The 67,397-nt window shown below is 63.6% G+C and overlaps 2 protein-coding genes across 4 annotated transcripts; both read left to right on the top strand.

The window, feature by feature from the left end:
- The first annotated feature begins 9,551 nt into the window (after positions 1 to 9,551).
- On the top strand, positions 9,552 to 42,109 carry POC1A (POC1 centriolar protein A). 3 transcript variants are annotated; one of them, XM_028132356.2, is made up of 11 exons: positions 9,552 to 9,609; positions 12,723 to 12,807; positions 13,611 to 13,782; positions 14,119 to 14,298; positions 15,481 to 15,588; positions 16,361 to 16,476; positions 19,747 to 19,880; positions 22,109 to 22,177; positions 23,685 to 23,780; positions 33,533 to 33,673; positions 41,473 to 42,109. In XM_028132356.2, the coding sequence occupies exons 3-11, from the start codon at positions 13,622 to 13,624 to the stop codon at positions 41,569 to 41,571; spliced, it is 1,104 nt and encodes a 367-aa protein (XP_027988157.1). In that variant the 5' UTR covers positions 9,552 to 9,609; positions 12,723 to 12,807; positions 13,611 to 13,621; the 3' UTR covers positions 41,572 to 42,109. The 3 variants fall into 3 exon arrangements, with proteins under 3 accessions (XP_027988157.1, XP_027988173.2, XP_008153322.1); XM_028132372.2 differs by lacking the exon at positions 9,552 to 9,609 and adding an exon at positions 9,646 to 9,802 and having other exon boundaries at positions 33,537 to 33,673; positions 41,473 to 41,650; XM_008155100.3 differs by lacking the exon at positions 9,552 to 9,609 and adding an exon at positions 9,648 to 9,802.
- An 11,039-nt stretch (positions 42,110 to 53,148) lies between these two features.
- On the top strand, positions 53,149 to 60,082 carry DUSP7 (dual specificity phosphatase 7). Its single transcript, XM_008155116.3, has 3 exons — positions 53,149 to 53,826; positions 55,302 to 55,736; positions 58,179 to 60,082. The coding sequence occupies exons 1-3, from the start codon at positions 53,316 to 53,318 to the stop codon at positions 58,484 to 58,486; spliced, it is 1,254 nt and encodes a 417-aa protein (XP_008153338.2). The 5' UTR covers positions 53,149 to 53,315; the 3' UTR covers positions 58,487 to 60,082.
- The last annotated feature ends 7,315 nt before the right edge of the window (positions 60,083 to 67,397 follow it).

Below are 67,397 nucleotides of genomic sequence, written 5' to 3'. Positions count from 1 at the left end.
TTACCCAACCTCCCCAACTTCTGGCTCCCTGCAGCGGCTGGTTGTGACACCAGCTCAGAGCTTCCCTCCAGCTAACGGCCGCCGTCCCCCCAGCCCCGGGTTCCTCTTTTCTGAGCCACCCACGTCGGGGTCCGTTGGGACTTTGCCTTCATGGCTCTGACCTGGGGGGCTGGTGGGGGTCAGCTGTGCTGCTGGCTCACGGAGGTGCTCTGAGCGTTTGAGGAAGGAGGGGGCGAGGGAACAAATGCGCAGGTGCGTGCGCCCGTGAACGAAAGCGCGCAGTGGGTGACTGCACGCAGGCTCCCTGCACCCTGAATGCAGGCGGGGGCGGGAGGCAGTGGGGGGGGGGGGTTCTCAGGCCCCGCGATGAGGCCGACTGTGGGCAGGTTATCAGCAACGAGGCAGGCGTGGAAAGGGGGAAGCAGATGGCTGGTCAGCACACAGCCCACAGATGGGCAGGAACCCGAGCGAGGCCACTTACCAGGCGCCCGGCTGCTGGGGCACCTGTGGGAGCCTGCCCCAGGGCGGTCGGCGAGTGCCCACAGCCGGGCACCCCGCCACCGCACCGCCTCCGTGTTCCAGCTCTCGTGGGCCCGCCCCGCGGCCTGCACAGCCTCCTCCACGCCTCGGTCTGTGCTCACGCTGGGGCTGCCGTCTGATCCCGGGCCTGGCCTGTGGACCGGGTGTGTGTCAGCACCCCACGGAAGCTCCGTGCAGCTGCGCTGGGGTGGGGGCTTCGGGACAGACCACAGGGCATGTGGCACGTTCCCCCCCCCCCAGATCCCCCCAGATCCCTCCTCCCCCCTGTCCTCCTGCCTCCGGTGGGCCCCCCATGGGAAGATGGCATTGATGTAGTCTGTCTGGGTAACAGCATGCGGAACATTGTCCCAGCCTGCCGTGCCTTACGGACAGACAGCCTCACAGACAGAAAGCCTCACAGACAGAAAGCCTCACAGACAGAAAGCCTTACAGACAGAAAGCCTCACAGACAGAAAGCCTTACAGACAGAAAGCCTTACAGACAGAAAGCCTTACAGACAGAAAGCCTTACAGACAGAAAGATGGGACTCCCAGGGTTAGGAGTTCCTTGGGCCGAGTTTCTGCCCACAGTCACAGGGGCACACGCTGGATGTTCCTCATCCACGCCTGGTCCCAGGCCCAAAGGCGCCGGAGCCACTAACACCTCCTCGTGCACAGCGCATGCCCAGCTGCACTCACCCTCACAGCCACCGGCAGCTGCGAAGTCGCAGCGTTGCGGGGGGACAAGGACGGTCGGGCACGGTGGCACGCCCACGTGCAGGGGCACGGGATGGTGGACGCTGCATCGCCCCTCATCCTTACTGCCAACCCCCAACCAAGTGTTCACCAGCTTCCTGGGATGGGGCCTCACAATCCCTCCCTCCGCCCCCCGAGTCCCTGACGAGGCCGGGGCCATCCTGAGCCCTGAGGGTCCCGCCCTCAGCCTCCTGTTCTGCGGCCATCCTGCTCCAGGTGCCCGCTGACACGACCCACTGGCCGGTGCGAGCCCAGAGAGGGCCCTGGGCATTCCAGTCAAGCTGCGTGACTGTAACAGTCCCTTCTTCTCTCGGGGCCTCAGCTTCCCCAACTGTTTGTTTACTGGGGGCGCAGACCTGCGGCTCCCAGTGTTTTTTCTGGCACTTACGATGGGGAGAGCGACACTCCTGTGGCCTCTCTGGCACTTCCTGGGCCCCGGGCTCCTGGGCGCAGGGCCATCTGGCCCCCGAGTCTCTGCTCCACGTTCTGGCTGCATGCCGCTTGCTGATGAATGGGCCCTCAGCAAGGTTTCCTGGGAGCCAAGCCCAGCCCAGCTCTGCTTGAGGCCCCCCAGCGGCCCTGAGCCGGGCCTGATGCCTGGCCGGCGGCAGGACCAGAAGAGGGGCTGTCCAGCTTGGAGACCAGGCCGGCAGGACTGACCGCCAGGGACCCCACCCATGCCTCCAAGCAACACATTGGCCAAAGAGCCTTCCGGAGAGACTGCCAGTAACTGGCCGGAGGCCCCTCAGGGGACCCCTCCCTCTTCCCTTCTTGTTCCTGACCCCCCAGACTCCTGGGGTCCCAGGGCAGTTCAGGAGCGAGTATGTGCCCCAGACCTCGGGGCAGATGGATGGGATTACACATCACCCCAGTCCAGCCAGGGGCACCTGGAGCTTCGTGAACCTCCGAGAGGGCAATGGAAGGTGGCGTCCTGCCAGGCGTACTTGGGGGTGGGGCAGGGCCGTGGTGGGGGAGAGGAAGCCAGCTGAAGTGTGATCGAGCGGCCTTTGTCGTGCAGGGATTAACAGGTGATCTCTGAAAATAAAGGCTCCGGTTTGGGCAAGGGGAGCGGGTTATATAATCAGCTGGCGAGCAAAGGTGAGCCTGTGTCTGGCTGGCAAGTCTGGCAGAGCCTTTCACTGCCCTGTGATTCCAGGGCCTTTAGGGGTGCCGGGCCTGAGGGGTGCGGGGAGGGGAGGGCCAAGGACATGAGCTCATTTCTCACACACACCCCCAGCCCTCTCCTCCCTGCCCAGGTGGTGGGAGCACTGGAGCCACGCTGCTGGAGGGGGGCCCGCGACCCCCGAGAGCTCTGAGCCTCACCCCGGGTTCCAGGCTCAGCAGGGCCCCGCGAACCTGCGTTTCTCCAAGTTCTCAGGGTGCTGTCCGGACCACACACAGCAAACCGTTATCTTCTCGACAGCAGCAGGAGGGAGTCCCCCTCCCTTCCTCCCTTCCTTCCTTCTTTTCCTTCCTTCCTTCCTTCCTTCCTTATTGATTTCAGAGAGGAAGGGAGAAGGAACGAGAGGTAGAAACCTCAATGATGAGAATCATGGATCGGCGGCCTCCTGCACACCCCTCACTAGGGATCGAGCCCACAACCCGGGCCTGTGCCCTGACCGGGAATCAAACTGTGACCTCCTGGTCCGTAGGTCGATGCTCAACCCCTGAGCCACGCCGGCCGGGGCTGGGGCTGGGGCTGGGCCAGGGGGGTTTTAAAGCAAACCTGCCTGGCGTTCCTCCTCTGCTCAAAGCCCCCCCCCCCCCCCCGCGGCTCCCTCTCGCTGGGGAGGAGCCAGGGGAGTCTGCAAGGCCCACCCACTCAGAGGACCCCGAACACCGCTTCTCTGCCCCTCACCCCCTCCCAGCAGATCGCCACCTCGGCCCTTGTGGTTGCTGTCCCTCTACCCTGGGATGCCCCTGGCCCAGGTCTTGTGGGCAAGCCCGCCCTCCTAAACCCTCCCTTCTCTTCCCAGCCCACCCTGCCAGCCTGCTCTTCCCCGAGGCCCTGCGTCCAGACCTCTGAGGCCAGGGCCACGCCATCTTGTCCGCAGTGCTTGGCAAAGGTGGGAGAGGGAGGTTTAGGGGTGCCCTTACACGAACGGAGCCTGGAGCCGCCCAGGGGCCTCCAGCGGACCTGGAGCTTGGGCCTCCCAACCAGCCAGGCCTGAGCAGCTGGGGACCCTCACACAGGGGGGCACGGAGTGGGGCTCTCTGGCCGGGTCTGGTGCCTGGGTGGGGTGGGGTGGGGAGGGGGGGTGCCCAGGCTGGGCCAGCGGGCGGAGCCCTGTGAGCAGCGGGGCTCTGGCCCTGGCTCCCTGAGGCTTATCAGTGCCGACCTGTGCCTGTATCCTGTCCCGGGAGCACTCGATGTCTCTGACGCAAACCCAGAGGTCGTGGCGGTGCAGGTGAGCTCGGCTCAGCCAGCTGCCCGCGTGACCCCGATGAGCTCAGAGGGTGTCTGGTGGCAGGGCCTGGCCTAGGGGTGACCCCACTGGGCAGCTTAGGGAAGGAAGGTCAGCTCAGGCGTGTCCGACTGTCGGGGGCACAGGAGTTATGGGGAGTGGCAGACCCTCTCCAACCTCCTCTTCTGGGAGGCGGGGGTGGCTGGCCGGCATCTGTACTGGGGTCACCAGGCCTGATTCTGGGTCCTGCTTCCCCCCATGATGCTGTGATGGCTGTACCCCCCCTCCCCCCCATCATGCCAAGGCTGTGGGTTTGAGTAGCCTTGGGGGTGAGGACTATCGGCGAAAGTCCCTGACGTCAGTGGCGACCTTGCTCAGGATTCCCAAGGAATTTCCTGACGCGCACAGCTGTGACGTTGGGGTCCTCCTGCCCGGGCGCGGCCGGGGGGCCCGGGGCCTTGCTCTGACAGCTCTGCCTGGCAGGTGGGCGGGCTGCAGCTGGGCCCCTGGGTCACCTGTCCCAGGTGTAACTCCTTGAGCGGGGTTTGGCTTCCTGTGAACTCATATCTACACACGTGTGCACATGTATGTGGGTACCTGCAGGAAAAGTCTGCCACCCTGAGCTCCACAACCTCCCCCCTCCTGCCCTTTTTCTTTTTTTAAATATGTTTTTATTGATTCCAGAGAGGAGGGGAGAGGGAGAGAGACAGAAACATCAATGACGAGAGAGAATTACTGATGGGCTGCCTCCTGCATGCCCCCCACTGGGGATGGAGCCCACAACCCCGGCATACGCCCTTGACTGGAATCAAATCAGGGGCCCTTCAGTCTGCAAGCCAATGCTCTATCCACTGAGCAAAACCGGCTAGGGCCATATACATACGGCCTTTCTTATGTTGAGGTGTGTCCCCGCTATCTCCACCTTGCTGAGAGTTTTGGTCCTAAACAGATGCTGGATTTTGTCTGATGCTTTTTCCGCATCTACTGACAGGATCCTGTGATTGTTAGCTTCCTGTTGTTTATGTCACTCCCCGAACAAGCAGACCCGGTCCCAAAGCTCCATGTGGGAGGGGTCTCTATGGCTCCCCTCAGTCCTAGGAGGGACGTGGGGTCCCCTGCCCTTCGAGCCTGGTCTTCATGGTGCTATCTACCTTTGGCCTTCGCATCAAGCCTTCCTCCTGAGCCCACCTGCTTGGACCCTGCTCCCCAGACACGGCAGGTCAGCCCTGTCGCCAGGCCTTTGCCCGGGCTGCTCCCTGCATGGGACGGCCCTCTGCCTCTCTCCCCTCAGCCGACACCTGTGCGCCCTGGGTGCCGAAGGTCAGACCTCCCTGCGCCCTCACAGCAGCTTTTCCCGTGATCTTAACCTCCCCCTTCCCTCCAGCTGAGAGCAAGTCCTGCCCATCACAGACCCCGCTGCAACCTCTGCGCAGTCCTGGCATGATCGCTCACTCACTTGGCAAATGCGTACGGTGCCTGCTCTGCCCAGGCCCTGTCCTGGGTGCAGCCGTGTGCTCGCATCTGCTCCCCGGAGCAGGCATTCTGGGGGGAGAAGACAAGGAACCGACCAGCCCAGTGTGTCCGGTGGCGATCTGTCGCTGGTGGAAAAGAAAGCAGGGCAGCGGGAGGCGGTTGGCATTTTCAGGAGGGGGGTCGGGGACGGGGCCCCAGGAGGGGATGTTCGAACACAGTCCCGCGGGAAGCGCTGGGTTGAGCTGAGTGGACGCTGGGACAATGGCCAGTGCAAGAGGCCTGAGGGGGGGGGTGTGGGCACCTTCTGTCCAGAGGTGGAAGAAAAGTGGGTTTGAGTAGCCTTGGGGGTGAGGACTATCGGCGAAAGTCCCTGACGTCAGTGGTGACCTTGCTCAGGATTCCCAAAGCAAGGCTGCGACAGACAGCGCCGGGGGTGGTGGGAGCGGAGGCAGAGAGGGGGCCAGGCCTTCAGAGCAGAGGTGTGTGGTGCGGCTGAGGTCCAGCCAGGAGTCACATGGAGCAGTGGCAGCCCAGCACCAGCTCTGGCTGACGTCACAGCGCATGGAGTTCCCCTCCCCCCGCCAGGGAGGGTTATTGTGATTGTTTTACATTTGAGGACACGGAGGCTGGGGGCTCAGACGGGTGGGGTGACTCCTGCTAGATCGCCCAGCCCAGAGGCAGGGCCTGGACTCCCCCTTAGATCTGCCGGAGCCTGGCCCGCACCTGTGCTGCCCCCTGCAGGTGGTGCGGCTGAGAGCACCCCCGGGCTTTCCAGGCGCAGGGGGCGCTGGGCCCCGTGGGCGGTGTCATCCCTGCCTTTCCTCCTGCTTTCTCGGCCTCCCCTCCGTCCCCCGACGTCTTGGCCCTTGGGCAGGGGGCTCTAGGAGTGAGGACAGGGAAGGAGGCTCTCATGTTGGACACTGTCTGTGGGTTTTGCACCAGGACAGAGACCTCCCTGCCACCAGGGCGCTTGAAAAGAAGCTGTCTTCCAGGCCCCCCTCCCCATGGAGGCCCCTCCACATTGAGGTTTCTCCAACATGAAGTCCCCCCAACGTAGAGGCCTTACTCAGAAATGGAGTCCAGTCTGATGGAGGAGGCATGGGGTGGGGGTGGGGTTCTCGGTCAAAAAGTGGAGGCACCTCCTCAAAAAACTGAAAATGGAACTCCCATTTGACCTAGTGATCCCACTTCTAGGAATGTACCCCAAGAAATCAGAACACCCATCAGAAAGGATATGTGCACCCCTATGTTCATAGCAGCACAAGTCACCATAGCTAAGATTTGGAAACAGCCTAAGTGCCCATCAGCAGATGAGTGGATTAGAAAACCGTGGTACATCTACACAATGGAATACTACGTTGCTGTAAAAAGGAAGGAATTCTTACCATTTGCAACAGCATGGATGGACCTGGAGAGCATTATGCTAAGCAAAATAAGCCAGAGAAAGATAAATATCACATGATCTCACTCATTTGTGGAATATAATGAACAACATAAACTGATGAACAGAAATAGAGCCAGAAGAAAACAATACTTTAGAATATAAGTAATCCCGTTATTTGCAGATTTTTAATATTTCCTACAACTTTTGTGATATGATACTACGCTAGTACAGTTTTGGTAATATTTAAAATCTTTTTTTCTTGAAATATGAATGTTTATTGCATGTAAATTATATTTAAAATCATTTTTCTTGAAATATTAGTGTTTATTGCATGTAAATGGCTAAATATTTTGTAAAAAAAAAAAAAAAAGTGGAGGCACCGATGTTGGCTTATGCAGGTTGCGCCCGTGGCGGATCCCGGGTTGTCTGTGTGCTGTCGGCGGAGTCAACCTCTGCATTTCTTGGAGAATAAACCAGCAAGAGAGGGTGGGGCGGCCCCTGCTCCTCCCCGATGATGAGTACGGACAGGAGAGAGTGGGACACGGAGAGACGGAGGAGGGGGAGGGAAATCTCCCAGGGCCTCTCCTTTGAGCAAGCCTGACGTTTGAAAAGCATCTTCCACAAGGGTCTCCCCAAATTCAGTTTTGCAGATTACAAGCTCCTGGAGATGAGGGGTGCTCCATGGCTGGGGCGTCATCCTTTGAGCAGCGTGGAACAACTTCAGGGTGTGAGTGATGCTGGACTTGTGTTCAGGAGAATGTCTTCGTATCTCAGTAAAAGGAGCCTGAACGTTTCTGACACACAGGCCCCAACTCCATGCCGCATCACAGTGAAGGCTGCACCGCATGTGGCTGTCTCTTGTGTCTTGTGTCCAGGTCCCAAGGAGACCTATCCCCTCCCCTCCCCCCAGTCCAGCTCCGTGCACGCGCCAGTTTCTGAGCGTATTGAATTGGGCTCTGGCTTGCAGGCCCAGGAAACACCACCTTAAGCCTCAGGTGGTCAGAAACATCGGGCCTGGCTTTGTCCTAATCAGTGCTGGGATCTGGCCAAGTCAGCCTGACCAGGAAGTGATGGATATGTGAACAAAGGGGCTACGTCATGAGCCTGACAAGCTATGGGGGGGAGGAAGGGCCACACGGAAGCCCCGACAAGTTCAGTGACGGAAAGGAACCACACAGGATGGTCTGATCATAAATTCCCAACTGGACAGGCATTGGCAGGCAGTCACATCCCAGGCCCATAGCTTCCGGAGCAAATGTCAATCTTGACCTTAAGTGAGCCCGTCCATTGTTTTTATGCATCTAGGATAATATGCCTTTGAAATGGAGTTATTTTCTTTTTTATTTTATTTATTGACTTTAGAGAAAGGGAGAGAAACATCAATTTGTTGTTGACTTCTTTATGCATTCGTTGGTTGCTTCTTTTTATATATATATTTATTGAATTTTAGACAGAGGGGAAGAAAGAGAAGCATCCATGTGCAAGTGGAACATAGGTCAGCTGCCTCCTGCACGCCCCCTACAGGGGATTGAGCCCACCACCGGGGCATATGCCCTGGGGCAGTGGCTGGCAAACTCATTAGTCAACAGAGCCAAACATCAACAGTATAACGATTGAAATTTCTTTTGAGAGCTGAAAACCGACTTCTGCGCATGGGCCACCAAGTTTCAATCGCACGTGGTATTTGTGGAAGAGCCACACTCAAGGAGCCAAAGAGCCGCATGTGGCTCGAGAGCTGCAGTTTGCCGACCGCTACCCTGGGGCAATGGAACCAGCAACCTTTTGGTGCACAGGATGGCTCCCCAACCTACTGAGCTACCTGGCCAGGGCTTCAGAGTGATTTTCTTTTCCAGACCTCTGGAAGGCACAACTGCAGGTACCAGAGCACAGGCCCGCCCTCCCTGTCATCTCGTTGCCTGCACACCATCTCTCTTTACTGGGAAAGTGAATTAACTATCCTGTACCCGCCCACGTAGAAGTATGTGCTTCTCCATTTTCCTTTTTATCCAATCCTGGAGATTTTCCCACTTTGCTTTCTCCCGCTTCTGTAATCTACCTCCGGTGGAGTTCATGTAGCGTCTCCTCCTTTGATTCTAATGTATAAAATAGCTGCAATACTGCCATTCTCCCAGCATTTTCTCAGTCCGCTGAGATTTTGAACATCCTGGAACACTGTGGCTCAAATAAACTCATAAAACTTTTCTATAGGCGGGGCATTGTTTATAGAGGTTTCCTGAATCTTGGGAAACATCCGGTCCAGGTCAGTTCCAGGTGGGGAAGATGCCGGGAGTGCGGTGCGGTAGAAAGGCCTGGCTTTCCCACAGCACAGAGTGGGCAGCAACGGCCTCTGGTGGCCAGGCCCCTGGACTGTCTCCTCCACTTGTAAGCATGTGATTAATTTACAAAGGGCTTCGCAGGGCTGAGGAGTCTAGAGGCGGCCAGGTGCACCACACTCCCTCCCGTTACAAATGGGGAAACCGAGGCCCACAGTGCGGGGGTATTTTCCCCCCCGAGGTCGCACACGAAGCACGGGGAGCACGGAGTATGGAACCTGGGTCTCTCCACTCCACGGATGAGATTCCAAGTGACCGGTGTGTTTGTTAAATCGGCATTTGTTTTCAGCGCGTTCGGAGGAGCGAATCATTTAAGGAATTCCCGAAGGGCGAAGAGTTGGCTCTTAATAAGGAGCTGAGCGAAAACCAAGCCTACCGGGCGCTTTAAGAGGGTAAACAGACCAGAACTCACTTCCGGGACTCTTACTGCTTTCGCCGCCGCTAGTTAATCACGGGCTCTCAATCCCGCCCTCAAGGCATCTTGGGAAATGTAGTCCCAGTTCCCTCCAGACATCAGGTGGCGGCCGTCTTGGAACTGCATTTCCCAGAAAGCTGTGCTCGCCGGCTCGATAACCTGGCTACGGGCGGGTGGGGCGAACGCCTCGGCCAGGACTTTGGAAATTCCCAGGGAGGATGAAGCGTCGGTGGCCAGAGGCCTTGGGCGGCGCCGTCCATAGGCCGCCTGGCCTGGCCAAGGTTGGAGCGGAGGCCGTGGAGCCGGCCCTACAGCTCTGCTTCCGGTAGGGGAGCAAATAGCCAAGGCGCCGCGTCTCCTTTAACCGCGGTGGGCGGGGCGAGGGGACGCGACCGGCGTTGCTATTGGCGGCGGTTGGGGGCGCGGAAACTGAACGCGCCGCAACGGCAGCGGCTGCCTCCTCGGGCTCCTGCGGCGCCTCGGGCGCCCCGGGCCCCGCCATGGCCGCGCCCTGTGCGGTAAGTGCTTGCTGGCGGCAGCCGCCGGGCCTTGGTCTCCGCGCACGGACCATGGGTGCCTGGCCGGGGCACTGGCTGCGGGGGACGGGGGCCTCCGGGTCCCGAGCCCGTCTCCACGGCCCCGGTTTCCCGTCTGCAGGGCGCGCTGGGTCGGGGCGCCTCCTGCGTGCCAGGCCCTGTGCGGGCGGCCGGGCGAACGTTCCCGCGGAGGCCAGAGGGGTGGTTTCGAACTTGCAGGCCTCCCGGCTGGGTCGAGAGTCTGGACCGGGAGGCTGGATGGTGGCCTGTGGGTCCCTGAAGGCCCCTGGGGACTGACGTGAGCCGAGGACCCAGGCATTCGGACCCCTAATCTAGTGCTCTTCCCGCAAGACCCCCCCCCCTTCGTTCCCAGTATATACAAACCACCTTTTTTTGGGGGGGGGGGGTGAACCACAGAGTCCATGGGGTTGGGGGAGAGGGTGTTGGGAGATGTCAGGGGTCCCCGGGCCAGGGGTGGACCTGAACTTGGCTCTGCCCACGGAGCCTAGAGGTGGGCGCTGTCTTACTCGCGTTCTTCCCAGAGAGTCGGCAGGGCAGTTGCTCTGTTGGGGGCCCTCCCCCAGCTGCCACGCCCTCTGTTGAAAGGGGGACGCGGGCAGGTGTGTTGGGGGCGGAGCTGGGCCCCGAGCCGTGGGCACCTTTGTTCTGGTTACCGCTCTGTAGGGTGGCGGTGGCCCCGCTGGGCTCCCTGGTGGTACTTGGGGCAGCGGGAGGTGTTTGCAGGCTGGGAGCGATCTGGGTGCTAAGGCGGGAGCTGCCCTTGGATGGAGAGGCTCCCCCGTGGGCCTGCTCCAAACTCCTGGCTGGATAATGCTCTTGGAGCAATGGCTCCCGGCTTCCTGAGCAGAGCCCGGCCTGGGGCCTGGCGCTGGGTGGGGTGGACATGGTGGCGATGCCAGGGGTCTCCCCGGGCTGACCTTTGGGTTCACAGGCCATTGCGCAGTGGGATGGAGCGGAAGGGGGTGCGATTCCTGAGACGCGGGCTGCTGAAAGGCACCCATTTTCTCTCTTTCTGTCTCAAAAAAATAACTGAGACGTTATTCACGTACCATGAAGTTCACCCTTCTAAAGTGTGAAACTCAGTGGTTTTTAGTGACTTCACAGTGTTTATTATGCAACCATCACCACTGTCTCATTCCAGAAGTATTTTGTCAACTCTGAAACCCCCATACCCAGTAAGCAGTCACCCCCTCCCTGTTTCGGGCTCTCCCCCAGCTCCTGGTCAACGCTAACCTATTTTCTGTCTCTTCGGCGCATTTTGTATAAATGGAATCAGACTGCCCTGGCCGGTTTGCTCAGTGGATAGAGCGTCGGCCTGCGGAGCGAATGGTCCCAGGTTCGATTCCGGTCAAGGGCATGTACCTTGGTTGCGGGCACAGCCCCAGTAGGAGGTGTGCAGCAGGCAGCTGATGGATGTTTCTCTCTCATGGATGTTTCTAACTCTGTCCCTCTCCCTTCCTCTGTAAAAAATCAATAAAAAGTACATTTTGTATAAATGGAATCAGACAAAGCATGGCCTGTGTGTCGGCTCTTTCACAGGAGTATGTTCTCTGGGCTCACCCGTGCTGTAGCGTGTGCCGGTGCTTCGTGCCTCCCCCGGCTGGGGGCTCCGTCACGTGGGCAGACCCCGTTTTGTTGACCCATTCATCCAGCGAGGCGCTGGGCTTGTCCACTTTCTGCCCGTTAGACTGAAGTGCTCGGCACATGGCTGTGCCGGTCTTTTGTGGCACGCTCTCAGTTCTTCCAGGTGTTCACCTTGAATTGCTGGGTCCATTGATAAATAACTCTTTAATTTTTTGAGGAACTGCCAAACTGCTTCTTACAGGGGCTCGTTTTTCTTGTTCTTTTTTTAAAAAACTTAAAAAGATTTTGTCTATTCTGGCTGTCTCACATTTTCATATGAATTTTAGGTCAAAATGTCAAATTCTGTAAAAAAAAACAAAAAAGCTGCCTGGGATTTTCATCGGGATTCTGTTGAATGTGTAGAACAATTTGGGGGGTATTACGCCTTAAAAATATCAGGTTTCCCAAACGGTGGACATGGGCTATCTTTCCATTTACCTGGGGTTTTTCCCCTAAGTTTCTTTCAATGGTATTTTATAGTTTTCAGTGGATACGTCTTATACTTCTTTTGTTAAATCATTCCTATTTTACATCTTTGAAGTGTGTCATAAATAGAACTGTTACCTGACTTTCAGATTGTTCCCTGTTGGTATACAAAAATACAATTGAGCCCTGGCCGGTTTGGCTCAGTGGATAGAGCATCGTCCTGGGGACTCAAGGGTCCCAGGTTCGATTCCGGTCAAGGGCATGTAACTTGGTTGTGGGCACATACCCAGTAGGGAGTGTGTAGGAGGCAGCTGATCGATGTTTCTCTCTCATCGATGTTTCTAGCTCTCTGTCCCTCTCCCTTCCTCTCTGTAAAAAATCAATAAAATATATTTAAAAAAATACAATTAATTTTTATATATCGATTTTGTATCCTACAACCTTACTGAACTTATTTGTTAGTTCTAATAGTCCTTTAGTGGGTTCCTTAGGATTTCTTTTTTTTTTTTTTTTAATATTTCTTTATTGATTTCAGAGAGGAAGGGAGAGGGAGAGAGAGATAGAAATATCAATAATGAGAGAGAATCATAGATAGGCTGCCTCCTACATGCCCCCTACTGGGGATCAAGCCCACAACCTGGGCATGTGCCCTTGGCTGGAATTGAACCTGGGACCTTTCAGTCTGCAGGCCGACGCTCTATCCACTGAGCCACACCAGCTAGGGCTAGGACTTCTTTATACAGGGTCATGCTGTGAGTATTGTAAACCCCCGCCGCTCGCCCAGAAAGCCTCTTCCTCATCAGCTGTCCCACATTTGACCTGTCTCCCCCAGGAGGACCCCTCGCTGGAGAGGCACTTTAAGGGCCACCGAGATGCAGTTACCTGTGTGGACTTCAGTCTCAACACGAAGCACCTGGGTAAGGAGCCACCCTGTCCTGGGCACTAGCTTATGAGCTGCGAAGGCCAGGGGTCCCCAGGGAGGTGTGGCCTGGGGAGCAGCGCACTGTGAGGACCCAGTGCTCCCTCTGGACCGGCATCGCGCTCTGGGCAGCCCGCTCTGGGCGCTGGGCTTCGAGGTGTGAGGCTCAGAGAGGTTGGGCGCCTTTGAGGGTGGGACTGGGGTCTGTGGTTCCCCCCTTGAATCTGGCCTGTGGAGTGGGCCCTAAACAGCGCTCCTCTCCTCAGGCCTCCACTGAGTGTTGTCCACAGGGATGTGGGCGCCTAGGAGATGCCTGCCAGAGGGAAGGATGGGGAGCAGGCCCAGCACCCTCTCCCCCACGCCCTTGTGCTGCAGCTGTGCCCTCTTGAGCCCCCAACTTGGCCGCTCGGGGGTTCGTACACAGCGGCCGTGGCTGTGTCTTGCTTGTTTCTATGGGCCAGATTCCCTCTTCATCTTAGGGTCTAGGTCCCCTGCCAGAGGCTGCTGGTCTTGGAAACTAAACTCATTTTTGGTTCATTTTGGGGACTCCCCATGGCTTCTGAGGGGTCAAAGGCCCATTGGGTTGGACTTGCTCTCCAGTGCCCTCAGCGGTGTCTGGGACCTGCAGCCCAGGGCTGGTTCCCATGGGGCCTGCTCCACAGGCCTGGTCGGCATTCACTGGAGGTGTGGCTGTTCCCGTGGGGCAAGGGGAGCTGCTGCTGTCCTGTCCCTGTCACCCCAAAGCCCTGCTGGGGACTCGAGGCCCACAGAGCCGAGGGTCACGGGTTCCGCTCTCCTCAGCCAGCGGCTCCATGGACTCGTGCCTCATGGTCTGGCACATGAAGCCCCAGTCACGTGCCTACCGCTTCGCGGGCCACAAGGACGCTGTCACCTCTGTGAACTTCTCCCCTTCCGGACACCTGCTGGCCTCGGGCTCCCGCGACAAGACCGTCCGCCTCTGGGTACCCAATGTGTGAGTTCCACACTTTGTGGTCCTTGTCTGCGTCTGGGGCCCTGGGGCCAGCACCCTCCCCACCCCGATCCCCATCCTGCTCTGGACTGGTCACCGTGGGACATCCCCCCACTCCCGAGGAGGTGCCATTGGGAGCTGAGGCCTCGGTGGGGGCCCTCCCATCAGGGTCGGGAGAGGAATTGGGGGCTGACCCCGGCCATTGTGGAAGCGACGCGCCGGCTGCTGCTGCACGTGGGTGCCGTGGGGGCTCTGGACGCTCAGGCCCGGTGGACTTAGGGAAGGGCTCCCAAGGGGGAGGGCCCTCCCGTCGCTGATTCTGGGTGCCTGTCCTCGCAGCAAAGGTGAGTCAACTGTGTTTCGTGCCCACACGGCCACGGTGCGGAGCGTCCATTTCTGCAGCGACGGCCAGTCCCTCGTGACAGCCTCCGACGACAAGACCGTCAAGGTGTGGTCCACCCATCGCCAGAAGTTCCTGTTCTCCCTGAGCCAGCACATCAACTGGGTCCGCTGTGCCAAGTGAGCGTCCTGCCCAAGACTCTCGGAGGCACCCGGGGGGTGGGTGTACAGAGGGCCTGCCAGGCGCCAGCACCCTGACCTTGGGCAAGGTAGCACTCCCTAATCTTCCTGAACCTGGCTTCCTTATCAGGAAATGGGAACAATAATACCTTTTCCATTGTAAGTTGAACTGCTTCACTGAACTGATGGGTGACAAGTAGTTATCCGGTTGTCATGGTGACAGACACCAGGGCTTAAACAGCCCAGGGCAAGACAACAGCGATAAGATGACGTCAGCACTGCCACCCCGTTTCCTCTGACTCCTCCTGGCAGTCCTGGGGGGTGGGGGTGTCACTCGGTTTGCATGAGGAAACTGAGGCTCAGAACAGGGCAGCATCTTGCCCCGGGCACAGGGTGGGTGTGTGCAGAGCTGGGTCCAGCCCGTCCCTGCACCGAGGTCCCCTCCTTTCCTCCCGGGGTGCTGCTCCTCGGCTGGATCTCGCTCCAGGTCTGTCGGACGGGGCCAGGCTTCTTGCTGGCCTTTCCTTTGGTGTGGGGAGCAGTGCTGAGGGGTCGGGGGGACCCAAAGGACCTTTCGGAGGCCATAAATGTGTCTGCTTCCAGCTTTTTCTTGCTTTCAACAGAGGTCTCACCTGTCAGATCTCTGATCCAGTGGAGGAGGTTGGGGGTGTGGGACACTGGGAGCCACAGGAGTCATGGCTGTGATCTGGGGACCCATGCAGGTTACACGTTCTCCAGGGCACCCGTTCCCTTGCGCTGGGAGGTCCCTGAGGCTCAGGCCTCACCGTCAGGCTCCTGGGAGAGGAGGGGCCAGGCCAGCAGACAAGTGGCCGTGCCCCGGAACCCCCACATTGTTGCTGGCAGCTTGTGTGTTGCTGACCCACTGGGAGTCAGAGGCTCGGGACCTGGAACAGCGCGGGCTCTAGGCCACCTTAACACTGACAGCACCAGCAGTCCCTGCGCACATCGCCCCTCCCCACCATGCGCGGGGCCTGCCCTCCTGTGCCTGCCCCATCTCACAGAGGGGCAGCCGCGGCCCAGGGTCACTGGGGTCAGAGCAAGGCATGTAGCCTGCTGGTTCCTGGGGTCAGGTGGTGGCAGTGCAGGAGGGTGGCTGTGGGAGGTGAGGTGTGGCGCCCGTGACAGCTCAGCCTGTGGTGTGACTTGCCTTGCCTGACTCAGGTTCTCCCCCGACGGGCGGCTCATCGTGTCCGCCAGTGATGACAAGACTGTCAAGCTGTGGGACAAGACCAGCCGGGAGTGTGTGCACTCGTACTGCGAGCACGGCGGGTGAGTCCCCGGCCGCCTCCGCCTGCGGAGCTTCAGAAAGCAGGGGCCGGGCAGCCATCTGCCCCCCGCTGGCCCCAGCCGTCCTAGTGGCTGGAAGGTTCAGCCCACCCCTGCCAATAAGGGGGGGAGCTTAACCCCTTGGGGTGGGCTCTACCCCAGGGCACGTAATTCTTGGGGCCCTCTTTTCACTCTCTGCTTCTCAGAATTGTGATGTCTCTGAAAGCAGTTGAACCCACACCCCCTAAAAGCGCGTAGGTGTGATCCCTGTGCGGTGGTGGCTTTATAAGTGAAAGGGATCGCGACCTTGTAGCGGGCGGTGGCTCTTCACACTGCCGTGTCATCGGGAGCAGGAGGGGCCTGCAGCTCAGCACGACTCCCCTGTTCTGGGTTCCTAATGCACCCGAGCTTCTGCCCTCAGTGAGCCCCTCTGAGAGCTGGCCATGCTACCCCCCGGGTGTCCTGCCTGGGTACACTGAGGGCCCCAGGCTCTGCTGGCCTTCGCGTGGGCCTCAGCGGGCAGGCCTGTCTGCCTCCAGCCCTGGCGAGGGCGCCGTCTCTGCCCCAGAGCCCCGAGCAGCGCTGACCTTGGTCTGAAGACTGCTTTCTGCCCTTGTGTTTCGAAGTTGGTGCTGGGCCTTGCTCAGGTCGTTGCTGTCACCGCTCCTCCTTGCTCTCCTCGGCCACCTGCTACAGACGGTGGGGGGAGCATTCTGGGGCAGCACGAGCAGATGAGAGAGCACAGGCCTCTGACGTGACGGCCCTGTCTCTCCAGCTTCGTCACCTACGTGGACTTCCACCCCAGCGGCACGTGCATTGCGGCCGCCGGCATGGACAACACGGTGAAGCTGTGGGACGTGCGGACCCACCGGCTCCTGCAGCACTATCAGCGTGAGTGTCCGCGCCCCGGGCTGCTGCCAGCGCTGGCCGAGTGCCGCCTCGGAGAGCCTGTGGGCAGCCCTGTCGGTGGGGGAGCCCGGTCCGTCAGGATCTCCAGGGGCGGGTAGCCTTGGCCAGGAGATGGACAAGCCCTTTGTCCCACTTCGGAGTGGCAGAGGCGCATGCTCACTGCAGGGCCAGCTGGGGAGCCCTTGCTGGGTCTCTGGCCCGGGCTCCTCTCCAGGGGCACCTCAGGCGCGGCCTGTGCCACTGCCTCCCCCTGTAGTCGAGGCTCTGCCCCCAGGGCCTCGCTGGCAGCCCTGGCCTGCGAAGGGGCCTAAGTTTAAGGTTCATGGGCTCACTTCCAAAATTCACACTGAACACGGGAAGGACACGTCTGGACAAGGTGTGGGCCTGCGGTTCAGAGCAACACCCCACAAGCCCTTTCTAGTGGGTTCTCCGATGCTGGAGGACAGCACTTTCTTGGGGTAACCAAAGTGACAGGCCTCCAAGAAGGGGGAGCGGGTGGACTTGAAGGGCACGTGGTGGAGGGGGCTCTGCACCCACATCCGTGTCCTAGCTGCGTGACTTGGGTGGGTCGTGACGCCTCTGGACTTCCTGGGGCAACGACGGGGCCTCTCGCAGGTGGTGCTGGGAGGGTAGAGTTGGTCCGTGGAAGAGCTTGGAGAGTGCCTGGCACGAAGCGGGAGCCAGGGAAGTCCGAGTGACCACGACAAGGATGCTGCTGATGCTAGGTCTCAGTCTGGAGTCGGGAGGTGTGGTGTCCCCGCAGGCCAGGCTCCGTGGTCAAGGCCTGCAGTGCCCTGCACAACCACCAGGTGGCAGGGCCAGCCACAGGAACCAATTTTCTCCACAGAGCCTTGGCGTTTGTCACTGATGATGCCCCTTTCAGAGGCTTCTAGAACAGCAGCTCCTAGAGCTGCAGTGGGGGTCTGCCCTCTACCTGGAGGCCACGCCTCTCCCCCCCCCCCGCCTGGCTTAGAGGCCCTTCTTCTGCTCCAGGCCTGAACTGGATGTTGGGGAAGGTGGGCAGGCACAGAGGAGCCCTGGCGTCAGCCGGAAGGGCTTGGACAGGGAGAGTGGGGAGGTGCAGGGTTAGGAGTGCAGGCTGCCCCTGTCTGTGAAGGGGTGGCACCAGTGCCCTGGGTACGGGTTCCTGAGGATGGTCATGCCGTGCGGGGAGTGTGGTTGGGGAGGCTGGGCCCGCCTGAGGGTCGGGAGCCGGGTCTGCTGGTGGTGGGTGCAGCAGTGGGCGTCCATTGGGGCAGGCCTTGAACGCCGTGCTCTGGCCCAGTTCTAAAGATGCAGGCTGGCTGCAGCGCTGGGACCGGCCGTCCCTGGAGTGAGGGATGAGCGGCACCTGAGGACCAGTGCCGGGAAGTGCGTGGCAGGAAGCAGAGTGGGTGGCAGGCGGGTGGGCTGTCCGTGCCCGATGTCCGAGTGGGGGCTGAGCGTCAGCGGAGCAGGTCCGGCCGGGATGGGTTTGGAGCAGAGGTAGGAGCCAGTGCTGTGGGTGGAGGGGCCAGCTGGGCCCGGGATCTAGCATGAAGAGGGCTGCGGCCCCTCCCGGGGCCATGGGAGAAAAAGGCCCACAAAGCAGCCGGTGGGGGGGGGGGCTGCGGCCCCTCTCCCAGCACGAGGGCTGAGGAGGCAGAGCCGGGTGAAGAAAGCGGGGTCTCCTGTAGCGGGCGGTCGGGGCGGGGGGGGGCACAGAGCAGTCGGGAAGGTGGAGGTGCTGTGGGGAGGTCCCTGGGGTCCTAGGGAGCAGGCTTGGCGGTGGGGGTGGGGGGGGGAGGTCAGCGACTGGCAGGGCTGGGGCTCGGTGGCCTCAGGGGCCCAGGCCCAAGGGACCCTGTGGGGAGGTTTCAGCCTGGCTTTGCTCTGCCTTTCCTCTTGTGCCAGCGCCACTCGGTGAGCTCAGCACTGCTCCCTGCCGCCATGTAGGTCAGAGGCTCCGGGGGGCTGGGGTACCCCGCAAACAACCGAATTCCCTCGGAGCTTCGGGCAGGGTACGTGGTGGTGTTCACAGGGCAGCAAGCCCCTCCCCCCACCCTAAGCGCCAGCAGAGCCTGGTGGCTGGGGGGCCACCCTCTTTGTTGCTGGAGGGACCTGGCCAGGTCTGCTCTGGTCACTGGCCCCCAGACAGCTCGGTGGCAGCACCTTCTCCCGAGAGGCTCTCCCCTGCCCAGGGCGAGGCTGATTCTCCAGCCTGGCAGCTGCGGGTGCTGTCCCTGATCCCCAGGAAACCCCGGGGGAGGTTTTAAGGACACAGTAACAGCCAGGTCACCCCAGTGACGGGTGAACCCCAGGCACTCCTGAGTGGGCTTTGGGTGTGTGAGGTTGTTGGCTCTATCGGGAGAATTCCGTTCGCGATACTGCGTGGCCAGCTGCCCCATGGATGTGCTCCCCGCAGGGCACGCCTGGCCGCCGGGTGGATGGCCCCTTGGGCTGTAGGAGGGAGCTGGTGCTGTTTGTCTCAGGCGAGGGGTTGTTGGCTGCGGGCGCTCTGGTTTCCCAGCTCAGCAGGGAGTCGGCAGGTGCCGGGCCTGGGAGCGCCCGGCCCGCGGAGGTGGGTGAGGCCCATACGTCCAGCCACACTAGTTGTTCAGACATGTGGGCAGCAGCCCCCGCCCCGAGCCACAGCGTGCTTTGTGGCTTCCAGGCACGTGCAGGTCTGTCACCCCGTGGCCAGCCCGGGGGTCAGTAGGCTGCTCCCCGTCTCACAGGGGCAGTTTGAGGCTTGCCCACGGTCATGCAGCACGAAGCTGAGAATCTGGGTCTGCGACTCAGGGCCCCTGAGTCTGGCTTCTGTCCATCATCTGACGCTGGGCTCCTGGCACCAAGTTGATGCTGGTAATTGGCTTGCCCAGGCCCCTGAGGGCTTGGCCCGGCCTCGCTGGAAGCGTTAGCTAGAGCTCCCCGTTCTCTGTCCCCTAGGCCGCAGCCTCCCCCAGGTGTGGTCACGGGGTTTTACCGCAGCTGTGCAGCCAGCTGTGCCCCTTGGCTTGGCCTCTGAGACCGAAGGGGCTGGTCAGAGGCAGTGCAGTCTCCCCGCGCTGGCCAGCTCATGGGCCCTCCCCCACCCGCCCAGCAAGGCGTCCACGTGACATTCACGGTCGAGCAGCTGTCCTGGGAAGTCCTGTGGGGCTCCTCGGAGCGAGGGCCACCCCGCCCCAGCCTCGGGTGGCCTGATGGCCCGTCCTCAAGCCTCAGCAGGGCCCCGGGCCTCCCAGCCACGCCTGACGGGTGCCCCTTCCCCAGTGCACAGCGCCGCTGTGAACGCCCTCTCCTTCCACCCGTCGGGAAACTACCTGGTCACCGCCTCCAGCGACTCAACCCTGAAGATCGTGGACCTCATGGAGGGCCGGCTGCTCTACACGCTCCACGGGCACCAGGTGAGGGGCCTGCGCCGTGTGGAGTGGGGCCATCGAGGCGGCAGTTTGTGGTCCCCTCGTTGCCTGGGCGGTGGGGTGAGATGCAGGAACAGGTTTGCCCCCATCAGACCTGTGACCTCCATCAGAGTGCTGGGCCCGGCCCGCAGCTGAGTAGGGACTAGGGGGTTCAGTAGGGTAGGAGGGGGCAGGCGGCATCTGGACGTGGTTGTCAGACTCCCCTGGGCTGGTTGAGCGCCGCCTGTCCCCTCAGGACCTGGGCATCTCTTGGTCCCGCTGGAGTGGAGCCCTGGAGCCACTGCTCTGCTGGCCTCGGGGTCTCCAGGCTCTGCAGGCACCGCCGCCTGGGAGCCTCAAACAGCGAGCGGGAGGGAGACCTGCCCATCTGTGGGAATCCCTGGGCTCAGGGCAGCTGTGCGGGAACCCCTGGGCTCGGGGTGGCTGTGCGGGGGAGGCTGTGCGGGAACCCCTGGGCTCAGGGCGGCTGTGCGGGACCCCCTGGGCTCGGGGCGGCTGTGCAGGGCAGCTGCACACCTGAGTGGGGCTTGCCGGGGTCTGCAGGTCTGCTTGCTGTGCCCCTAGTAGTCAGGCCCATCGGCTCTTCTCCCCCAGGGCCTGAGTCCCGGAAGCCAGGCCTGGTATCCGAGGGCCCTGGGCGGCTGGGGTATAGTGCCCTCTCTGAGCTCTGCAGTCTTCCTGTGTCATCTGCCCGGGCCCTGCCAGAGAAGCAGGAGGAAATGGGGTCCCTGCTACTTGCTGTATCCAGGACTGACTTGGGGGTCAGGACTGCCCAGGAGCCTCCTCCCCCAGCTCCCCTCGCTGCAGCAGGAAAACCCCGAGAGGAGGGGCTCTCCCACCAACCGCGGCTGCCCTCCGGAGCCTTGTGCCCCGAGCAAGGCCCTGTAGCTGTGTGGCAAGCGGGGAGGCAATGCACTCGAAATAGAGGCTCATTTTTCTGTATTTTCTGCAACATCTCAAGCTGTGCTCATTTGGTTTAAGTCCCAGAGCTATTTGGGAGAGGGTGGTGGGCGGGATGTGGGTGGGAGTTAAATCTGGTGTTTGTGGCTGTGCAGTTGGTGTTCGTGTCTCTGTGGAGTGACTGAGTGGCACAGGGACCACTGGCATATGGTTCCACGCGCCCCAGCTGGCCCACCGTGCGGGCGGGCAGCCATTGCTGAGCCCGGAACCCCACCCAGGGCTGCTGTCTGTGCTCGGGAGCTTGGTCGTTGTGCAATCACGGGCTCAGATACAGATCCACCGATGTTACTGCGGCTTGTGCATACGGGGCCCCGCTGGGCTGGGACAGTGGCCGCCAGGGGGCCTGGCCTGCCGGAGGTGAGGCAGCGGTGTGACTGGCCTGGGCGTGTGGGCCACCTGGGCTGCTCCAGGGGAGGGAAGGTCATGCCTCCTGGCCTGGATGGTTAAGAGGGGGAACAGCCCTGCCTAGTTTGCCTACAGACACAGGGTTGCAGGTTCAATCCCTGGTCCCGGTCAGTCGGGGCAAGTGTGGGAGACAACCAGTCGATGTGGCTCTCTCACCTCTCTCTCCCTCTCCCACACTCCCCTTCCCTCTCTCCCCCCCAACCCCTCTCGCTTCCACTTCTAAAAATCAATGGAAAAAATATCCTCGGGTGAGGATTTAAAAAAAGGGGGGGGGGGACAGCTCATTAGTTTCAACGTGAGTCACCCAGCCGTCGGCCTGGCCTCTGTCCCCTGCCTGCAGCCCCCGGTGGAGGGCTGGGAGCGGATGTCCTGGCCATGGTCAGGAGAGAGCCTCGGCGTGCCAGGGCAGCAGCTCCGCCCCGAGGGCCTCCTTGCTGGAAGGACCTGGGACACACAGCAGCTCAGCAGACGCTGGCGAGCGAGCGAGTGCGGAGCCTCCTGGGGGGTTGCTAGGAGGAGGGTCTGAGTGCGGTCAGAGGCCAGAGCGCCCGCTGCCCCGGCCGGGATCGGTCACTGCCTCGCGGGCTGCTGGCCTCTCCTTGGGAAGTGGGGACAGTGGTGCCAGCCCAGCGTGGCTGCCAGGGTGGGCTGTCCTGCTCATCGCACAGCCCGTGACCTGGCTTCGTCCTGGCAGAGGTCTGAGGGTGGCGCTCACGCCCGGGTTGGGGACCGAGGCCGGATGAGCCCTCAGCCCTTGGTCCGGGGTTGCGGCCGCTCAGCTCGGGTTTCTTGCCGTGCTTCTGGAATCTAGGGTGACCTTTGCGTGCGTGCTTCTCGCTTGTTCACAGGGTCCGGCCACCACTGTCGCCTTCTCCAGGACCGGGGAGTACTTCGCTTCCGGCGGCTCCGACGAGCAGGTGCGTGAGGAGCGGCCTGGATCTCCCCGGTGCTGACCGGCGGAGTGCTGACCGACCGGCCGGGCTGAGGGGGCTCGGGGAGGCAGGGCCAGCGTTCCTCGTGGCTTTCAGTGGCCATGGAGGCAGGAGCTGGGGGCGGGTGCTCAGACCCAGGGCCCTCGCCTCCCCAGAGCAGGTGCCGACCCCCATGGCAGGGCGGCCATTCTGAGCCACTCCTGACCTGGTGGGCCGCCCAGGGGGCCTCTCCTGATGCCGGGCCTCAGCTCTGACCGCTCAGCCTCCCTCCCAGGGAGCCCAGCTGCAGCCCCGTGGACGGTGTTGGTTGTGTGTCTGCCAGGAGATCGGGGTTGGGGGCGGGGGCTTCTAGCACAGCTCAGGTGAGAGACGGCAGGCGTCTTCCCAGACCTGCACTAACCAGACGAGGGAGGAGGAAAGCAGGGGGACCCCAAGCCTTCCCTGGGCCGGGAGGAGGCCTGGCTGGCGGCGTGGGAGTCAGTAAATTCACGGCACACGGCAAGTCCTGGTGAAGACGGGCACACGGTCCAGGAGGCAGCCTGGGAGCACGCAGGGCTTGTCCACACTGGCCCGTCCCCGGGCGGCTGCTGCCGTCCGCGCCCACTGCCTCCCTGAAGTCGGTTCTGAGGGCCTCGGGGTGACCTCTGCCAGCGTCCCTTCCTGTCCTGGTGGCCCTTTTGCTGCTGGAATTGGCCCAGCGGTGGGACGCCCGGGGCACGCTGAGTTGCTTCTTGTGCGGATACTGTGGCCGCTGTCCTGGAAGTGGGCCTACCCGAGGGCAGCCACACGAGGCTGACACCCTCAGCAGGGGGCGCTCTTGCCACCCAGGAGCCTCCAGACGTGAAGGTCCTCCCAGTGGGAGGTGAGCTAAAGCGGGGGTTGCCCACTTCTCCCTAGTGCCAGTGTCTGTGCTGAGCTGGGAGCCTCCCTGCAGCCCTGTGAGGGGGGAACTAGGATTGTGCCCTTTTCACAGAGGAGGAAACTGAGGCATAGAGAGGTTGAGTCCCTTGCTTAGAGTTGGGTGGAACCGGGATCTTCACTCCCGTGGTCTGGGCTGGAGTCCACATGTCCACCACTTCTCATAGCCGCAGGCAAGGCCACTGCTCTTGGGACCCCTGTTTTAGTGGGGAGACATGATAAGTGAGGAAAAGGGACAGATTAGGCAGCGACCCCAGTGCTCTAAGGGAAGTAGGGGCCCTGGTGAGAATTAGGCCGGGAAGGCCTCTGAGCAGGGGGCGGTTTAGCGGCCGGGACAGCCCAGGCAGGGGACCAGCAAGTGCAGAGGCCTGGTGGTGGCCCGTCCAGGTCCCCTCCAGGCCTGTCCAAAAGGCCCGCTCTGCGGAGGTGGGGCAGGTCCCAGTTGAGCTGGGGTGTCAGGTGGGGATCACTGTCCTGCCTCTGGCCCGGAGCTATGGGAGCGGCCTGTGGGCCCATCTTCTCCATGAGGAGTGGCGAGGGCGTCTCCCCTAAGTCTGTTTGCTCGTCTCGGCAGGTGATGGTCTGGAAGAGCAACTTTGATGTGGATTACGGAGACGTCGCGAAGGGGCCGAGGCCTCCGGCCGCGCTGGCCAGCTCCTCCAGGAACCTGGTAAGCGGCCTGCAGGCGGGCGTGAGCCTGGCAGCCTGGGTCACGGTGAACTGCATTGGGCTCGGAGACGGTGGGGGTCAAGGCTGGTCACGGAAGTGACTAGTAAGACCTTGTCATTTAGCGAATACGCTTCGGCCCTCGTGGTGTTGCTTTGTTTCAGATTTGGGGTGAGCAGCCACGGCGGGAGGGCCGCAGAGCAGGCGGGCTGCTGGGGCCTGGGCCCGGCGGCCCACTGGGCAGGGTGTTGCCACGGCACCCGCTGCGGGGGTGAGGCCCGAGGCACGGTTCCTGGAGGGCGCAGGCTGCAGCCACAGCTGGGCCTGTGGTTCTCACTTCCTTTTGTTTAAACCACGGAAAGGAAGTGCCTCAGCTACAAGCCATTTCAGCGCCGTGGTGGTCAGAGGGCACTCCGTGTTCCTGAGTTAAAAGTCAGTGACGTTTGGGGGAACCGATAACTGAATAAGGTGCATTCAGCTTTGGCTGAAACCCACACTGCAGCCGAGGTTGCGAGCCGGAGGGTCTCAGGCCCCAGTGGTCGCAGGCTGGGAGCTCCCTCCTGGCCCCGGAGGCAGCGTGGCCTCTCCACCCCCGGAAACTGGCCCGGACAACAGGAAGTGGCTTGTCCAAGGCCCAGCGCGCCAAGGCTGCCCAGAATAGAACCAGGAAGCCTGGTCCATCCAGCCTTTGGCTACTAGGGACCCCCTCTTCCCCACGCTCCTGCCTTCCCCACCCCAGGGGAGGGCGCCCCCTGTCTCTCGGGAAGGCTGGTAACACCAAGTGGCGGACCCCACACCCCTCTTCTCGGAGTTGTGAGGAGAGGGACTTGGACAAAGGCAGGGCCTCTTGTCCTTCGTCCCGGCTCAGGGATGGGGGTGGGCACCCTTGCTTCCCAGAACTGTGGGGTCTGGTCACCTGGGAAGAGGCCTGTGGCGGGAAGCCAGCAGGACAGGGCAGGGTGGGCATCCCCACGGGGCTCAAGTGGAGGGAAGCATGTGGGCTCTGGGGTCTGAACCCTGCTGTGCGGCTCCAGGCAAAGACCTCACTTCCCCGCCTGGGTTTACGGTAAGTAACCAAAAGGACCTCTAGCAACTGGTTTTCTTCAGGGCAGACCCCGCTCCAGCCCACGGAGACTGTCCTTCCGTCCCGCCTGGGGGCTCGCCTGCACGGTCAGGCCTAGTGAGTGGGGTGGTGGCTGCCAGGGGCTTGGCTTCTCAGGGAGCCCATGAGCACCATCGCTGTGGGCCCTGCCCCCCCTTGCCCGCCCCCGCCCCAGCTCTCGAATCTCTGACCCCGCCCCCGGCTCTGCGTGCTCCGGGGGCCTTGGCCCTGAAGCCGAGAGTCACGGCCGGGCATTTGAGGACTAGGAAGCCCATCGGGCCAGGTGCTGGGTCTTGCATTCCTGACGGTGGGCTTGTTAGAGTGTGGCAGTTAAAAGCGGGGGGCAGACAGGACGGGCAGCCCCATGAGCCCGAGACAGCCCCCCTGCCCGGACCCCCACCCAGGACCCGGCTCTGCGGCGCTCAGCTCCTGTTGGAACGAAGGCCGTCCCCGAGCCTGCTCTGAACGGCCCTGTTCACTGCGCAGCTATTTTCAGCCTCGGGGGGATTCACAGCTTATTTTTAGGCGCTTTCCACGGTGAAAAGCAAAAGCGGTTTCCCAGCCCTCCAGAATGTGAGTAACGGGTCCCCCTCTCTCTCGTCTCTGGGCTGCGTTGTGATGAGGGCTTTGCTGTGGTCGGGACGCTTCCTCTGCTTGGGGGGCCGCAGAGGAAGGGCTGAGGGTGGGCAGGAAGCTGTGAGGCTGGAGCGAGGTTGGAGGGTTCCGAGCAGGAGGCCTCCCGGAGGGGCTGTGAGGCCCGCGAGCATCCGTGCAGCCGGTCCTCCCCGCTCCCTCCCTCCTGCTGTCTGCTCTGGGGCCTGTCCCTGAGGCTTAAGGACCTCTGTGTCTTGGCTGACCTTGGATTTGGCACCTGCCCCTCAAGTCCCAGCTGCCACAGGACTGATTCTGCCTCAACCACGGAAGCGTTTTAAAATCACTTCGAGTAGCTAAGACTCATCTGTTCTGATTTGTTCTTGCCCTCCCTCCACACATCTCTGAGCCTGTTATGCAATTGGGAAGGAAGGCTGTGGGAGGGGGGAGTATAGGATTCTGGGTAACTCAGTAAAACCGAACACCCACTTAGTGAGTTCTTGGGGCTGGCTGTCCCCCAGTGCAGACAGACCTCACCTTCAGGGCCGAGGCCCTTTCTCCTCACCTCACATGGGAGCCAGGCCCTCCCTGCTGACATCCCACCCAGTGGCACTGCCAGTGGCATTGGCCCCGTGCCTGGCACCTGGCGAGTGCCCAGCAAGAGTTAGCTATTTTTAAAGTGTTCCTTTTCCTTCCTCTGTCCGATCAAGAGCTGGATGACCCTGCCCCCAGTCAGGGCGATTGTGTGTTCAAACCCAAGGTGGGGCCCACAGGCCTCTGCCTCCCGCCAAAGCCAGCCCTCGAGGGGGTGGACACAGGCCTTTGCTCCTCCCGCCCCTGGACGTCTCCGGGCAGGTGCTCAGGACCCGGGCTCAGGGCAGAGCCTCAGGGCAGGTGCTCAGGACCCGGGCTCAGGGCGGAGCCTCAGGGCAGGTGCTCAGGACCCGGGCTCAGGGCGGAGCCTCAGGGCAGGTGCTCAGGACCCGGGCTCAGGGCGGAGCCTCAGGGCAGGTGCTCAGGACCCGGGCCCCCGAGGAGGAGCCTCCACCTCCCTGAGGATGGTCTGTTTCTGCTCCGGGCTCCTCGGGTTCTGAGGGTGGAGACCCAGCCACACCTGCACCCTCACTTCCGCTCCCACGGTCTGTTTTGGGGTACTGCACAGGGCTGGGCCTGACTTAGGGGTTCTTGGGCCCGATTCCTGGCCCCAAGGGTCTTGGCCCCAGACCTTGCCTGTGCCGAGGCTCTGGGGGTCCACGGAGTCGGCGTTGCGGTGGGGGAAGCGTAGATTGCTTCCTCAGGGAACGGGGCCGACGTGGTGCCTTATGACAGCGGAGGTTTCTGGCTGGCGCTTGCTTTCCAGGGAGAGAGTGTGGATCTGAGGGAGTGCTTGGCAGGTGAGGGGGGTGGGTGTTGGGAGCAGGAATGAACCCCGATTCACATGTCTTAGAGGGAGCCGCTCCTTCCTCCCCGAGTTCCTGTTCTCTGGGCTTCTCAGACTGTTCAAGGGGCTCTCGGCAGCGGGTGCGTCAGAGGACGCCACGTGCGTGCGGGCAGCTGGCACCAGGGCCCAGGCTCCGCACGTCACCTGCCTCTGCCCTGGGCTCGGCCTCCGTGAGGCCGAGATGGGCCTCTTACGTGCTGGGCTCTGGCTGAGGAGCGGCCCCCAGTGCCCTGCGACCCTGTGGACGCGAGTCCGGTGAGAAGCAGTGGCTCCCGAGCTTCAGTGCAGTCTCCCTGGCGGCTTGTGAGAGCCCCCTCCCCACTCCCACCCCACCCTCCTTCCCCCCGCAGCCCCAGTCAGCGCAGTAAGGAGTCTGCGTTCTAACAGGCGTCCAGGTGACGCTGCTGCTGGCCCAGGGACCACTGCCAGCCACGCTGCTAGAAGGCAGCCTGCCCACAGTGACTCTGGCGTCCAGGGCCGCGGTGGGAGGAGAGTCTGTCCATCGTAGGACGTGTGCAGGCTCCTGGGAGACCGCGAGGAGAGGCCCTGGGCGCTGCGGGCAGCCTCTCCCCAGAGGAGGGGTGTGCTGGGTCTCCCCGCGTGGTGCCCCAGCTGCGGGCTCCAAGCTCAGAGGCCCTGCGGCTCTGAGTCCGCCGGCGTGAGAGTGTGGCTTCACTTCCATCCAGGGTGTCGGGAGGGTGGGCCAGCACAGCCCGCCTGGGCCTGCGGCCTCTTCTGTCCTGTCGTCAGCGCTGCTGCATCTGTCCAGCCACCTGTCCTTCCATTAAAATATTTTCTAATTGATTTCAGAGAGAAAGGGAGAGAGAGAGAGAAACATTAATGATGAGAGAGAATCATTGCTCCAGCTGCCTCCTGCACGCCCCCTACTGGGGATCGAGCCCGCAACCCAGGCATGTGCCCTGACCAAGAATTGAACCATGACCTCCTGGCTCATAGGTCGTTGCATAGCCACCTGTTCTTGAATCCACAGGCCACCTTCCTCCTGCCCTCTGCCCTTTGCCCTCTGCCCAGCAGATGTGGTGCCTGGGTCGGCTCCCCTCTCCAGAGCTTGCAGTCCTTTGGGGGAGCGGGCAGGTGACAGGGTCTGATACCTGAGCTTGAGGCGACCTGGGTGCCTCGCTGACAAGTCCCCTCCAGGAGAGCCAGCAGGGGTCATAGGTGTGACACAGAGGCAGAGGTGGGCACGACCTGAGGCCCCTGAGTCTCCTTCCCTCCCTCCCTGCCCCTCCCTCCTTCCTCTGTCCTCCTCCATGCTGCTTTTTCAAACCCAGAAACCTGCAAGTGGAAGAAGGGATCCAAAGTGGAGCAGCCCGGGTTGCTTACGTCTCACTGATTCGTTGGCCATCTTCCTGTTCCCCCGCAGAGCTGCACTCCTCCTTCGCGGGTGGCACCTCCTCCGTGCAGTCTTCCCAGGACGCCAGCAGCTGTGAATCCCCCGCACCCCCCCACCCTGGCACTCTGCTCGCTGGGGCAGCCCCTCTCTCTGGAGGCAGTTACTCAGAAGCCGCCCTCGTGTCCTGGGGGCCGGGGTTTGCTCTCCGTGGTGCCCAGCACGTGTCTGGAACAGGATGCTCAGGACGTCAGTTCAGAGGACACGTGGGCAGCGTGGGGGCGCGTGAGGCTGAAGGCGGCTCTAGCCAAATGTCCTTTGGCATTTTGAGGGTCCCTGTCTAAATGGAGGAACTTTCTTGCCTGGTTTGTTGGGGGGGTGGCATGGCATGGGGTGGTCTGGGCAGCCTGGGCAATGAGGGGGGTGGAATCTGCGTTTCTGGACGAGAAGTTTCCGTCCTTTCCGTTGTCAGTGGGGATAAGCCCTTGCAGCGTCTGTCTTCCAGACTGGATGGCAGCCTGGCCCGTGTGGTGTAGGGAGTTGGGTAATTCTCGTGTTTGTGTTCTCATTGGTTACCATGGGGAAATCAGAATAGACAGTTTCCATGGAGATTTCCTTTAAATGAGTCTGTGAAGGTGCAGACATGCTGCGGGCTCACTGGGCGCCCAGGTGCCCTCGGGCTTTGTCTGCGGCAGGGCCTGGGCTGCTCTGAGCACGCGTGGATTCGGGCGGATCTGCCTCCTGTGCTTGGAAAGGCCAGGACGAGCGGGGTGGCCCTGAGCCTCAGCTTCCTCTTGGGGGTCCCACTGTGTGGCCTCGGCTCTGCAACCATTCCGACTGCCCAGGAGCCTTTTTATTATTATTAAAACAAAACAAAAAGCCACATTGTGGAGATTTCTGAGCTAGCACAGACAGTGGAGAGAGCAGTGTTAGGAACCCCATGTACCCGGCTCTGGCTGCAGCCTTCACCACGCGTTTCGTCACCTCCCGCGTTTTTAGGAGAGCTGGAGGGTTTTCATTTGATCCCAGATATATCATTTTACCCCGAATAAAGGCATTTCTCGGTTATATAACTGCAGTGCTCTTATCACCTCCAACAAAAGTACTGATTCCTGAGTACCAGTGCCTCGTCCATATTCACGTTTCCCACATTGTGTGTGTCTGGTAGGACGTGGGAGACCGAGAAAACCCACTCTCTCCCCGCCGAGGTCCTGGTGGTCAGAGGTGCGCTGTGGGGGCGGGGGGAGCTTCAGGGCCCACCCCTCTGTCCGCTGGGACAGGTGTGACACTGAGCCCCAGGAGCCCTTGTTCTAGCGAAGATGTGCCCGCAGGTGGCCCGCTCCTGCCAGCTGCCTGATGGGGGCGAGACGGGGCAGCATCCGCTGGGGGCGCTGTTTCTCTTCGCTGCCCGCAGGGGGGATGGAGAGGGGATGTAACCTGAGTTCACCCAGCTCCTTGCTGCTGTATTTTCTAGGACGGGCGCTGTGAGACGGGGATGCCCTCGGGCAGCGGTGGCGGGGGGGTGGGAGGGGGGGAGGCTCTGGCTCCTCCGAAGCCCACGCCTCTGCAGGGGAGGCAGGGCCAGTGCGTTATCTGTCTTGGCGGGCTTTGCTCTCGACCTGAGATGCTGCACAAAATAGGAATTGCCAAGCCTGGGAGCAATGCCCGGGCGCGGCTGGTGCCTCTCACGCTCTCCATTGAACTAAGTGCAAGGAGAGTTGAAAATAGCCAGCCTTTGTTCCCGGCTTTTAAAGATTCACTGCAGCAGTTCCCTGAGCTGTCTGCAATGGGATATAAATAAATGCCACTGTTCGGCGTCTCCCAGAGAGGTCGCTCTGCCGCTCATCCTCGCGAGACGCCGCCTCTGCGGGGCAGCCGCACGTTCCCGTCCGGAGCCACAGTCCCTGAGACGAACCACACGGGGCGTGTCACCTGGCATGGGGGACACCCGCAGAGGTCAGCGCCACTGTCAGGTCAGCGCCACGCAGAGCCAGTCCTGGTCGCACGAGCCGCCTCTGTGGTGTTCCTGTCAACCACGCGTGACCTCACCCCACTTGTGAGAAAACACCAGACCCAAACAAAGGGACATCGGGCCATAGAACGGGTCAGGACTCTCCCACAGCGCCAAGGTCACGGGGGACAAGGTCACAGAGGAACTGATAGATCGCAGCAGGCGGCGGTGAAGCCACTGACAGCCTGGGGTCCAAGGACGTTAGCAGGAAAGCTGGGGCGTCCAGTGGGGCCATCGGTTTGGCTGATGCCATGGACCCAGTGTTGATTTCCGGGGGTGACCATTGTCCTGATGGTTCTGTGAGATGTTAATACTGGGAAACCTGCCCAGCCAACGTGGCTCAGTGGCTGAGCGTCAGCCTATGAACCAGGAGGTCACGGTTCGATTCCTGGTCAGGACACATGCCCAGTAGGGTGCGTGCAGGAGGCAGCCGATCAATGATTCTCTCTCTTCATTGATTTCTATCTCTTCCTCCCTCTCCCTCCCTCTCTGAAATCGATAAAAATATATTTAAGAAACTGGGGGAACCTGGGAGAAGAATAGATGGCAATTCTTTACCACTTTTTGCAGCTTTTTTCTAAGCCTAAAATTAGTTTAAAGCGGTCTAATTTTTTAAAAAACCTACGGTCAATACTTGGGCTTGATCAGAAGCCTTGAGCTCCTCGTGTGGCGGCCTCAGTCTCGATGTGGGACCGAGGTGTGTCTGTCTTGAAGCAGGAGTGGGGGACCGAGGTGCTTAGCCCCAGCAGGAGTGCCCTCGGTCGCGTGTGTGTGGAACGGAGCCGGGCAAGGGCCGCCCTCCCGGAACAGGTGGTGGTCAGCGGGAAGCACCTGCCCATCTGCACTCAGCCAGCAGGCTGGCTCCGGGGCCGTGGGCAAGGTCGCCAAGCAAGTTGAAGGTTTTAGGAACCAGAATTCCTCTTGGGTTCAGGGCTATGTTTAGAACCAGAAGTTCCTCTTGTTGGACTCCAGGCCGGAACCCTAAATTACACGGCAGACAAGGCTGCCGTGCGTCTAGCCCACAGTCCGTGTGGGGATACGGCAGCGTGTTTTGAGCTTGGACTGAGAAAGGAGCCGTGCTGTTTTCCACTTAAGACGCTGGAGGTGAGGGTGAGCCCAAGTGAGTGCTCTGCGCCCTGCTGTCCTCGCCAGGCCCGAGGAGCGAGCAGGGAGGCGGCCAGGCAGGGCGCCGTTAACTTCCCATGAGGGCGCTGGCCAGGCCAGGGGCTGGGGTGCTGACTGGGAAAGGCCTGGCCTCGCGCCTCTGCGCCCTCACTTGGACTGACAGGTCGAAAGACTCCGTTGAAAAGGTCTCGTCGTGTGTGTGTGTGTGTGTGTGTGTGTGTGTGTGTGTGTGTCCGTCCGTCTTCCTGTTCTGCTTTGGGAAGAGTGAATGCTTTGGTGTTCTAAGTGGGCAGTGGCCAGGCTCTCCCTGCCTGTTGCTGAAGGAGGTGGCACCAATGAGAGCCCAGATCTCGGGCCTGGGCCCCTCCCTGTCCTGTCCATGTCCCTGTCCATGTCCCGTGGACCCGTGCCTGCTACAGAGCTTGTTTCTGGAGCGGCCGGGCCGGGCAGGGTAAGTGTGAGGGATTAAGAGAAGATCCTGGGGCAGATGTTGGTGACCACCCACCCACCAGAGCGGGTGCTGTCGGGTCAGCTCCTGGCCTCTCCATGGGAACTCCAGCCGCTCCTGGCTGCTGGCCAGGTGTGTGGCCCCTAAGTGGCTGAGGCCTGATGTCCACAGACTGGACAGCCGCTGCTGGGGATCCTGCCCGGGACGCCTGCTCCCCTGACGCCTGGGAGGCGAGGCTTTGGGAACAAGAGCTCTGAAGTGTGACGCTGGCTCTGCCTTGGGAAACCGTGCCCCCGGCCCGTGTGGACCTCATGGGCCGCCCTCGGGTCTTCAGCCTGGGCCTTGCCCACTGGTGCTGGCGCGTGAAGAGGTGATTGGCACACTGGGTAAGAGTGGCAGCAGGTGGTGTCATGTGGCCGGCAGATCGGGCTCCCAGGGGCATTTCCGTTGTAACTGCGTTTTTTAAAAGCCAGTCGTAATAATGTGTAAAGAGTAACATCCACCATGTGTGAAAGTGGCCACACAGGCATGTAATCCCCACATGTCAGCGTGTAGAGTGACTCCATTCCCGAAGTTCCCTCGTGCCTCCTGCAGCCAACCCCCGGCCTCCCTCCAGCCGCGGCAGCACCTGCTGTCACGGGCCCGCGCGCATTGCCAGCCGCGGCATCCAGGGATCACGCGGTTCCGTGTCCTTCAGTCCGCTCCCTTTCACTCGGTCTGGTTATTTTGAGACTCACCTGTGCTGTTACAAGTACCAGCTCACTGCTTCCTATTGCTGCCTGTTGGGGCAGCTCCACAGGTGTGTGCATGTGGGCTCGTGTGATTTTAGTGTGACAGACGCCACCGGGCAAGGCCGCTCCTACCCTCTGACCTCAACAAGGCGCCGATGCAGTTCCCCGATAGGGGTGTCTCCCCACTCTTGCCCGCCATCTTAGCTCTGCTTTGTCTCCCCTGCTGAGCTCTTGGGGAGATGCCACATCTTGGTGCTGGAGTGCTGGTGCGGGGTCACGGTGCGGGGTCACGGTGCGGGCCCTTCGCCTGGGAGGTGTCATTGCACAGGAATGCCGCTGGGGGGGGCTTGTCCGTCTGAAGTGTGAGTGTTTGTGAGGGCCTGTGCTGTGCTCAGCCCTGTGCCCGGCAGGCATTGAGGGGGGGTGACCCAGAGTGTCAGACCCGGGGGCTGGGTGTAGGAGCAGCTGGGCCCATGGAAGCACGACCCTCCCACAGGGGCAAGTCCAAGAGGGATTGTAGGTTCCCAGACCAAACGGGTGCCGACCGCTGTGTCCGCGGGTCAGTGGCTCGTGGGCCACATGTGGACGGTGGCTCGTGGGCCACGTGTGGACCGGCATGAGTCTCCTGAAGCCACTTGCCCGCAGTGTGGTGGGGTTGGGGGAATAATGTCTTCTACATTTGGGGTCTGAAGGATCTTTGGCAGAAACCCCAGCCCTGTCAGGAGCAGCCCAGGGCCAGTACCCTCCGGCCCTCCTGCTCCCCTCCTGCTGCTCCGAAGGGGGCGCTGCAGAGGGTGCGCCCGCGGAGGGGTCCCGCCTGTGGCCGTTCCTCCTGAACATTCGGACTCTTTCCTCCTCTTGCCCGTGGTGTCCCAGCCCTTCGTAGGGGCGACTCCTCGCTCAGTGTTCCCTCCAGCTCAGCCAGGACTGAGGGCCCCTCCTTTCACTGTCTTTAGCCAGATGTGGACTTCCACGTCCCGGGCAGAGCCAGGAGCCAGGAGTCGGTGCCGAGCGCGCCGAGGGAGCCTGCCAGCACGCCGCAGGCGCTGACCAGCACGCTGGAGCACATCGTGGGCCAGCTGGACGTCCTCACCCAGGTAGGCCACGCGACCGCCGGTCCACCCTCGGCTGCAGTCAAGGCAGGGGGGCCCAGGCTCTGGTTGGAGCTGGCCCTGCCCTTATCCTCGGAGCCGCCTGGTGTGTGTGTGAGGGGCGTGGGCGTGGTGAGCCCTGAAGGAGGTGAGCCTGTGGGAGGTGTTGGCCGTGCCTGGCCCTGGGGCGCTAGGGCACTGACCACCCTCATCACAGGACAGACGTGGGCCCGTCCCGTGGAGCGTGCGTGGGTCTGGCAGCTCCTAACAGCCTGTAGGGCAGTAGCTTCCGTAAAGGGCCCTGATGAGGTGGCGGCCAGCAATGTGGGGGGCCAGTGGGGCATTTCATCCTGGGGAGCAGCGTCCTGGCCGAGCGAGCAGCTCGCCTGCAGGCCTGGGGGCCCTGAGCATGTCCAGGCCACGAGCCAAGCCCCACATGGCAGGTGTGGGGGAGATAGGGGTGGCACAAGCAAGGTTTAAAGGTCCTCAGGCCCTTCCCCCCTTGGCTTCGGGTGCAGACCCCTCTCTTGGTTCAGCTCGGACAGAGTGAGGGTGTGGGAGGGACGCAAAGGACCCTTGAGTCTGTGACGAAACGGACACAGGGCCACAGCCTCCTTCCTGCCTTGGCCTGGAGCGAGGGAGGAAGCCCCCCGTGTCACTCAGCCTCCAGCGTGTCCCAGGGACCCGGCTGGGACTGCACACCTGGACCCACGGAAGGAAAGGCATGAGGGAAAGGCTGACATCAGTGACAGACGGGGCCGGGGGGGGGGGGGGGGGGGGGGGGGGGGGGGGGGGCGGGCCTGCGGCTCATCGTCAGACATCTGGAGCCTGTGAGCCTGAGAAGGCCCGTGCCGGGAGGGGAGCAGGCCTGAGACTCAGGCATCGGAGGGGAGGGGAGGGGAGGGGAGGGGAGCAGGCCTGAGACTCAGGCATCGGAGGGGAGGGGAGGGGAGGGGAGGGAGGGGAGCAGGCCTGAGACTGAATAGGCCCCGCCGACCTGTGGGAGCTGCGCAGCCAGGTGCTCTCTGCAGCGAGGGAGGGGCCGGGAGGAGGACTGCATTAGGACCTCGGAGGACAGACTTCAGAACTTCGGAGTCTGAGAAGATGGTTAAAAATAGCTCCCTTGGATCCAGAGGAGTAAAACGCTAAAAATGCTTCCTGTCGCTGTTTTTGGGGCGCATGGAAGGCTCGTTCTGTGTCAGCATTCGGAATGGTAGTAACTGAGGAGCCGGCTCGGGGAGTTGGCGAGGATGACCCTTTGCTTCGAGACACCATGACCCCCGCCCCGTGGTCCTGGCAGTTCCCTATTTGATGGGCTACTCAGGCGAGGCGTCTCGCTCCACGCTGGTGGGAAGGTGGCCGAGCTCAGTCCTCCAGGTGTGCCCCAGCTGAGCTTGTTGGGAAGGTATAGCGTGAGTCAGCCCCCCCCCCCCATGGTCCCGTGTCATGTGTGCAGACTCTGCCTCGCTTGCAGGCGGCAGTGCCACAGGCAGGGGCGGTGGGTGCTGTTTGCACAGGAGCGGCCCCTCCACATGAGCACGTGGCCCCCTGGCCCGGCCTGGGTCTGCTGTCCTCCCTCCCGCACGGATAGGGCCGCCCTCGGCCAGCGCCTCCGTCAGGAGAGACTCCTCTGTTAGAGCTGCTCCCGGAGCCGGACTCGGCACCCTCTGCTCTGCGCCATGGACACACTGGGCGGCTGACGCCCGCGGTCCCAGCCCTGTCTCTTCGTGGCAGTTGATCCGCAGGCTCCCCTGGCTTTGCACATGCAGAAGCGCTGGGGGGCTGGGGGGCAGCTCTGTCTTCATCGTCTGCACCGTGACAGAAAGCCCCCCTCCCTGCCCGCCTGCTGGGGCCTGGGAATGGCCAGGCGTCTCTGAGATTCTCCTGTGAGGCCCAGCAGGCCTGGGGCGGGGGAGCGGGGACTCCAGATTTGCGCTCGCTCTCCTGGGAACCCCCGTGCCCTCCAGGAAGGGTGAAGCCCAGGCATGGGAGGGGCTATGTGAGTGCTGTGGTGAGACAGGCAGCCCCGAACGGGCCTGCATGGCGCTGAGCGCGTCAGGCGTCAGCACGAGGGGAGTCCCCACGTCACTCCTGAGGTGGGAGGGGAGGAACAGCACTTCCTGGACTCCTGTCCCCCTGGGTGCACCCCCTTCCGCGGAGGCCAGGAGTGTCCTCCCTCCAGCCTGCCCACCGCTGTCTCCGCTCCAGCCCGCCAGGTCCAAGACCCCAGCTGGGGGCGCGTTCTTCCCCAGCTGGCAGGCTCGCCCCACAAGGGCTGCCTTCGGGCCTGGGCGGCTGGTTCGGGGCCTGCCCTCTGTCCCCAGGGCTCGGGCACTCGGCACTCAGCACTCAGCGTGCACCTATCGTGTGGGGAGCTGGGCTGGGAGAGGAGGCCAGTGGGGAGCAGGAAACCCGTCCCCCGTGCTGCTGCCGTCAGGCTGCGGCAGGAAGCTGCCCGAGCGCTGGCCTTTGCCCCGGGCTGAGACCCGAGTCCGGCCCGGCTGGGCTGAGAGGCAGCGGGCCAGCCCTGCCCGTGCGCGCACACGCACAGACACGCAGTGAGCGGCGGAGCTGGAGCGGCAGGAGCGGGGCCGGCGCTGGGCCCAGCGGCCCCTTTGTTTTGATGGCTCAGTAGACCCCCCAGCAGAGAGAGCCCCTTTTAGTGCATCTGTTTTAGATCTTTAGAATCCTAGTGAAGTAAACCATGCTGAGGGCAGATTAATTCCACATTTCCCCGTTTGTGCAATGAAACCAAAGGGAAGTTCGGCATTCTGTGTGGCACAGTCGAGACGGGCGTTGAGCCAGTGGCTGGCCCAGGGTGTTTCTCTGGCCTGGCACCAGTGCCCGGTGACTGTGCCCTCTCCTTGAGACCAGGACACCTGGGACCCTCTGTCCCCCAGTCATCTGGCTCCTGCCTTGGGGGGCTCGGAGGAGCACAAATCAACGCAAGCCTGGAAATGATTAAAGGGAACTTTCCGTCACAGAAGCAGCCAGACCACCACGTGCCCCAGTGATTCCAACCCTCCCAGGCCTGAGCACAGGCTGGCGTGTTCCGGGCCTCGTCATGCCCCATTGGGGCCCAGAGCTCCCCCAAGAGCCCAGCTCAGCCATGGCCCTCGTGAGGGTAAGAGGTGCGGAGCCATGTGCAGCCCTGTGCCCAGCCTGGCACAGACAAGTGCCACCTAAATATTGGCCGTTAGTACAGGATCACAGCGCCCTACGAGCTGCAGTGGACAGATGAGGGATCTGAAGCTGAGTCCACTCAGCAGGTTCAGATTCGAACCCTGGCTCCACAGCTCTGGCACCCGTGTGGCCATGCCTGACTAGGGTGGGGACTAGGAGACACTCTGACAGCACTTCCCACGGACCCACAGCCGCGCTGCCCCGGGATGTGCTGGGCGAGGCAAGCTCCGGAGGTGGGGCCGCGACCTGGAGGACTTCTCGGGCAGGAGGACCGGAGTAGGCCCCGGTGGGCGGGGTTTGGGCAGGAAGAACATAGCCGCAGGCGGCACAGGCCTTGAGTGCCAGGTGAATGCCACACCACCCGAATGCCAGAGCCGTCGGAAGGGCAGGGACGTGGCGGAAGCAATGTGGAGGCCCCAGGAATCACCAGGAAGGCGAGGTGTAAGGATGGGGACAGGGGGGCGCCTGGGCAGGAGGAGCCAGCTGGGGCAGAGGTGTCCTGCCGGACACAGCGGCCGGGGGTCTCGGGTGGGGCCTGACCGTGGTATTGTTTTCACCCCCGTCAGCCCCTGCTGAGCTCCCCATCCCCCTGGCCTCTGCCCAGCGACTGCCTCGCCCAACACTTCTCTCAATCTGAGCTTCTGCCCACACGTGGCCCTGGCACCTTCCAGGCAGTCTCAGTTCCCCTCACCACTGTGCCCCAGCCTAGCGGGTGAGGGGGTGGCAGTGGACGGAGGGCGGCCCTGTGCCTCCATCGTCATCTGGCCCAGCCGCCCTGTCCACCTGTGTTGCCTGTGTCCATGCTCCAAGGAGGCCAGGAGGGAACTTCGTCCACAGAACCGGTTCCCACGCAGGGCCCTGCTTGGAGCAGGATGTGGGCGCGGAGAAGTCCCGAGATGGCGGGATTAGGGGTCAGTGGGAGCCGAGAGCCAGGCGCACCCGCAGAAGCACTTTGTAAGGCCCTGGCCAGAGAGCTGAGAGACGAGACAGAGTGGCTGGCTGATCATCATTCTTTCCTCCTTCCTCCAAATGTGTCAGTCCTGGGGGAGCTGCTCTGCCCAAAGCCAGCCCAGACAGGACCGGTCCTGTGGCCTCGCCAGGCCTGGGAGCCTGGGAGCCAGTCTTGTTTGCTGCACGTGGCAGGCACCTGAGAGACGTGTGGGAGTGGGTGACATCAGGGGGCTGGTGGGTGCCCCTTGGTCCCTCGTGCTTTGTAGAAGCCACGGCTCCAGTTTTCCCACTACATCAGCTCGTGGGGCGCACACAGGAGGTGGTGGCAGTGGCCGTGGGAGGAGGAGCAGCTGCTAGAAGGACCTGGCTCAGAGGGCGCGCCCTTGGTCAGCGTGGAAGCGCCTGTTCGCTCCCTCGGCTCACTGCTGATGGTGGGGCCGGGCAGCCCGGGCAGTCCCAGGCCAAGGCCCTTCCCCAGAGCTCACTCCGGAGCCAGCGCTCCGAAAATTGGCCACCGGCCTGCAGGACGCCATCCTCCCTGGCTCCGCCTGTGAGTTGGGGGACAGGCCAGGGAGTAGAGGCTTCCCCTTTCCTGTCCCTTTTTGGCTGAGAGCCCTAGAGCCCTCTTCCACCTTCCTGTGGCCACCGCATTCTCTTCCCTCTTCAACCACTCTGGTCTCCTGGCACTTGTACGACTGTCATGTTCTTCTCTGCCCCCGGGCCTTTGCACCTGCTATGTTTTATTTGGAATGCATTTCCCTCGACTCATCTTGGAGTGTCTTTTTTTTTTTTTTTTTCACTTACCATTTGAATTTTATTTTAAAAGCATTTTTAAAAGTTGGATGTCTCAGAAAACGTAATGAGATTTTCTGACCAATGGCCTCCAGGCCCCGTCATGGTCGAAGCTCTCCTTCCAGGGCTGCCAGGCAGGCATCAGCCCCAGAGCAGGAGGTCCTGCAGGGGCCCAGGCTCTCCTCGGAGCTCAGTCTCCTGGGCCAGACTGACACCCTGCACCCCAAACAGCCACACGTGAAAAGGGGGTGAGAAAGAGGCCTGAAAGGAAGTGGAAGTGAGAACTGAGAAAGAGCTGCCAGAGAATGAGGACAGACCCACCTCCAGAGGAAGCCGGCGAGAGGCAGTGGGGGCTGGGAAACAGGCCCAGCCCGGGGAGCGCGCAGCTCAGCTGGACAGGGACAGGGCGGCCTGAGGCGCCTGGGCCGCTCCCTCTTCCGACCGGGGTCCTCCTCGGGGCACACCTGACTGCCTCCGCAGGGCAAGCTCCGCCCTACACCCCCAGGAGCCCAGGGAGAATCCTGGCCACGGCCACGCCCCCGAGCCCCTCACAGCTCGGCCCTGCACACACACGCCAGGAGTGGAGGCTCACCCTCGGTCACTTGGAGGCCAGCAGAGATCCACACCCAGGCCCTGGCCCACACGGGGCATCCCAATTGGCCGATTTGGGCCATTGGTGGGTGTGGGGGACTGTGGGAGCTGGGCTCCCCTGTTCTGGGTCCCAGAGCCCTAAGGACCCTGAGCCCGCCGGGGGCAGACTCCTGGAAACTCCGTGCCCAGAGAAGAGGCGGGAGGCTCGGAGAGGTCTGCCGGCCCCTGCCTTGTGCTCCCCACTCGGAGTCGGGTCCAGATGCCGACAGCCGCCGCGGACTGGCGTGGGGCAGCTTCTTTGGGTCTCACTACGGCTCTTTGGGACTAAAAATAAACAGGATTTTTGTGCTGCACTCGGAGGCCCTCAGGGTGTCAGAGGAAGCGTCTTACGCACCTTGAGCCGTGAGGGAGGAGCGCTGGCCCTGGTAACGCCGCCCCCACAGGACAGAGGACACGTCTCCCCTCGGCAGGGGCATGGGGTTTGAGTAAGACGCCCTGGCAGCCTCTCCCAGGAGGATTTCCCGGGGGTCATGCTGGACACCCCTGGCTCGTGATCTTGGTTTTGGTCCCCTCAGCACCCTCATGCCTGTGGTGGCCTGGCATCCACTGCCTCCGCGTTGGGAAAGTGGGTCCCTGTGAACAGTTCAGGGGGGGGCGGGGGAAGGGAAGGCAGGCGGGCTCCCCGCCGTGCCTGGAGGCCGGGCTGTCGGGAAAAGTCTGGATGAAGAGTGATCTTGAAGCTTGGCTCACTGAGTGTCTCAGCAGCCAGTGGAAACTTCAGGAACGCTGGTTGGTCTGGACCAGCCAGGGCTGTTTCCACCACTTTTCCGAGATGCAGACCCTCCCCCGCCGGAGGGAGTGACATCCCCGTTCAGCTCTGCCTCGGGGTTGGGTCTGCTCACAGTCCAGGCAGCGCTTCTCGCTTCTCTGGCCGGTGTGGGCCCCTGTGGGGGTGCGGGCGCTGGGAGGGTTTACAGCAGCCTGAGGGGGAAGCGCCCTCCCAGAGGTCGCGCTTCATTAAGCGAAGGGACTGGACCGAGGCCCAGTGCCTCTCGGAGCCCTCGGGGAAGGTGGCGAAACCTCTTGGGAAAGCCACCGACAAACGGGAAAATTCATAGAAAGCTTGTTTCTTATCTGACCCATTTCGATGCCTGCCCACAGTGGACTGGCCAGGGCTGGGTGTGGCCTGGCACGCACAGGCTCCCTTAGTGGGGCGCAGATGTCATGGCCGGCCTGGGTCGGGCTGAGCAGTGCTGGGGTGCGGTGACAGGTGGGGCAGGCCAGTGGGAGAGGACTAAGGGCGTGGGCCAGCCCCTCTGGGGAGCACACGGGCGCCCAGAGCCACTGTCCTGAGCCAGAGCGGGTCCACGAGTCTTATTTTTTTATTTCTAGAGAGAGAGGAAGGGAAAGAGACATCTAAACATCCATGGGCTGCCTCCTGCACGCCCCCCCTACCCCCCCGGGATCGAGCCTGCAACCTGGGCATGTGCCCTGACCGGGAGTTGAATGGGCGACCTCCTAGTTCATGGGTTGATGCTCAACCACTGAGCCACGCCAGCCGGGCCACGTCTGCAAGATTGGCCCACGAAGGACGTGGAGCCCCAGCAGCTGCGGGCGTTGGAGGCCAGTCATCGTGCCGGGCGTGCTGGGAGCAAGGGCTCAGCCTCCGGAAGCCGTCGTGGTGACAGGCATTGTGGGCCGAGCCAACAAGCTGGCCCCGTGCTGTCACCTCGGCTCCAGGACTGCTCTGAGCTCAGCGCCACCCTCCCGTCACCGAGGAGAAAACGGCCCAGAGATGAGAGTTAGTCTTCCCCGAGGCGGCCCGTCCTGCAGTGGCCCGGGCCTGAGGTGTGGGTGGCCCCGGGGGGGGGCCTTCGTTTGTGGGCGCCGTGCCCTCACCTTTGGAATGAAGGTGGTTGCTGGTGTCCGGTTGTTCATGGACAGCTGGCCCCAGAGGAGGTGGCTGTGCCCCCAGACTCCAGTCTAAACGCCAGGCCACGAATTCCTGACCTTGCTTGTCTCGGAATGACAAGGGCTGTGGGACCCGCCCCCTCCTTTCCCTCCCGGTGCCTTGTGGTGTCTTGTCCGGCCCACGACATCAGAGCACAGCCATCCAGAGCCGGGAGGGGTGGGCAGGAGGGCAGGAGCTGTCCGAGCAGCCACCAGAGATGAGGGCAGCCCCCGGGGTGGGAAGAGCAGACAGCTGGCCATGGGGCAGCGGCAGGGTTGGCTGCGGGTCCCGGGGCCGCCGGTGGCGCCCTCTGAGCCTGCCCCCTGTTGTGTTGCAGACGGTCTCCATCCTGGAGCAGCGGCTGACGCTGACGGAGGACAAGCTGAAGCAGTGTCTGGAGAACCAGCAGCTAATCATGCAGAGAGTGACACCGTGATCGGGGGTGGAATCAGGAGCTCGGTTGATTGGGGTTTGTACTGTGGGACTCAGGTAAATAAACGGGGTTCAACTCTGCAGGAATCAGGTCCGTCCCAAGCCCAGGGGTCATGCCTCTGCCCACCTGCTGCCCGCCCCTGGCGGCCCCGCCTAGCCATGGACACCCGTCGGCACGCCGCAGTGCACAGGCATGAGGGACCACGTCCGGTTCGGTGGAGGAGCCACTGGGAAATGTTTGCTACTTTGGAGTTGAGTCTTGAGGCCCAGCCTTCCGAGGAGTGGCCCCAAGCCACCCTGCTCCCCTCGCCTTCCGGGGCCTTGTCCTTCTCTCTGCCACGTGCCCACTGTTCCTGCCTCAGCCTGGGCGTGGACTCCTGGGTGGGTGAGCCTGAGTCTTCTCTGACTCGGACCGACGCCTGTGCGGGCCCACCTAACTCGGTGGGTCCAGGAACAAGCACGCCGGCCTCGTGGTGGCTTTGATTTCTCCCTGTGTGTTCACCAGGGCAAACGAATCTGAACATTAAAACGGACTTCACTGAGGTTGTCGTAGAAATGGCTCATTCTGAGTAAGGCCTCAGTCCCATCCCCAGGGCCCATACAGCAAAAATGGCCCTGGTGCGTCCGCTCTGAGGCCAGGACACCCTTGTTCGCTGCCGCTCGGTGTTGGGGAGCAAGGACAGTGGGAGCCCCTACACACCACCCCTTCCCTGCTGCCCCCCCCCCCCAGTTTCCATCCCCCACCGCAGGCATCTGATTCCCATTGGCTCCGGGGTTTCCAGAGGCCCCGCCCTCTGCCTCCGTGGGAAAGCCCGGCCAGTTTCCTGTGCCTGATGTCCGTCCCTTCAGCACTGGGCTGGGGCGCAGCCAGCTGGGAGGGTTTCATCCTCCAACACACCTGCCCTGGGGGCCGGGGAGGGGGTGTCAGAGCCACTGAGCTAGGGAGGTTCCCGGCCTCTCGTCCAGATGGGAGCAGAGCTAGACGCCTGCCGAGCGGCAAGATGAGGCAGCTGCTGCCTCCCGCTGGGTGGGGAGCTGAGGCTGGCTCCGCTCAGGCTCAGGCTCAGGCTCTGCCTTTGGCCCGCTGTGTGACCTCCACGTGGCAACATGACCTCTCTGAGCCTCAGGTTCTTGTGGTAAGTGGTGGTGATAAGCCCCCTGCAGGTGGCTACAAGCTGGGTGCTGCCCTAACCGGCCTGGCAGGTGCTGTAGGAGGCCCCCAGCCCTGCTAGGACGGGCCGCTGTTAGGACTTTAGGACGTGCTCTCCGGCGAGCAGTGGGCGGGGAGGAGGCTGCAGTCCTGGGGGGGCCTGCCGGTGTGTGGTGGGCAGGTACAGGCCTTCAGCCGCACGGCGGTCATGGCTTCCCCATCCCTGGAGGCTTTCGCGGGGAGTTGGGGCAACCCCAAATCTGCTGAGGACACACAGCTTGTGGGGCCAGCCTTGTCATCCCTCCATGTGGCTGTCCTGACCCTGACGAGCCCACTGCTCTCCACATAGCAGCCCGAGTCTGTGAGAGTAAAACACACTAAAAAGGCTTGTAGGACAGCTCATGCCATCCCTGCCCAACGCCTTCCAGTGACTCCAGCACCCGCTACAGCCATGACACCTGCTGGATCCCCACCCCCATCTCCTACCACTGGTCACTCCCCTCGTGTCCCTTGGCCACACCAGGCCAATTCCAACCCCAGGGCCTTTGCACCTGCCATTCCCACTGCCAGGAATGCTCTGACTTCACTAGTTTGTGCTTCAGCCTCCTGCTCCATCACATGGGGTGCCGGAAGATTTGCTCAATTTGCACTAAGTTCTATGAGCAGGCTTCATCCCTGCTGGGCTCTGGACCACGACCTGGGAGGGGACTGAGGTGGAGCTGAAGGCCGGGGCCCCAGCATCAGAGTCCTGCCAGCTGCAAGGCCCACTCCAGGCTCAGAGAGGTCATGTCACCAGCAACCTGGGGCTCCTGCGAGGGGGACGTGTACCCCATGAGGCCCTCAGGCTTCACTCCCTAATTGCCACTGAGCACCCCACCCCATACGCCAGCCTGGCGCCCACACAGCCCTTCCCTGAGGAGGCTTCAGATGCCAGGCCAATCTGGGTGCCCATGCGCAGCCCCCCTGGACAGGAAGAGAGGATGGGGCCGCCAACTCACAAGCCAGACCTCCCTGCCCACCAGCTAGCAGGGCGGCAGGCAGAGGTGTGGGTTAGGGCTGGCAGAGCCCGTGGCCTCGGTAAACCCTGAGCTCTGGTAAGGGGGGTTGGGGGGAGGTCAGCCGGTGGCTGTGAATGAGCCATGGCTGCTGGCTGACTGGCTGTGCCGGGGCCTCCTCATGCCACGCCCCCCCATAGTCCCGCCCCTAATGGCCCAGAACCCAACCAAGCGGAGCCAGGGATGGGGGGCTCTTCTGCCTGAGGAGAGGCCTGGGCCTTCTAAGGGGTCTCCCCACCCCAAGAGACCACTGGGGCCTTCTGCAGGGACCTGGGAGGCTGGGGTCAACCTTGCGGGGGGGCGGACTTCTGGGAAAAAGGCTTCCGGGCTCTTGTCTCCTCTGCCCTTGCCCTTCGTCCTCCTCTTCCTCATCCAAAGCACATGTTCCCCATCCCGGCCCAGGCCCCTCTCCCCCTCCCAGCCCCTTCCCACTTCCTCTCGGAGGCATCCGCTGCATGTGGAACTCATTAGGAGACTCAGGGCTGTAACCCAGCTCGGGCCTGGACGTGGGGAGGGGCCCTGTCCACAGCCCCCAAGCGGAGAGCGGGGGTGGGCACGGCCAAGAGCTGGCGGGGGCCGCCCAGCCAGGCGTCGGGCTCCTCTCGCCCCTCTCCAGCCTGCTCTGCAGCACCCAGTTAATCGCCCCCCTCCCCGGGGCCCGGCCAGGACAGCCGGTCCCACTGGGCAGCTGGACCCCTTGTGAAAAGCAGACTTCGGGCTGTGACAGCAGAGAAGGCTGTGGGGTTCTGAGCAGCTTCTCATCTGAAAACGCAGAGGGGAGTCCAGAGAAGAGAAATGGGGTGTGAACAGCTGCCGGGCAGCGTAAGGCCCCTTTTTCCCTGAAGAACACGCTGACGGCATGGGCCCGTGGGCTGAGCTGGGAGTAGAGGTTGTGGGGAAACCGATGCTGTGGTCACCAGAGTTAGGGAAACGCCAGATGAACAGAGTAAAGGCCGCTGTGTGCCTGCAGTGCTTGTCAGAGCCTTTAACGCACTCCTGTGCTGTGCGGCCAGGGCCACAGCGTTCACGGCAGTTCCCAGACCTCTGACCACACGAGCCTTTTCATCGGGGCGTACCTGGCGGGCAGGGGTTCCACGGATCCCACTTTGGACAACGCCGCAGGAAGGGCCCTGAGGAGGCAGGAGACCTGGGTCAGAGCCTGGAGGGAAGGGCTCCCTGAGGTCAGAGAGCAAAGGGTGGGACTGAATGGGCTGACAGCGAAGGGAGGGAAGGCCGGGCTGCTGAGGCCACGGCGTGGGGGGAGCACCACGAGTCACGCAGGGCCGTGACCGAGATCCTCCTCCCCTTCCTCAGGAGAGGGCAGGCGTGGCACAGGCAGAGGCGCGAGGCCGTGAGCAGAGCCTTGCCCACTGGAGGGACCTGCACGGGCAGGCCGGGTGCTGGGCGTGTCCCTGCGCCACCCCCACCACGACAGCCACAGATGGGCAGCCGCTCGGTCCCGTCTCCGTGTCCCTCCCCGTCGGGCCAGCCTCGCCTCGGAGCCCACTCTGCCCACACTCGCTGCCTGCCCGTGGTGGGGGTGGGGTGGGGTGGGGTCATTGCCCGCCCTCAGGCCCTCTCTCCACTGTCCAGGCACAAGAGGGCTGAGCCAGGACACGTGCTCCGCCCAGGGCGGCCCCTCACCTGGTGTTTCCTCCTGCCTCACAAACGTCTTTTATTTTTAGTGTTAATACTAGAGGCCCAATGCAAGAAAATTCGTGCAAGAGTAGGCCTTCCTCATCCCCCCAGCCCCCCCACCCCCCTGCCGGCACCAGCTTCCCTCCGGCACCCGGGGCCCCGGGCTGCTTCCTTCCTGCCCAGGCTTCGTCAAGAAAGACGTTCGGAAGACGTCCAGTCTAATTAGCATATTACCCTTTTATTATTATAGATATTTGTATTCATTTCAGAGAGGAAGGGAGAGGGAGGGAGGGATAGAAACGTCAAGGATGAGAGAGAATCATTGATCAGCCGCCTCATGCACACCCCACACGGGATTGAGCCCGCCACCCGGGCATGTGCCCTGACCGGGGAGTGAACCATGACCTCCTGGTTCAGAGGTTGACGCTCAACCACTGAGCCATGGGTGCTGGACATCACGGCATTCTTGAATGATACAGAGGAGGAAACTGAGGCCCAAGGCGGGAGCAATGATCAAGTCAGTATTAGCACCAAGTCTCTAGGTCAAGCTCCCCAGTCTCCACCTCCACCCCCCACATCTCACCCAGCCCTGTCCCAGCACACACGGCACTCACTTGGTCATCCGAGGGCCACGTGGGACTGTCCCGCTGTGTCCAGTGCAGGCCTGGCAAGTGGCAGCACTTGCCCTCGTCTGGTGCAGGCGACCAGGCCAAGGCCACCTGCCACCTGCAGTGCAGGGGGGTGGGCTCTGAGCCCAGTACCTTAATCCAAGGAGCCCCTTCCCCCGACAGTCCCATGTAGGCCCTGCCGGCGGCCCTGCACCCTGGGAGTTAGGTGGGCAGAAATAGTGCCCCCCTCTGGGGATGGAGCGGCCGAGGCACCTCCAGGGGCCTCCCGATTCCACAGCAGGCAGGCGGCTGTGTCCCCAGCTCTGGGGGGGATCCAGCCCGCTCCCCAGCCTGAGCTCCTGGGCTGGGCCTGGTGGTTGGGCGGGGGGGGGGGGGGGGGGGGGGCCTGAGGTTCCCAGGAAGATTTCTAGGAAGGACTCTACCTCTGGCCAAACTGCCCTCTCCTCTCCTCACCCCTCCAGCCTGGGCTCTGTGCTGCCCTGAGGGCTTAGGCCAGGGGCCGCCCCATCTGGAGATTGGGGGAGGGGGGGGTGGGGAGGGGGGGCAGGGCAGTGCTATCCTCTGATAGGAGACGGCATAAGCCAGGACTGTGGCCTCAGGCAGAGCTGGCCCCTGGCCCCTGGCCCAGGAGCCCTGAGAGTCAGAGTTCATTGGACCCCTCCTCGCTCCCAGGAGACCCTTGTTCTTACAGGAAGGGGGTCTCCCAGGTCGTGGGGCCCCTGTGGCAAGAATAGGGCTGGGTGGGGCCAGGCCAGGTAGGAGAGTCCCCAGACTTCCCTGGTGCTGTGGGCTGCCCGCCTGGGAACGGGAAAGCCGCACGCCAGGCAGGGACTGGGCCGCTGGCACTGACCGGAAACGGGCGGGACGGGGCAGGCACTGAGGCCTCAACCCAGCGACCTCACCCCTGAACCGGGCTCCCACTCCCAGGACGTTTCCCAGCCTCAGCACGGCCACGTGGTTACCGTCACTGTCACCATGGATGCCTCAGCGCCTCCCGGGAGGGATTCTTGAAAAACAGGGCTGTGTGGGCCGTGGGTGAGGATCAGACAGGCCTGGGCAGCAGGCAGACGCTAACGAGGCAGTTAGGCCGGGCAGCTAGAGACCTACCCGCACCGCCTCTCGGCCGCCCTCGGCAGGCCCGGCCCAGGCCCTGGCACATCCGCCCGCCAGGTGCTGGGAATTCCCAGCCTCACAAGTTGGACGGGCTTGACTGGGGGAGCCGCTGGCCCTCCTGATCCAAAACTACAGGCTAGTTGGGCAAAGCCAGACGGGCCCTCCCCCCAGCCCCTTGCCATTTCCCTGCCTACCATGCCCTCCAGCCTCCACCACCCCCACCCCCACTTCAGTGACCGGGGACCCAGGCCCTTTCTGGAGTGGGGGCGGCGCACACTCAGGAGAATCAGAAGCTTGGAACAGAAGGCCTGGGTGACCTGGGGCCAGACGGGCAGGCAGCTGAGGACCCCTGCTCCCCAAAGCCCAGGCCTCCGTCCTCAGAGTCCATGTGGGCTCCTGGGGTGCTGCCCAGAAGGCCTGCAGCGGGGAGGGGATGTAAGATCACAGGGCTCTGGCCTTCACCTGGAGCCTGGGGGCGGGAAACTGGACCCAGCTCCCCGGCTCCGGGGGCTTCTCTGACCCTCCACGGCCTCAGTGCTCAGTGCCAGTAAGTGGGGCTCCCTGCGGAGTCAGAACCCCCACCCGGCCCAGCCCCTCGTCCAGGTGGCAGTGCGCAGGACTGGAACCCAGACCTGAGCGGGAGGAGAGCCCTCGCTGTGCCAGAGACTCTGGCTGCGGCTTGAGGCCTGGTGGGGCCTTCTGGCCAGGGCGTCCTCTCACCGAGGGTCATGCAGGACAGGCTGAGGCCCGCGGGGAACGCAATGAGGGGCTTCAGAACCACCCGCGTGGCGGGGAGAGCCAAGGGCACCTTAAATCTCAGGACCGTGTGCGGACAGGAGCCTAGGATGCCGGAGCCCTGGGGGCAGGTGGTGTGGGGCAGGGTTAAAAGGCAGACCGAGGAACGAGCTGGAGAGGAGGGTTCGAGGAGAGGGGCCACTGCGTGCAAAGGCCCTGAAGAGAGCGGGCAGGACAACGGAGGGGCTGGGCAGCGATCGATCAGAGGAGGCCTGAGGCAGGGAGAGGGCAGGGCCAGACCAAGGGCCATGCTGGCCACCGAAGGGACTGTGCTGGGACCCACGTAAGGCTTTGGAGCAGGGGAGGGCCAGGTCCGATCCGCATTCCCCCTGATCCCTCCGGCTGCTGTGAGCGCGGACTGTGAGGATGGAGCAGGGAGCGGAGATGAGGCTGGTGAGATGGTCCAGGAGAGGGAAGAGGCCTGGGCTGCGTAGAGACTAGAGAGAGGAGCGTTTGCACCTGGGCCCTGGAAGGACCGGCCAGGGGACATGGAAGGCCTTTGACAGACAGCACCTAAGCTGTGCACGCCCAGCCCCTCTCATTATGCGCGAGTGGCTGCCCTACCTCCAGCGTGTCCCCCTGCAATGGTGGCCCAGACACGGAACAGCTGGTAGAGCCGGGGCCTCGCTGCGGCCGTGCCAAGGCCTCCTCCCGCAGGGGCCACAGCGAGAGCCAGCGCCGGGGTCTCGGGCTGGGGCTCAGCCCCATGGGGCCTCCGTTTCCCCATCTGTCAAATGTGTGGACAGCCCTCCCAGAGCTGATGCAAAGCCTGGACCTGGGGCCCAGGGAGCATGACGGAGACAGTCAGGTGTGTGCCTGCCCGGACGCCCAGAGCCTGTGGTGGGAAGTTCAGAGCTGGGAACCCCGGGGGGCGCATCCACCCTCCCTCAGGCCTCCTCCCACTCGCCGTGTTTATGTTTCCTTCCCATCACCTGGGCCACCACCGTGACTCAGCCCAGGCCCAGTGGGTAAGTGAGTAACCGGCTTGGGCGGGAGCCAGGCCCTGGGGCTAGACAATTTCCCTTCCTGGGCCTCAGCGTTCCCATCTGTAGAGCAGACGGGCCGCTCCGCCACCTCCCTGGGGAAACTGGGGTGAAGGCAGGGCGGAGGGGGTGGACACTGCGGCGCAGGGCGTGGCCTTGGCGCCAGGACAGAAACCGGGCCGCTTGACATCAGTCCCGAGTCAGCCCCGTGCACAGCTCCCAAGACTCACCTGCCAGGCGCCCAGCCCAGCGGGGCCCCGGCCCCCTTAGGGAACCTGTCCCGACAGGAGCTTGAAGTGGAGGGAGGGTGGGGCTCGAGGCAGCCGGTGCCCCACCCCAGCCCCCTGCAGACCGAACTGCCCTTAGGTGGGTAGAGAGGGTGGTACAGGGGCCCCACGGGGAGGATGAGTCAGGGGGGGCAGTGTGCCGTGGTGCCTCTGAGAAGCTGCCGCTGATGTCAGAGGTGGGGGCAGGGAATGAGGAAGTGGTGGAGGCCGGGTGCTGAGTCTGGGGCGCAGTAGGGAGCAGGTCAGGGTGAGTGAGCTGGGGGTGGGGACAGAGAGCCCTTGGCTGGTCTGGCTATGAGTTGAGGCCTTAGCACGTGGGTCTGAAATCCCTTGTCTACCACAGTCAATCAACTGGTCATGCCTACTTAGAAGGGTTTTGAAGCCGGCAGATGGCTCGGCAAGAGATAAAGTGCTGGGATTGACCGGTAATGTCTGCAGGGACAAAGCTTTGCAGAGTGGTGGCTGGGTATGTGGCTGGGAGAATGGCCGTGGGGGGAACCCACATGGGGAGGTTGACCAAGGGCCTGGGGTCCCTGCTGGTGAGGAGCTGGGAGAGGGAGCAATGCTGTTGGTCTGTCCCGCTCTGAGGCCCACGCACTGTCCTACACACTCCCCGGCCCAGGAGGTGCTTGGGACAGGTCTGCACACATGGAGGGGGGCTGTCTTCATCCTTCCCCCTTTGCCTCCTCCCGGCAGCGGGGGGTGGGGGTGGGGGGGAGCCCTCAGTCTCCTGGCCCTGGCGACCCTCCTGCCAGGTCCTGGTCTTTGGTTTTCCTTGGCGAGGTCCTCTCTCCCAAGGGTCCCCCAGGGCCCCCCAGTCTGAGTCTCAGGCAGGGCTCCGATGGCACCCCCACCATGGAGCTGCCCTGGGCAGCCCCAGCCCCTGCTCTACACTCACCGTGGGATGGGAAGTAGCCCCTCTCGGAAAGCTGCCTCCGGGGAGCAAGCAGGAGCTCACCCTAAATGAGTGCTGGCCTCTTAGGACAGGAGGGAAGGACTGACCGGCCCTTCTCCCCTCCTCTCCTCTCCCTCCTCCTACTTCTCTTCCTCGTCTTCCTGCTCCTCCTCCAGTGTATGCCATTCAAACCATGGTGCCCGTCTCCGAGAGATCGTGGACACCAGTGGGAAAAGGAGCGTCTGCTTCTCAGATGCTTAGGCTCTTCTTGGTGACACAGCTCCGGGTCACTAACGCATGCAGACGTGTATGGGGTGCACGTCTCAGCTCACATCAAACATCCCACCATTACAGCCAAGCCTCGCCCACTGGCACGGTCCTTCACCGTGTGCTCGGGGCGGCTCCTGACATGCCTCAGGTTCGGGCCTGGCACCTGGTGAACAGGGATGCCACAGAGATGGCAGGAGGAGGAATGGGCCTGTGAGCAGGCGCCGCTCCTGGGGCTGCAGGTGAGAGGGCCTGCCCCTGAGGGCAGGAACGGCCACAGTCTCGAGAGGGAGGCCTGTCTCGGATCCCAAGGCCTGTCCCCCGGCACCAGGTTCCCGCTCCCAGCATCCTGAGGGAGGCTCGAGCGGCAGGGCAAGTCCCTGGGCAGGAACAACGCTAGCCTCTTGCTGTCCGACCCTGGGCAGGCTCCTGCTGGGCTCTGGGCTCTGTATATCAGAGGTTCCGGTCCCCCCACCCTGCCCCACACACCCAGGGGCAACCCCCTGACCCATCCTATGCACTTGTCCTGCTGTTCGAGGCTGGAGGCTGGGCTTCCGCTCAGGAACCCTGTGAAGGGGGCCCAGGGCCCCGCCTGTGGCCGTGTTCATTCTCCTCCATGCCTATGCTTCCGCTGTCACCCCTCCCCATAGGCTCTCCCACACCTAGCCAAACCCTGCCTCTCTCCATCCTGCCCCGGGGGGCTCTTCCAGCTCCACACAGGTCTCTCCTCCAGGTGTCTGTCCCCTCCGGAGGAGTGCAGGGGGGAGACAGGAGCCGTGGCAGCCAATGTGAGGGTGGCAGGAATTCCTTTCTTCTCTCCAGGGCGGTTCTCCCTCATGCACGGGGCCAGGGACTGTGGGGTGCAGGGGAGGTCATTTCAGTTGTGCCCCCACTAGTGAGAGCACTGGCCAGGCCCTCCTCCGGTGCTGCTGCAGGGAAGTTCCTCCACCCTGAACGGTTCTCCGGCCAGCAGGTCCCTCCCGCCCCGGGTCCTCGGGACTCCTCAGGAGTGCTGCTTCCATCCCTGGCCACCAGCGCCTGCCCTGGCCGGCAGAAGCAGCTCCCAAACAGAGAGGGTGTGCGGACTGGCTGGGTGCTGTCCTGGCCAGCGCCCTTCTGTAGCCGGGAAACCCAGGCCCAGAGAGGTGACAACCGCACAACCAGGCAGCAAGGGGCAGGGCAGAACCTGGGTCCCGGCCTCTCAGGCCCTGGAAGCTTCCCACAGGTCCTGGGACCCCAGGGAGGTGTCCGCCCAGCAGCCCAGCACGGCCCCGGCAAGAGCATCTGACAGTCATGCTGTGGGTGCCTGGGGCTGCCTGTGGGAGAGGCCCCTGCTTCTATGGAGACAGCCCGGTGGCCCGGGAGAAGCCCTCGGGTAGACCACCCTTCGCAGGGAAGACTGAGGAAGCAGGACCCCTCCAGGGCCACTCTCTTCGTGGCTTCGGTCAGCGGAAAGCTCAACCCCTCCGGGCTACGGAGGCAAATCTCAGCGCCTCGGCCCCCACCCCTGGCAGCCCCGGCTCCCTCCAGCTCCGGGTGGAGGCCAGGTGGCTGTGAGCCCATTGGCCTCGGACAGAGCGGGAGGGGTGAGCCCGCAGGAGCGGGGGGCGCTCTGCAGCAGGGGACGGTCTAGACAGACCACGGGGTCCGGCCGCGAGCTCCCCACGCGGGTAGACAAGCCCGACTCCGTAGGAAAAGCGCGGCGGTCCCTGCGCACGCGCACCGCTCGAGTCGAGCGGCTTTGTTCCAGCGCTACCTGCGGGTCCATTCTCCGCCTCCGCCCCGCCCCGCCCGCCGGCGAACGGGCCCGGCCCGCTCCCGGAGGCCCCGCCCACTTCCCGCGCTGGGTGGAACCCGCCGCGGGCCCCACCTCCCTCCCACCACGCTCTCCCTTGGCCGCGATTGGCCATCTGCGCGACGCGCTCCCGCCCACCACGAAAGCTGATTGGTGCATTGGGAAGGGGGGGGAGGAGAAGAGCCGATTATAAAGGAGCGCTCCCCGCCCACCCGCCCCAGTGCAAAAGTCACGTGGCGCTTCGCTCGGTGCCTGTCACAGCTCCGCTTGGAAAGCTTTCTTAAAGGGCTCGCTTCTCCTAGGACTGGTCCTTTCAGGATTTCTCCACCCCTGCCCGCCCAGGGTGGCGCGGCCCTGGGCCGTCCTGCTCCGCCCGCTGTCGAGGTGCAGATTCCCGTTCAGGCCTGCTGGGGTGAGACCTCGCTCAGGTCTCGGAGCCTGTGGCCATCACAGGGGCCGTGCAGTCACCTGAAACGGTGGCCGCCTAAGCACACTGCCTGGCACGTAGTAGGCGGTCAGTTTCCTCTTATAGAATGAACTCACTGAGAGAATGAATGAGTGGGATTGACAGACAGGAAAAGGGGAGGTGGGCTCAGCGTGACCGCCCCACCCCCGGGGGACTCTGCTTCTGTTCTTGTGGAGAGGGGGTGCCAGGCGCAGGGCGCCCCCAAGGCAGCCCTTCACCGTAGGGCCCTGTAGGGTTGGGAGCGCGGGTATAGAGGACCCAGGAGGGCGTCTTGGCCGGGCCCTCTAGGCGGGTCAGAGCGGGTTCCGGGCAAGGCGAGACAGCGGCGGCGCCGAGTCAGGGCGAGGGCCAGGGCGCACCGGCCGCGTGCGCGCCCGCGTACCGCTTGGGGAGGGGCGGCGGAGGCGCGGCGCCTTTAAGTCCAGGCGCCGGCCCTGCGGCCCCGCCCCCTGGAGGACGCCTCGGCGCGCGACCGCCGGAGCCGCCGTTTAATTGGGGCTGTCAGGCCGCGGCGCGCGCGGAGGGCCGGGCGGGACGGAGGCCGGGAGGCCGGGGCGGAGGGCGCGCAGCGAGGCGGGAGACGGGCGCCGGGAGACGCGGCTGGGGCCCGCGCGGCCGGGGCGCCGTCCCTGGGCAGGGCTGCCCGGCCCCGGCCCCGGGCCACCCGCGCTCCCCATGAAAAACCAAGTCCGCGGCCCCCCAGCGCGGGCGCACATGTCGGCCTCGGGGACGGCGGCGGCTGGGGGCACCGGGGCGGGGTCGGAGCCCGGTGCGGGACCCGGCGCGGGCACCGGGACGGGCGCGGCGACGGGTGCGGGGACCATGCCGTGCAAGAGCGCCGAGTGGCTTCAGGAGGAGCTGGAGGCGCGCGGCGGCGCGTCCCTGCTGCTGCTCGACTGCCGGCCGCACGAGCTCTTCGAGTCGTCGCACATCGAGACGGCCATCAACCTGGCCATCCCCGGCCTCATGCTGCGCCGCCTGCGCAAGGGCAACCTGCCCATCCGCTCCATCATCCCGAACCACGCGGACAAGGAGCGCTTCGCCACGCGCTGCAAGGCGGCCACCGTGCTGCTCTACGACGAGGCCACGGCCGAGTGGCAGCCGGAGCCCGGCGCGCCTGCCTCGGTGCTCGGCCTGCTCCTGCAGAAGCTGCGCGACGACGGCTGCCAGGCCTACTACCTCCAAGGTGAGGGCGGCACCGGGACCCCCGGCCGGGCTAGGGGTCTCCCGCGGCTCCCTGACGCCCCCGCCCGAGGCGGCTTTCTCTCCTCGCGCTCAGGCTGCCCCGCAGGCGCCACGTCGCCCCCGGCCCGCATCCGCCCCTCTCCGGAGCCCGGCCCCTAAGGTTGAGCCTGGTGTGTGTTGGGGGGGGGGGGGGCGCCTCTGCACCCCTTTCTGGGTCCGACTCGAGCGGACTGAACAAACTTTCCCCCGCCTGGGCTTTCCTTTTAACTGTTGTTGGCGCCATAGCAGCGCCCAACTTCCAGCTGAGCCCCTCGGGGGAGGGAGGGACCCATCCTGGGACCCTCAAAGGCGAGAGGCACCCAGGTTCCGCTCCTCCAGCCTGGAATGCGTGTCCCTAGAAGGCCAGGGTCCAGACAGGAGCCTCTCAGCACCCTCGCCGCCCCCAGGGCACAGGGACATTTGGGTTGGGGGACTGAGCATTCCCGCATAGCTCGCTGCTTGGGGATCACCGCCTCTTGGAGGCCTCTGCGGGGGGCGGGGGGCTGTGAGGAGTGTTCCTTGCCCTGGCCTTAGTTTTCTGGGCCCCCAGATCCAGACTGCTGCCCCAGAGCTTGCAGAAGAGGGAGCAGCACTTGGGGAGGGGGGGGGGGGGGCCGCGAGTGGCTGCAGCCGGTGTTTCCAATTAACATTCCAAAATGGCCTCTCGTTGGCAGCGGGCGGGCAGGCGGGAGGGAGGGGAGGCTTGCGGCACCCTCAGGCCCGAGCCTAGCTGCAGGCGCTCCCCACCTCTCCTCCCTGTAAAGCCCCTGGTGGCCCTCCCCCTCCCTGGGTCCAAGGCTAGGGGGTGTTGTGTTCTGAGGGAGGGTTTTGGAGAGCTGGAGCCTCTTATGAATCTTCCCCCAGGGGGAATGACTGGCCAATACAGACTCTGGTTGGGGTGGGGGCAAGCTCTGGACTCCCAATCCAAGGCTCAGGCCTCTGCTTCTAACCGGGACACAGCTCCGGCCTCTGCAGGCTCATCTATAAGCGGTTTGCAGACAGACCTGCCAGTGCTGGCCTGCCATGGGGTTGTCTGCTTCCCCTTACCACTTGGCCGTTATTGGGCAGACCCAGGGCCAGGTGCGCAGAGGAGCTGCAGAGGAGGGAGGAGCTGGGGCCTGTGCTCAGGGCCCTAATGCTGGTGGTGTGGCTGGGGCCCTGAAGCCTGATGAGTAAGGGTTTGGAGCTCAGGCATGTTCCTTCACCTCCTGGGGCCTCAGTTTCCTCATCTGTGAAGTGGGTCATAGCACAGGTGTGGGGAAAACAGGAGAAGGTACATGTGTGACTTTGGGGCACAGCCCATGTTGGCTGTTGTGATGGTGCTTGACACGGGGACCCCTGAGTATCGTTGGTCTTGTGCGGCCCCCATCTGGGCCGGGGCACTGGCCAGGGGCACGGACAGCCTCTCACCCAGACCCTGTCTTGCCCTGGCCACAGGTGGTTTCAACAAGTTCCAGACAGAGTACTCGGAGCACTGCGAGACCACCGTGGACAGCTCGTCCTCGCCCAGCAGCTCGCCACCCACCTCCGTGCTGGGCCTGGGGGGCCTGCGCATCAGCTCTGACTGCTCCGACGGGGAGTCGGACCGAGAGCTGCCCAGCAGTGCCACCGAGTCGGACGGCAGTCCTGTGCCGTCCAGCCAACCGGCCTTCCCCGTCCAGATCCTGCCCTACCTCTACCTCGGCTGCGCCAAGGACTCCACCAACCTGGACGTGCTCGGCAAGTACGGCATCAAGTACATCCTCAACGTCACGCCCAACCTGCCCAACGCCTTCGAGCACGGCGGCGAGTTCACCTACAAGCAGATCCCCATCTCCGACCACTGGAGCCAGAACCTCTCCCAGTTCTTCCCCGAGGCCATCAGCTTCATCGGTAGGTGCTGCTGTGCTTTGGGTGGGGAGGGTGGGCAGGCGCGGCAAGATGCGTACGGGACTCTGGGTGTAGCCCACGCCTGACTGGGTACCTCTGGGCCTGCCGAGGCCTGTGTGTGCCCTGCATGTGCCAGCGTGTGCCCATGGGTGTACCCATGCCCGCCGTGAGTCACCGAGGCCCCCGAGTCTGGGCAGTCCCTGGGTCTCGGGCACCGCGGGCCCCCCCGTCCGGCGTGGCCTTTCCGGCTGCTGTTTCAGGCTGAATGAGCCGGAACATCACAGCTCTCGGGCCTCCCACGGGTCTCGCTGGCTCTGCCTCACGCCCCAGCACACGTGTCTGCAGGCGGGGCTGTCACGGTGCCTCCGTGGGCCCTACTGTGCACCTGAGTGAGTTCACGGAGGGTCTGGAGCCAGAGGCCTACCCCAAACAGGCAGCTGTTCGAATGTGGGGACCCCGAGCGCCTTGGTGGGGCCCCAGATGCTCCCGGCGCTCATTTGGAGTAAATGGGGTGTAGAGAGAACGTGGGGGAGGCGAGGAAGGCCGCCCCCAGAGCAGCGTGTTCCGCTGTGCGGCTTGGAGCCTCCTACAGCCCAGCCTCAGCTGACTGGGGCTCCACGAGCCGCCTTATCTCTGACCCATCCTGCTTCCTCCTGGGCCAGCTGGGCGCTGCTGGACTGGGGGCCGTCTTCCCGGGCCCCCCTCCCCCAGGGAGCGGGGAAGGGACCCGTGAATGGGGACCCAGAGCCTGTGCCGCCTCCGGGGGCAGGGAGGGCGGCCAGGGCGGGCTTCCCTGCTGGCGGCCCGTCCTGTGAGGGCGTTGGGTGTCAGCTGGGCTGGGCCGGCTTTAATAACAGGAAGTGGGAGGCTTACTGGGAACCAAAACTAGGTGCCTGGCTGGGAGGAAGGAAGGAAGCGGAGGCCTAGGGGAGGGGCTGGGGCTGCCCGGGAGGACCCCTCCCCCGCTGCGGTGCTGCCTCAGCGTCTGTGCTGGCCCCAGCGAGGGAGGGGCGGGGAGGGACCCCGGTTTCTAGGGGCTGGGGCTGGCTTGTGGATGCCTTTCTCCTTCTTGAAAGCCCCTCTGTCTGGGGAGGGGACGGAACAGGGTGTAATGGGGGAATGTTATTCCCCACTTGACGAGGAGCGAATTGAGGCCCAGGCGTCATAGGACGCAGCGGGACAGGATCCAGCACCAGCCCCCCACTGCTCAGCCACACCCCGAGGCTAAAAATAAAGCGCGGAAGTGGTTTCACTTTGGATCGCACAGGAGTGGGTTTGGGGGCCGGGCGTTGCCCATATCCTGGTATGTCACCGCTGGAGGCCCATCTCTACCTGCCTTCTGCCCCCAGTCTCAAGGTCAGACCACACAGCTCCACGTGAAGCCACAGCATCTGCTTTCCCCTGCTGGTCTTGCCCCCTGTCAGTCCCCGAGTCTGGATTAAGCACCTACTGAATGCTTAGCCCTGGGTAGCCCTGGGGGTGGGGAGGGAAGCTCTGCCAGGCCACAGCTGTGGGCACCAGGTGAGAGGGGCGATCTGTGACCCCCGGGTGGGTCATCGTGTAGGAGTGCACTGATTGAGCACCAACTGTATGCCTGGTGCCCAGTGAGCTCACAGGCAGGGAAGTGGGAGCTTGAGGGCCCTGGACTGCCTCTTGTTGATCTGTGACCTTGGCGCGGCTGTGGCGCTGAGAGGGGCAGCTGCCCTGGGTCCAGGGGAGGAGAGAGCACAGGGGAGTGGGTCAGTGGCTCCACCTGAGTTTTTTGAGCTCCTTCTATCCGAGGCAGAGGAGCCTGAGAGCGGGGGGGCGGGGGGGGGGGACAGAACCTGGTTGGTTGGTGGAAGATGTTACTGGCTTGTAGGCCTGGGGGAGTAAGGGGGCCCATTTCAGTGAACCCCACTTGTGAACCCTCAGGTGAGGCCCTCGTCCCTCCCTGGCTAGCCAGAGCCAACTGCGGGGCCAGGGCCCCTAGTCCCTTTCTGAGGGGTGCCCATGGGGTGCCATAGTGGGTGCTACGACTTGGGAGGAGCCTCTGTGCCTGGGGCTTGTCACTCTGTCCCTGGGTCTGCTCCCTCGTCTGTAAATCAGCTGACTAGCCGTGGGTGCAGGTGACCGGGAGGGTGCCGGTGACACCTCAGCTCACTGTGGCAGCGGAGGGAGCAGCAGGGATTGCCGTCACAGCCCTGTCTGGGGCCTCACTTGGCTCGGTCCCTGTAAGAGGCCGGCTCACGGGCCTGCTCTGAGGATGAGCCGCTGAGGCACGGCGCCCAGCCCAGCGGCCTGGTGCTGACGCCTGGCAGAGCCCTCCCCGCGGTCCCGCCATGTGGGACTTCACCCGGTCCCGCAGGAGAGAGCCAGCACCAGCCAGTCCCCACGCCACCCTGGGTGCCCGCCCTCCCGCGGCTCCTCGGAGGAGGCGCCCTGACCCTGGCCCGTGTGTTTCAGACGAGGCGCGCTCCAAGAAGTGTGGCGTCCTGGTGCACTGCCTGGCGGGCATCAGCCGCTCGGTGACGGTCACGGTGGCCTACCTGATGCAGAAGATGAACCTGTCACTCAACGACGCCTACGACTTTGTCAAGAGGAAAAAGTCCAACATCTCACCCAACTTCAACTTCATGGGGCAGCTGCTGGACTTCGAGCGGACGCTGGGGCTGAGCAGCCCGTGCGACCACCACACGCCCAGCGAGCAGCTCTACTTCTCCACGCCCACCAACCACACCCTGTTCCCCCTCAACACCCTGGAGCCCACGTGAGGCCGGCGCGAGGGCAGGGCGCCGAGGAACCCGCGCCGACGGGTGCCGAGCGCTCACCATCCAGACGGAGCCCAGCAGCGCTCCCCGCGCGGGACTCCGGGGGGCCCTGCCTCAGACTCAGGGCTGCGGAGTCAGACGGGCCTCGTCCTGTCCGTCCTTCCGCAGGCCACTTCCTGCGAATGGCCCAGCCAGGCGGCGGTTTTTAAAGACACCACGGACCCAGTTTACTTTTTACTTTGCAGGTAACCCTAAGCCCCGGCACCGGAGGCCACGTCTTCTTGACTTTTCTTCTTAACGAAAAGTGTTATTTTCAGGCCACACGCAGCAGTGGATTGTATAACCCAGTATTTCATCCCGTTCTTGTCCTGCGAGAGAGAGAAGTGTCCTCAGTTTTGTTTTTCTTTCCATTTCCAAATTGCCGTTATTGGCTTTTTGTTTTCTTTTTTTAATGGAAAAGACGAACCCCGTGTTGACCTTGACCAAATGCATTTTGCACATGTGTGAAGCCTGTTTCTGCAGCGGGCCCTTCTCCAAGGGGGGACCCCGTCGCACCCACGTCCCCCAACCCGGCCCGCCCCCGTGGCCTGCGCTGGTCTGGTGACAGCGGCCAGTTGCCGTGGGGCTGGGCCAGTGGTCTCTGCATTCTCTGCCCTCCCTCCCGCCCCTCAGGTCCCGCAGACTAACCGCGACAGGAGCTGTCCTGCCGTTGGGAGGGCGGGGGGGGGAGGGGGGGCACGGGACGCAAGCAGCAGCATTAGCCCTCGGGGCTCAGCCCCTGGGAGGGCCTGGGCCCGGGCCTCTTCTCTACAAACCCACTACTTCTGTCTCTGTTTGTTGGAACAGTGGAGGCCCAGTGGCTGGGGAAGCTCAGGTGGGGGCGCCCCGCCCTGCCTCCCAGGTGTCTCCCTCCCCCTGGCTGTTGCTTTGGGTCAGCTGCCACTCCCAGCCCCTTGGTCCAGTGAGGCCTGCCCAGCGCCCATCTTGCCCATGCCTTCTGCGACCAGGAACCTCGTCCCCATCCCATTTCCGTCCCGGGCAGGCGCGGAGGGGCGAGGGTGGGTGGACAGTGAAGGCGCAGGGCTCTGTCCTCCGGCCCACCCCCAGTATCCACAGAACAAAGCCACGGATTCCGTTAGCCCCTCCGGTTTTGTTCCTTCTCCAGCCTCAGTTCTACCGGGTGTCGGGACCGCGTGGGGCCAGGGCGGGGAGCGGGCGGCCGGGTCCCTGAGCGGGGCCGGGCCCCGTGGCCCCTCTGCCCCACTGCATCTTACCTCTCGGGGGTTGTTTTCAGGGATTCTTCAAGGCAGCGGATTCAAATCTTGCCACAGTCGAGAAATTGACAAAAAGGTTCCATGCTGTTCATGGTTCTCTTTCTCTCTCTTTTTTTACTTTTAAAAAGAAAAACCCAGAAAGATGTGTCAGATTTGTGTAAATTGAGAGTATGCCAAGAAGGGCCAGTTTTGCTTTATGACCTTATGAAGGAAAATTTGTGACCCTACATATATGTACACACACACACACACACACACATATCCCGAGCCAACGACGGGACTTTGTTTATATTGCAAATAAATATTATTTTTTCTTTAAAATGAATCGCGGTGTCTGAAGGGCCAGGGACCAGGGGACGCTGGGATGCTGGGTGGATGCTGGTGGCTGGGTCTCCCGGCATTGGCTCCGCTCAGTCGGAGGTGCCCACAGCCAGGAGCAGTGCCGCGCCTCGGGGAGAAGCGGGGTGTGGGCATTCCACGGCCCGGGCACTGGCAGGCCGGGCATCGGCTTTCGCTGATCGGCTGACAGGAGGAGGCTTGGGGAGGTTTCTCGGACCAGGGTCCCAAAGCTGAGCCCTGCTCAGCACCTCCTGAGTCTGTCTGCTGGGACATGGTCCGGGCTGCCCAGGGCTCTGTGGGTGGGATGGGTGCACAGTGATCACCCTCCCCACCCCTGCAGGGCACCAGTGGGACATGAAACCTGTCAGGGACGGGTCACCTGCTGCTCCTGTGGAACTAGGTGACCTGCAGGTCCCTCAGCCTCCCTGAGCCTGTTCCCATCTCTGTTGAGGGGGGCCAGTCGCCCAGACACCCAGTGTCCACTTCCTGTCAGCCTGGGCCTACGGGGGGAGTTGGCCATCCCCCGCAGGGAGCCGGGAAGGGCCCGCAGGATGGTGCTGTGCCCAGGGGAGTGAGGCCCAGTGGGTGACAGCCCCGTGTTACAGACGGGGAGAGGGGCTTACGTCTCCTTCATCTCTAACTGGATTGAGTGACCCAATCAGGGACAAGGAGGCTTGGGCGCTGACTCAGTTTCCCCATCTCTGCCTCTCACGTGATTTGATCCCTTCCTTCCAGGTGACCTTTCCCAGGGCTCTCCCAGGGGCCGCTCCAGGCTCTTGCCCTCCCTGCCCCCTCTCTGCCTGGAGGGACCGAGCCCAGAATCGTCGCACCGGCAGGCCTACGGTGCAGGGTAGAGGGCGGGCTCTGAGCAAAGGGGCCTGGGCCGCGTCCCGCTGTGTGGCCGCCAGCTCCTACCCCTCTCACGTGGGATGTGGGCACTGCTGTGCGGCCAGCAGGCCCGCTGGGGGGGGGGGAGTGACCGGTATCCTTGGCAGAGGGGTGGGTGCTGCTTTAGCTCTGGCACTTCCTCAGGGCCCTGGTCCCTCTGTGCCAGGGGCGGGCGAGGGGGCGGGAGCCTGGGCGGGCAGAGACTGGGCCTTTGTTCGTTCTCACTGCCCTCGGCCGGGGCTGGGGAAGCCCGCGGTGCCCGGCTGGGGGCTGGGCCCTCCACAGGCTGAGTAAGTTCCTGGCAGTGCCAGCGTGCCCAGGCACAGGCTGGAGGGAGGCAGCCTCGGGGGAGAGGCCTCCCCCACAGGGCCCTCCCCAGGCCAAGTGGCCTCTCTGACCCTCAGTGTCCTCAGCACGGTGCCTGCCTGGGGCCAGAGGGCCAGGTCCTGGCTGGCTGGCTCACCTGTGACCTTGGGTCCTCACTGGGTGACCTTGGGCTAGGCCATGCTTACTCTGCGTTCACCCTGAGTCCCAGGTTCTCGCTTCGTGATCCCTGTGTTCGGACTCAGGGTCCCCTCGGCGCTCGATATCCCACCTGCTCCTGCCCCGCCCCCGGCCCCGCCCCCCATGGGCCCTGTGCAGCCCAGGCCACCTTTGGCTGAGGCCCTGGGTGCCTGTGTCCCCCGAGCTCCTGGACCCCAGCTCTCTGGGGTGGAACTGGCTTTGTCTCTGTGTCCTCAGCCCCGTCTCTTTCCTCCTGACCTTCCTGACCCTTTGCCCCCCCGTGGGCCCCTGTTTCTTCTCCATCTCAGCCCAGTTCGCAGCGACCCCTCCCCATTGCTCAGACACCTCTCAGCATTCCCACGGGAGGAGGACCTGAGCCACCCACCCGCTCACCCATTCATCCCGCAGCCATTTCCGGTGCCGTCCCAGGGGGTGGGAACATGCCCCAAGGGGTTCAGTGATGTCAGGCTGGGCGGCAGGATAATGGGGCCTTCACTTGTCCTCTGACACATGAATCAGGTGCAACAGCCGCGGTGACTAAGGCCAGACACAAGAACGGGCTTGCAGCCTGTGCACAGTCACCTGCGGGAGGTCTGACCAGACCACAACAGACGTGAGCACTTCCTTAGGGTGGGTCTGCTGAGCGTGTGTGTGTGTGGGGGAGGGGCAGCTGCCGGAGAGCCGCCACCCCCACAGCCCCTCCCAGCGAGCAAACAGCCATTCATCCTCATGGACGGGGCAGGAGGGGGCGGGCAGCAAGCCCATGTGGCCCCTGCCCCTTCCCTGCTGCCGCCACTGCCTGGCACCTCAGACCTGCCCCCCCCCCCCCCCGCACCGGGCTGCCCTCCGGTCAGGGTGGATGTGGCCACAACATCAGCCCCCACAGCCAACCTCTCAGAAGCCAGAGGCCTGGCGGGAAGCGGGTGCGCCCGGAGGGAGGTGCTCACATGAACCTCCCGCACCCAGGAGCCTGGGTTGCAGGGGGGGGGGGGGGCGGGGGGGGTTGTGGTCTGATCTTTGACACGTTTCCCCACGGGTTCTGGGCCTCCTCTGGGCACAGCCCTCTCACCTCTTCCCAGAGGCCCCTGGGACCGCTCCCCTCTGACTGCTGGTCCCCGGAGGACCTGAGAACTGGGAGAGTTCAAATCCTCCTGCTCCCCCACCCTGTGCAGATGGGAAAGCGAGGCTCAGACGGTCGGAGGGAGACCAGGTAGCAGTGAGGCTTCCCCGCCTGCTGCCTGAGTCGCTCCTTCCGGCATTAAAGACCGGCATTAGCAACCCGCCAGGGGTGAGAGGAGGCCTCGGCCGGCCCCTCGGCCCCTGCCAGGACCCCTTTGCCCAGGCAGCCAGCCCCTTCCCCGCTGCCCACCCTGCAGCTTCCGGGCAGGCTCCCCATCGCCCTCCACACCCATCTCCTCTGCCCACTCCGTCCACCCCTGCGGCAGGCCAGGAGCCAGCAGACCCCTCACCAGGGCTGGATGGGGAGAGCCGGGCTGTGGTGGGAAATAGTCCGGGGGACACGTGTGCAGGGCGGGGCACAGGGCGGGGGCCAAGGGGCCAGGGGGCCGATGGGAGGGGGCAGAGGAGCAGCGGCCTGAAGCCTCATGGGAGGTGGGGCCCGTGGGGTGAAGGGAGGGGTCCAGCTGTCCCACTCCGGTCCGGTCCGTGGCCCGAATGAGCAGAAGGGCGAGTCTCAGCCAGGACGTGCGTGGGTCCGTGGTGGAACCCTGGCCTGGGAGAGGGAGTCCCCGCTCACCTGCCCCCCCTCACTGTGCACCCACAGGCCTAACACCCAGAGGAGCAGGGCACTGCGGTCCTCGCTCCGCTGGAGACTCCCGGGCAGCACGGCCCTGGTGGGCGCTCTCCGGGCCTCGGCTCCCCCGGCCGCTCCGCGGGGACCCCAGGGGCTCTGAGGGGAGAAAGCAGGGGGCAGGGCCTTCCTCTCGGCAGAGGCCTCGGGACTGTGACCGCCCCCTGCAGAGGGCACCGCAGGGAGCGCTCTGAGCTCAGACAAGCCTCCTCCCGCTCAGTCCTCAGTTTCCCCATTTGCACAGGCAAGAAATGAGAGTAATGACCCTGAGGGACCTGGCCCTCAGCCTCAGGATTCAGTTCTGTCCCAAGGGCGAGGCGGCCTGGCACCAGGAGTTGCCAGGAGCCAGTGGCAGCCTGAGGGGAGGGGGCTGGGGGCCCCTCTCTGCTCCCGGCTCATGTCTGGGATGGTTTGAGTGTGGATTCTGTGTCCTGGGGCTGCGGGAAGGGCCTGATCTCCGTCTGCTCCCTCTCACTGTCTGCTCAGCCTTCCTGCATTGCTCCCCAAAGACCCTCCTCACTAGCCCCCCCGAATCTGCGCCCTGCCCATCCTGTGCTACACCCCACAGCGAGGTAAGCCTGAAGCTGCGGCAGCCTGGCCCCGGCTGGGACTGGGGCTCCTGTGTGGGACTGGCAGCAGCAAAGGCCCAGGCACACTTTCCCTAGATCCCCAAGCCAGGCCCTGCAGCCCTCCCTGCCCCCCCACATCGCCCCCAGGCCCTGCAGCCCTCCCTGCCCCCCCACATCGCCCCCAGGCCCTGCAGCCCCTCCCTGCCCCCCCACATCGCCCCCAGGCCCGCAGCCCCTCCCTGCCCCCCCACATCGCCCCCAGGCCCGCAGCCCTCCCCTGCACCCTATGGTCACCCCCGGGCCCTGCAGCCCTCCCTGCCCCCCCACGTCACCCCCAGGCCCTGCAGCCCTCCCTGCCCTCCACGTCACCCCCAGGCCCGCAGCCCTCCCCTTCACCCTATGGTCACCCCCAGGCCCGCAGCCCCTCCCTGCCCCCCCACGTCACCCCCGGGCCCGCAGCCCTCCCCTGGCCCCTGGTCACCAGCACTCACTGGGTTCTTTGCTGGCCCTCAGCACCCCTGGTCTGGGACTCGGTGGAGTGTTTTTTCATTTCGGGGCCTCGTGCCCAGAGGTGGCATTTCCGGGCCAAACACCTGGGCTCCACTTCCCAACTGGTTTCCAGAAGGGAAGGAGGGCCCTTGGTGTTCACGCTGGGCTGTGCGTGGCTGCCTGCCTGGCCGTGTTGCTGACGTAGCCGATCCTCTGCCGGCGTCTTTGGGCCTCCGACCTTTGACTGCTCCCAGCCCTGACACCACCTGGGCTCCCTCCCTGAAAGCAGCCCCGCCGGACAGGGAGGAGGTGCTGAGGCAGGGCTGCCCTGGCATGTGCCGGCTGCAGGGGCCGAGACTCAGGGACACCCATGGGAGCAGGTACGGGGCCTGGGGGCTCCCCAGAGAAGGGGCATCGCCGGTGAAGAACCCTCTGCTGCCCGGCCTCAGGCCTTCGCACAGCCTTTCCGCCCTTGGAATTCTCTGCATCACCCGCACCTCCTGCAAGCGGCTTCCTCTCTCCAGCTCACATGCTGCTTCCTCCAGGAAGCCTTCCCAGACTCCTCCCCCAACCAGGGGCGCCGGTGCCTGCTCTGGCTCCCTTGGCCCTCTGTGCAGCCCCATCCCCTGGAGGCCAGGGTGCTGGGTCCGGCTGGAATCAGCAGTTCTCTGGCCACTGTCCGGGCCACCTCTGGACGTCAGGCCTGTGGCCCGTGCGCATGGCGTGTGTCACAGAGTACATGCCGCCCTGTGTATGCCACATGCCAGGTGTTGGTTCTGCGCCTGCTCAGCGCTCCGGGGGGAGACTGGCACCTCTCCGCCCACTGACTGGGTCTCCTGCCTCTGCGCCCACCGCGGTCGCTGCCTTCCCCTTTGGTTGCAGGGAAGGGCTGGCAGCTCCTGCTTATAAATGCCTGCCTCTGCCCCAGCCAAGTGGAGGGGTCCGGAGGCCACGCTAATTGATTAATTAAGCCCTCTCGGTTAATTAGCTCCATCCCTCCAGGGAGAAAAGGCTCACTCTGGAGCCAGCTCTCCTCTGGGCTGGGGGAGGGTTAATTGGCCTGGGCCGGCTGAGCCTGATGCCAGGTGCGGGGGGCAGCGGAGCGGTGGGGCGGGGAGAGCAGCTGTGGGCACTGAAGCCATCCAGGCCGCCGGGCGGGCAGAAGGGGCCCCCAGCTCCGGCCTGGACAGGCCACTCCTGCTGACCCTGCCCAGCCTCTGGCTCTCCCCCGGAGCCCGGAGCGGGCAGGAGCCAGGCAGATGGAACGGTCCACAGTGCCGTCCGCGGCCCACACAGGGCTAGGGAGACTGCAGACCTGAGGCCTGGAAGGGCCGCACGAGAGCTTGCTGGACATGGAGGCCAGGGCAGCATGGAGCCGAGGAGGGACCAGTCAGGTTTGGGTTTGGTAAAGGCGGGGCGGGGGGGGGGGGGCGGGGGGAAGGGCTGCTCGGAGGAGAATGTGGAGGGGCTGGGAGCTGGCAGGACGGAGGCTCAGGTGTCCAGAGAGAATGAGGCCCCCAGGGGTGGGTACTTGTGGGAGGCTAGTGCTGTGCGCTTGGGGCCCCCCCTCCCCCTCCCGTCCCTTCTCCTGGCCTCTCTCCCCTCATCTGCGAGGCGGGGGACATTTCCCGAGGCCGTGGCCTCAGGCTCGGCTGTCCTCGGCATGTGTCCTTGTCCCAGGACCAAGCACCTCTTCACCCCCCACGCTCTCCGCCGGCTCCCAGGCACCCCTCCTCCCTGGCTCACGTGTGCAAAGAGCAGAGCCCAGCCCCCAACACGCCCCCTCCCCCCCCCCCCCCCCCCGCACGCTCTGCTGTAATGTGGGGCCTCCATGGGGTGCACACTGCGCTCAGGCTGGCCTGGGAGCGGAGGGGACGGGCCAGGGGTAGGAGGCCGGGAACCTGGGCATCCGACCGCCGCAGGCCGCGGGCAGGGCTGCGCCTTGGCACGAAGCCTGCCCGGGCCGGTCCTCAGCTCCCCGAGGGGCTGCCCAAGTGGGAACAATGACCCTTTCACGTCACGCCTCCTCCCGTCACAGCAACTTTGGCCGCCGCAGGACAAAGGCCGTTTCATCCTCGTTGGGCTGGATCAACAGCCGCGGCCCCCACCCGGCCGGCCGCCGGGAGCAGAGGCCGCCCGCCCGGCCCGCCCAGCCCGGCACCTTCTCCCCATCTGGCCTGGCCACGGCCATCCCAGAGACCCTCCTCCGTCCTGACGTGTCCCTCTGGGCTCCATCAGGCCGGGTCGGAGCGGTTCGCCAGGAGGATGCCAGCCCAGCCCGGTCCCTCCCGGCCCAGCCTCCGTCTTCCTCCTGCGAAGGGCCGGCTGAGGCCGCCTCCCGGGCTCCATTCCCATCTGCACCCCAAGGAGGACGACTTTCCACTTGGGCTCTGTCCCGGCCAGCCGGGCTGGCGGGCCCCCAGGAGAGAGGGGCGGGAGGGGCCCTGGCCCAAGGGGAGGGGAAGCCGAGGAGGCCTCTTAGGCCTCTCCAGGCCGACCTTCTGGTGACTTCCGTGGGGTGGGCTACCTTAAGGCTCCCTCGGCTCGCCCCTGGGCTGGCCCCGCCCTCCACGAGCACCTGGCTGCAGAGGCAGGCAGGCCGGGACCTACCCAGGTGTTCCTCCTACACGGCCGGCCTCCTGCCTCCTCCCCTTAGGGCCGCGGGCCCTGAGCCCAGCTTCCTCCCTCTCCATTCAGCAGGGAGAGGGGGGCCCTAGGGAGGAGGTCCCGGTCTGGGGGCCAAGACAGACACTGCACCTGGACCCCCTTGGTCAGAGCTGGGTCAGGGGGAAGGCTGGGGATGAGGGTGTCAGGGCCCAGAGCAGGGGCTGTGTGTGTGTGGGGTGGGGGGGGGGGGGACCTGGAGGAGGTGCCCACAGCCTGGGCCTACAGGCAGCCATGGGGTGAATAAGTCACCACGTGATGGAGGGCAAGGGGGCTCTGTTCGCTGGCCCCTCCAGAGGGCTCTGCCAGGGGCTGGGCACCACCACTGGGCACACCTGCCCTCGGGCATAAACTCCATCCTGGGGGGCTCTTTCCTC

This window comes from Eptesicus fuscus, chromosome 18 (genome assembly GCF_027574615.1).
Source record: "Eptesicus fuscus isolate TK198812 chromosome 18, DD_ASM_mEF_20220401, whole genome shotgun sequence".
Lineage (NCBI taxonomy): Eukaryota > Metazoa > Chordata > Mammalia > Chiroptera > Vespertilionidae > Eptesicus > Eptesicus fuscus.
The sequence above is the reverse complement of the archived record's forward strand: the minus strand, read 5'-3'. Positions and strand labels throughout refer to the sequence as shown.

Coding starts and splice junctions, on each gene's coding strand:
- POC1A (XM_008155100.3), top strand. Junction 13,783..14,118: donor CGCCTCTGGGTACCCAATGT/GTGAGTTCCACA, acceptor CTGTCCTCGCAG/CAAAGGTGAGTCAACTGTGT. Junction 19,881..22,108: donor ACACGCTCCACGGGCACCAG/GTGAGGGGCCTG, acceptor GCTTGTTCACAG/GGTCCGGCCACCACTGTCGC.
- DUSP7 (XM_008155116.3), top strand. CDS start 53,316: ATGAAAAACCAAGTCCGCGGCCCCCCAGCGCGGGCGCACATGTCGGCC. Junction 53,827..55,301: donor CCAGGCCTACTACCTCCAAG/GTGAGGGCGGCA, acceptor CCCTGGCCACAG/GTGGTTTCAACAAGTTCCAG. Junction 55,737..58,178: donor CGAGGCCATCAGCTTCATCG/GTAGGTGCTGCT, acceptor CGTGTGTTTCAG/ACGAGGCGCGCTCCAAGAAG.